Source organism: Equus przewalskii, chromosome 12 (assembly GCF_037783145.1).
Source record: "Equus przewalskii isolate Varuska chromosome 12, EquPr2, whole genome shotgun sequence".
In the NCBI taxonomy this organism is placed as follows: Eukaryota; Metazoa; Chordata; class Mammalia; order Perissodactyla; family Equidae; genus Equus; species Equus przewalskii.
Window position 1 is genome coordinate 19,256,254 of NC_091842.1, and position 61,767 is coordinate 19,318,020.

The 61,767-nt window shown below is 47.7% G+C and overlaps 3 protein-coding genes and 1 long non-coding RNA gene across 8 annotated transcripts; 2 read left to right on the forward strand and 2 right to left on the reverse strand.

Annotated features, from left to right (window-relative positions):
* Positions 1 to 8,090: 8,090 nt before the first annotated feature.
* Positions 8,091 to 16,819, reverse strand: TRIM72 (tripartite motif containing 72). The gene is made up of 7 exons (XM_008514345.2): positions 16,533 to 16,819; positions 15,720 to 16,116; positions 12,837 to 12,932; positions 12,518 to 12,748; positions 12,042 to 12,064; positions 11,144 to 11,262; positions 8,091 to 10,180 (listed from the first exon to the last, which is right to left on the reverse strand). The coding sequence occupies exons 2-7, from the start codon at positions 16,107 to 16,109 to the stop codon at positions 9,606 to 9,608; spliced, it is 1,434 nt and encodes a 477-aa protein (XP_008512567.2). The 5' UTR covers positions 16,110 to 16,116; positions 16,533 to 16,819; the 3' UTR covers positions 8,091 to 9,605.
* Positions 16,820 to 24,771: 7,952 nt separating this feature from the next.
* Positions 24,772 to 28,670, forward strand: LOC103547248 (apoptosis-associated speck-like protein containing a CARD). Of its 2 annotated transcripts, XM_008514343.2 has the most exons (3): positions 24,772 to 25,507; positions 25,796 to 25,852; positions 26,197 to 28,670. In XM_008514343.2, exons 1-3 carry the CDS (start codon positions 25,234 to 25,236, stop codon positions 26,451 to 26,453), a joined length of 588 nt encoding a protein of 195 aa, XP_008512565.2. In that variant the 5' UTR covers positions 24,772 to 25,233; the 3' UTR covers positions 26,454 to 28,670. The 2 variants fall into 2 exon arrangements, with proteins under 2 accessions (XP_008512565.2, XP_070424041.1); XM_070567940.1 differs by lacking the exon at positions 25,796 to 25,852 and having other exon boundaries at positions 25,109 to 25,507.
* Positions 28,671 to 32,244: 3,574 nt separating this feature from the next.
* On the reverse strand, positions 32,245 to 42,576 carry FUS (FUS RNA binding protein). 4 transcript variants are annotated; one of them, XM_070567939.1, is made up of 15 exons: positions 42,257 to 42,576; positions 40,663 to 40,687; positions 40,419 to 40,573; positions 39,525 to 39,666; positions 39,158 to 39,345; positions 38,715 to 38,934; positions 37,062 to 37,096; positions 35,551 to 35,583; positions 34,638 to 34,741; positions 34,094 to 34,223; positions 33,733 to 33,834; positions 33,478 to 33,601; positions 33,041 to 33,141; positions 32,771 to 32,918; positions 32,245 to 32,447 (listed from the first exon to the last, which is right to left on the reverse strand). In XM_070567939.1, the coding sequence occupies exons 1-15, from the start codon at positions 42,267 to 42,269 to the stop codon at positions 32,408 to 32,410; spliced, it is 1,560 nt and encodes a 519-aa protein (XP_070424040.1). In that variant the 5' UTR covers positions 42,270 to 42,576; the 3' UTR covers positions 32,245 to 32,407. The 4 variants fall into 4 exon arrangements, with proteins under 4 accessions (XP_070424040.1, XP_070424038.1, XP_070424039.1 ...); XM_070567937.1 differs by having other exon boundaries at positions 39,525 to 39,669; positions 42,257 to 42,471; XM_070567938.1 differs by having other exon boundaries at positions 34,638 to 34,744; positions 42,257 to 42,376.
* LOC139074868 (uncharacterized) lies at positions 41,864 to 42,571 on the forward strand. Its single transcript, XR_011524742.1, has 2 exons — positions 41,864 to 42,022; positions 42,138 to 42,571. It is a non-coding gene; the product is annotated as an uncharacterized lncRNA (long non-coding RNA).
* Positions 42,577 to 61,767: the final 19,191 nt, after the last annotated feature.

The following is a 61,767-nucleotide window of genomic DNA, read 5'->3' on the forward strand; positions in this document are numbered from 1 at the left end:
AGAAAAAGAAATCATAATATATTACATGGCTTGGCCATAAATAGCATTTATATAGTCATAAAAATGTAAAGCCAGAACGTCAATTTAATTAAAAATAAAGATTTAACTATATTAAGAGGATAGAGGAAAGGGAGAGAGAGTGGTAAAACAGTCTCTTGTCCCTGCCTCCCATGTTTACTCCCCACCCAGAAACCCAGACATCCTGGCCCAGCTATCATTCTTGAGAAATCTATTCTGCCTTCAGTACCTGAAGATCCAGTGCAAGGCCTGGTGGTTCATGAAGCCACCTACACACTTGCTTTTCCAGGCCTGGAATGTTGCTCCCAGACTCCCAGGCACAGCCAGGGCCAGAGAGTATAACTCGGTCCTTACAGCAGGGGTGACTCAGCCACAAAAAGGAATACCCAGGGAGCCTGCTTTGCTGTTCCGTCCCTCCCAGGCCAGTTCCACTTGTCCCCTTGCCTCTCCACTTCTGGCTTGCCCACATCCAGGCACCAAGAGTCCTCTGGAAGCCCTCCCTCTGCCTCCATCTTTATCTCAGGAAGCCCTCTGAGGCTAAGAGACCAGTCAGAGTTGGAAGGTGTGACTGACACTGGCTGGTCCCTTGGGACTCACACTCCTGTGTGCTCCGGACTTTCCAGCACCACAGCGACTTCTCCCTGCCTGAGGGCTTTCTCTGAAGTCTCAGAAGGGGATCTTGCCCTTGTGAGGAGCAGGCTAGAAGTTCAGGGGAATTAACCCCCTTGGAGCCGCCACCCTCCACCAGTCACTGTCTAAGCACCCAGATCCATCATCCTCAGGTGAGATGAGGAGAGAGTTTTCTCACCATTTCTCAGGGGGAGAAAGCTCCGCTCTCCACAGTGCTAACCCGCTTCACAATGCACTTTCCCCGGCTCACTTCTCCACGCCCGGTGGGTGTTTCCTGCACCTCACAAATAAGCCTCCTGTCACTAGGATCTTTGTCTTAAGGTCCGTTTCTGGGGGAACCCAAACTAAGACAGTGGGATCTCAGAGAACTCTCTAGGCCAGGCCCTTCGCACTACAACTGAGGAAACTGAGACCCAGAGACAAGAGATGACCTGTCCCCTGACATCTGGTCATCACCACAGACTGCTCCACCCACATGCCTCCTCTACCTAAAAGAGAACTTACCGAAATACCTCAAATCCTTCAAGCAGTGCTTCTCAGACCTCACTCATTCACGTGCCATCTTCACAACTTTTGCCAACAGCCACATGCCCTTTTCTTATTTGTCAACCCACATTACCACCTGTGGTAGTTACCTAATATATTTTAATAGAGTCTCTTTTTCACTAAAAATTTCCCTTTTTCCATGTTAATTTCTGTTTTAAAAATAAAAATTATACTTTTGATAGATAATACATTCATATGGTTCAAAATTCAAAAGGTACAATAATGTCCACAGTGAAGAGGTGCCCTCGCAGTCCTGCCCCAGACTCCCAGAACCACAGCACTAGTTTCTTGTGTATCTTTCCCAAGATAACCTCTGACTATACAAGTGTGCATGGGTGTGCTTTCTCTAATATATGTATTTTTAAAGTTAATGTTATCTCAAAACCATAAATAACTACTATCACTTGCGTATGAATGGAAGGCAATAGTAAAAATAAATATAATGAATACAAAACAAAATTAAATTCCTAGAGGACTTTGCTTGTTAAAAGGGGTGAGACTGAAAGGTGCTCTTTCTCCATTACAAAGAGGAGTAAGTGTCAGAGAGGTGCTAAGGATCTGAGTCCTAAATGGAGACCTTCTCCTGACTGACTCAGCACAATTACGAGACTACCGCAAAGAGAATGACATTCTCATGTGTGAGTCACTGCTGAACGCCAAGCCTGTCCGCAGTAAAACCAGCCTATCATTGGGAGAACACTCCCTCCAGAGATAGAATTTACCTCATGGCCTTGAGCTGTAAACTAGCTCTGAGCTGGACAGAATCAGCTTTGCCACTTCCTACTTGTGTTACCTTCTCTGAGCATCAGTATCCCCACTGGTTTGAAAAAGAACACAGCATGATAGTCCCCACCTGACAGTGCTCTTAGTGCCTGCCGCCCATGAGATGTCTCTCTCTGAGGTCTCATTCTTCTACCTCATGGACATTCAAATGGTACCTGTCACTGCCAAAAAATGAGGAGACTGTAGAGAAATATAAAGAAGAAAAGCGAAATCACCGTGAATCCCATTGGTGACATGTTTTGGCATTTCTTTTGACTTAGTTTTTCAGAGAAATTTTTCCTCGTCATTGTGACCACAGTGGATATATAGTTTGTTATGATGCTTTGTTCGTTGTCTCTCACTTATATCACAAGTATATTCCATTTCATTAAAAACTCTTTGACAGAGGCCAGCCCCGTGGCCGAATGGTTGAGTTTGCGCACTCCACTTCTGCGGCCCCGGGTTCGTGGGTTTGGATCCTGGGTGCAGACCTAGCACCACTCATCAAGGAACTAGAACAACCAACAACTAGGATACACAGCAATGTACTGGGGCTTTGGAGAAGAAAGAAACCGAAATGAAAAGGAAAAAAAATAAAGGGGGGAAGACTAGCAATAGATGTTAGCTCAGGGCTGATCTCCCTCACCAAAGAAACCCCCAAAATCAAAAAACAAAAAGGAACTCTTTGACATTCTATCTCGTACTATTCGGTTAACAGAGTTTCATGATGGTTTACAGAAAAAGAAATATGTTTACACAATGGGAGCTGTTTCTGTCCATTCAGTCAGGCCTTGGGCAACTAAACCAGGGGTATTTCCTGGCTCTCAAGTTCTTTCCTGAAACTCCCCACTGCACTCAGCCTTGCTAATTCTCTAGTTAGCTCAACTGTCAGGCAGAAGCCAGAAAAAAGGAAGGAACAATTTAAATTGTTTATGATCACCTTCAACTTTATTAACACACCATTCCTTCTGAGGATCTCAGAGTACCTGTCACATCTCCCCGGCAAATTCTTCAGAATTCTTTTAAGATAGGGATGATGTCATGACTGTGTGAGAGATCAAGGCAAGAGAGGCCAAGATTTGAAGAGGAACAGACTTGAGCTCCGGGCATGGCACCACCACAGTTGCCATCGGGAACTGCTGAGAGACTCAGTTTTCTCCAATAAAATGGAGACATAATCCTGACCCTCCTCCACTCCTCAAGAGGATCAGAAGAGATTACAGATTTGAAAGCACTCTGTAAAGTCCACTACCCACATGAGATGCGATTGCACTAGAATTGGGATGTTCTGAACAAGTTAGGGCTCAAGTTTTAAACTCCAGTTAGAAATATTTTAGGGACAAGGACTTTTCCTACAAGTAGAGCGATGGTGATTTTGATACAAAGAGCACGTGCTCAGGAGTCAGAAGTCCTGTCCTGCCAGGAGGAGCTCACAGTACAGACAGAAGTGTGCGTCATCATTCAGGCATTTTGAGAGCACAAACAACCCCATGCAGATGACACTTAGGTCAGAGGTTTTCAAACTTTTCCTCTAAAAACCACAAGGAGAAGAACTCCATAAACAAAGTTAAAGGACAAGCTGTCAGATTAGATGAAAATATATGCAACATATATGTACAATAGACAAAGGATAAGTATGCAGCATATATAAAGAACCACTATAACTCATTAAGAAAAATGAGCAAGTGATATGAACAGGCAATTTTTAGAAGAGGAAATATAACTGGTCAATAAATACATGCAATGAGAAATATATAAATTAAAATACAGGAACAATGGGGTGCTGTTTATTTATTTATATTCTCATCGCATTAGCAAAAAAAAAAAGGAATTTGTGTTTGATAATATTGAGTGCTGGAGATGACTTAGGGAGACCATATTCTCATATGGTGCTGTCTGGAGTGTAAATTGATAGAATTTTTGTTTAAAGCCCCAAAGCCAAGGAGAGTACATGATTGATATGTTCTAAAGAGAACTGCAGACACACCCTTCGGGACTTCCTAGTGAGAGAGCAGATCTAGCCCTGCGAATTCCACCCTCATCACCTACCTCAATGGTATTTCCCCTCCTGACCCCAAAAAGGGCTCCCCACACCTAGAAGCAAGTGAGAGTGTTGCTCCAAAAGAACCCCTCACAGAGGTTGGAAGTACTTCTGCCCTGAGCTGCAGGAACTGGAAGGCCCAGATGAAAGCTGGTGAGACCTTCCTAGGAGAACCCAACACATGTTCCCAAGGGTTTGCAGACCTACACGAACATGGAGACTAGTGCTAACTTCCCACCTGGAGGATTCCGGAAGAGGGACAGAGTATATCAGAGCAGCCCAAGATGGCTAGGCAAAGAGAGAGACAGGAGCTCGCCCTTATCTTATATGAGACACCCGAGGCCAAGAGAATGCTGCCAAAAGTAGCTGGGCTCAAGGTGTTGTGACAGGCCACTGCCCAAGGCCACTGCCTGCCTTGGCAAAGGGACCTGGCAGGAGTGTAATTCCTGGGTAGGGGGAGGGTGACCAGAGTAGGAGCTGAGCGTTTGCCACAAGAGGTCAGTCCAAGAGTGTCTCCCTGAAGAAGGACAAATACTGTATGATTTCACTCACATGTCGAAGATAAACAAACAAACACATAGATACAGACAACAGATTGCTGGTTGCCAGAGGGGAAGGGGGATGGAGGGGAGGGAGTAAAAGGGGTAAACGGGCACATGTGTACAGTGACAGATAGCAACTAGACTTTTGGTGGGGAACACGATGTAGTCCAGACAAAAGTTGAAATATAATGATATGCACCTGAAATTTTTATGTTATAAACCAATGCTGCTTCAATTTAAAAAAAAAAAAAAGAGAGAGAATCCGCCTATATCATCTCTGAAGAACCCAACACCATCTCCCATCAAAGCAGCAATATTTGAATGCTGTCGTGACAGGCGTCCCAGAGGATAGCCACACCAGTCACGTGTCACTCTGCCCCTTTTCCTCCAATTAACCCTAACCTTGAAGGAGCCAGCAGAGCCGGGGTGGAGTGTTCTGGGGAAGGAGAAGGACTGAGAGGAGAGCGAAAGACAGGTCCTCCCCCCTTTTCCACTTCAGGGCACTTTATTTTTTTTCCTTTTAAAAGTAAATTCATTTACTAAATCATAAAAAATATATAACCAAATATTAAAAATCATAAGTCATAGGATCATTCAGAGATAAAGATTGATAACATTTTGGTATATCTCCATCCAGAATCATTTTTGTACAAATAATAGGTATTTTATTTTATCTTTTTATTGAGGTGCAATTGATATATAACATTATGTTAGTTTCAGGTGTACAACATAATGATTTGATATTCGTACATATCAGCTCACTTTAAACTGGATCTCGTGTTGAAATTTTGAACTATGCTGAATTGGACTTTTTCATACCTGAAAATGAGACTGTTCTTACAGCTAGAAATGACGAAAAAGCTATGCAATCATCCAGAGCATGGCTGAAACCAATGATAAAAGATATTTGCCTCACGTACTCCTTCAACTCCCATCACTTTGAAGTTTTAACCACTTCATATCCATGTAATCCTTCAAGCCACCACTTTTTCTTCAAGTCCACAATTTAATGGTGACATCATTAAAATTTTAAAGGCACACACACTAGGACACAGAAACTCCACCCTAGAGAAACCCTTGCACATGGGCACACGGAGGCGTGTATAAGGATGTTCATTGCAGCATTGTTTGTGATAACAAAAATTAGAAACAAATACCAATTAACTGGGGAATGAGTAAGCAGCAACAGCACATTCATACAGTGGAATACACACAGCAGCTAAAAGGAGAAGGTACGCTCTGTACAGTAACATGGACAGATCTCCTGACTATACGACTAAATGAAAAAAGCACGTTGCAGAGTATGTAGAATAACATGTCATATGAATGTAAAGTATGACATCACTTACAGCAAAGGAAAAACACATTATATATTTTCTGTGGGACATATATATGTGGAGAAAGTCCTGGAAAACTACTCACACGAAACTGATAACAGGAATTACTTCTGATGAGGGAGGAGGAGAAGAAATCAGGATTGGGGGCATGGTCAAAGAGAACTTTCCCCTTATTTGTAAGATATTATTAAGTATATTCATGCATTATTTATATTTTTAAAAATAATTTTAAGAACTCATATCCCTGAGGGTCTGGAAGTCTAGATCCAAACAGCCAGCACCAATGCAAAACTCCGTAGACATTTCTTGTTTAATATTGAAAATTTATGTTAATTATGTACTCTATGTTTCTTTTCATATGAACATGATGTTTTCAATGTTTGCTTATTAGTTAAATTTCACAACTGTCCCTCCACCACTATCACTACCAAGAAAAAGAAGAATAATCTTGGAGTAAAATTGATACTCCAAGATGCACCAGGCACCTGTGGACTCGGGTCCTTCATGGTGGTACCATGATGTTCCAGGAAGTACTTGAACCCCAGTGGAACAGGCAATGGAGCCTAGGGGGCACTAGTTGCTGTGAGGCCTAGCATTGTGAGGATAAACGAAATGTTGAATATAAAGTCATTGACACATAACAAGCTCTCGAGAAATGTTGGTGGGTTTTTTTGGGGTTTTTTTGGTTTATTTTTTGAGGAAGCTCAGCCCTGAGCTAACGTCTGCCAATCCTCGTCTTTTTACTGAGGAAGACTGGCCCTGAGCTAACATCTGTGCCCATCTTCCTCTACTTTATATGTGGGACGCCTACCACAGCATGGCTTGATGAGCGGTGCCACGTCCACACCCAGGATCCGAACTGGTGGACCCTGGGCCTCCAAAGGAGAACATGCGCACTTAACCACTGCGTCACCGGGCCAGCCCCATGATAAATGTTTTTGCTTGCAGTTTAGCGCGGCTGTGGCAGGTGACAGTTTGTTCTTGTTCACAAGGAAGTCAGGAGGCACAGGAATCACTCAGCAGCCAGTTGCACTGGGTGCCCAGAGCCTCCACAAGGGGAACGCGCTAAAGGAGAGACTCTGGTCCTCTAGGATGCAAGCACCAGAGGGACCCACTTCTCTGTTCACACCGCACCTTCCTTTGTCCCTAGGGAGATTCTGACTGGGCCAGGCAGCCACCAACCAACAAGAAACACCCTGATTAGGCAGAGTTTCCCACAAACTCGCCCCATCATGACAGCCTTTGGCTTGGGACCTCATCTCTCACCCAGTCAGCCATGGGGAAGGTTGCAGGGTCATTTTCGTCAATGCACACAGCTCTAGCCAGGGTAACTTCATACAGAAAGAACTTGTGGTGGCTATGAAAAGAAAGTTTCCTGATATAACTCCAACAATGGGGAGTAAATGACTGAAAGCTGCAGGTGAAGAGCTGTGAAAGCCATCCCTTGGCAGCTGTGCGCTACGTCAAAGCCCAGCTCTCAGAGGCTGCTCCGAGCCGGCAATGTGCATGCAGGGACACACAGGGCTCCTCTCCGGGGCAGCTCTGTGGAAGAGTCCTCACAACAGGAGAGGACTTCCACCCCACCTCCCTCCCTCTCTCACTCACTCAGGGTCAGACTGCCATCACAATCCGCCAGCCCTATTTTCTCTCACGAGGGCATCTTCCCTCATAAAGTCCTTGTACATTTACTCCTGTCTTGACATCTGCTTCTCACAATACCCATTTCCTCAGAAATAAGCTTTGGGCCCTTGGACACCATAAGTCCTCCCCAGACACACATGACAAGGCTTCAGTGCAGTGGGTGCACATAGTAAGGAGGTGCTGGGGTCAAGATTGGATAGGAAATGGCACTGCTTCAGGAGAGTCCTATAGGACAAGAGGAGGGACAAGGCATTCCTAGCCGAGAGTTGTGTGTGTGATGTGGGCGGGTGCAAGGACCCCACAAGCTCAGTCAGGCCAGAGTGGAGATGTATGTGGGGGTGTGGCACGAGATGAGGGTGGAGACTCGCATGGAGCTTTGAAGCCAAGTCCAAGACCTGGGGCTGCCTCCTGTAGGCAACAAGGAGTTGTGGAAAGTTTTGACCGAGTGAATCATGTGACCACATCTGCATGTTTAGAAAGATGCATCAAGACTGAAGGCTGGGAGGGCCATAAGGAGGTTACTGCCTAGCCACAGGTCATTTGCCTCTTTATACAGATTTAATGAGGAAGGAGTCAGAATACAATTGTTTTTATTATTGGTGCTGGATTTTACAACCAAAAAATCCTTTTAGTTTACTGTTTTATTTTCTAGCATGAAAGAGCTTCTCAAATTAATCCTCTCTTCTGTCTCCCAGAGCCAGGGCCCTACAGACCTTCCTCTGGGAGACACAGTCAGGAGTGCCCCTGAGCCACATCTTGAGGCCTTTCTTACCCCACCCACAACCCTCCTTTCCCCCTTATCTCTTAGTCCCACCCCCAAGAAAATCCCCAAGTTGGCACTAGTTGCCAGGGGTCCCGATGCCCTTTCACACAGCAGTAGCAGCATCCCAGCAACATCATGTGAGATGGAACGGCCCCAGGCCATCATCCTCCCTTAGGATAGGAGGGGCAGCAGGCTCAGTCCCACCTGCCCGAATGCCCAAAGTCCTCTCCCTCCAGGGAAAGGGCACTCTCACTCTCAGCTCAACAGTTACTCCAGAGCCCAAGAAATAGACCTTTGAGCCAAAAGCAAAGAAGGTGTGAACCAGCAAGTTAGTGGTGAGGGGCCAACTTGTAGGGCTGGGTGGGGAGCTCTCTATTTTCCACAAGCAGCAGGGCCCGGCATGGGGTTAGCATCAGGCTCTTTCTCTTGGTCGGCAATTTGGGAGATTTCCTCAACACCCAAAACACTCAGCAAATATATTCTAGAAGCAAAGGGAAACAAGTTGGAGATCGGTTTATTCACCCAACATAGGCTCTGGCAGTTTTTAAATGGCCGTTGAATTGAGGACTGTATTTTGGGTTTTCTATGCCTGGTAGCTGACAGCTATCTGATAACCGCCTCTACAAGACAAGTAGCTGACTGAACAGGTGGGTGCCTGAGTCAGCTGTCCTTCAGGTGGGACCCCACTTGTGACCTGCAGCATCTGCATCAGGTGGGAACTTGATAGAAAGGCACATTTTTTGCCAGCCCACCAGCCCCAGACCTACGGCATCAGAAACTCAGCAATCTGGGCTTAACAAGTCCCTGTTATGCACTTTGCCAAGGTGATGTGGATGCAGGCCCAAGCTGAAGAACCACTAAGTGGAAGGCCTTTTGGTACGGTGAGTCTGGACCCCTGCGGAGGCCCCAAGGAGGAGGGGAGAATGAGGCTACAGGGGCTCCTTCTCGCAGAGTTCTCCAGCTCCTCCTCTCAATCAGCCCCCCTCCCACCCCCGCTCCCAGACCAATGACCCTTTTCCCTCCTTCTCTCAGCCTCAGTTTCTTCCTGGAACCCCTGGGCCTTTCTTTCCCAAACTGGGATTTCCTCACTGACCCGACTTTAGATCTCCCCTCCCCACTGCCACCCTAACCCTCACTGCAGTCCCCTGTTCGTGCCAACCCCCAACTTCTCACGAATCTTTGAGGCCCCAGTCCCCACTCGCCTTGGCCCTGCCTTCGGGCCTGGCAACCCATCGCCCCCTCCCCCATCCCCTCCTCCCACCCGTCTCCCTCCGGGCCCCAGGCCAGCCGCCAGGACCCCGAACCCCTCCCCAACCCGGCGGGCCTCAGGCCTCCTCGCCATCAGGCCCCACGAGCAGCAGCGGCTGAGTATTCTTGCCCTTGTCGTGCCAGCACACGTCGAAGAAGGGATACACGGGCCCGGGCAGGCGTTCGTGGAAGGCAAAGAGCAGCTCCAGCGCGTCGGCGTCGCTGGCGTCGTAGAAGGAGAGGACGCCGTCGCCGAAGCTTAGGTAGATGCCGATGCGCGACGGCCGCCTCTCCGGGGTGCGCAGCGGACGCGGCTCCTTGGCTTCCACGTGCGCCTCCAGGATCTTGCCGTCGCGCAGCCCAAGCAGCCAGAGGCCCTGCGAGGGCACCGCGTGCAGCCGGCCGCGGCGGTTGGCCTGGGCCGCGATCACGCCGAGCGCCCAGCGCGGCTTGTCGCCCACCTCGACCTCCCAGTAGTGCTCCCCGTCCGAGAGCAGCTGGTGCGCCACCACCGCCACGGCCTTGTCGAACTGGCACGGGTCCTCCCCGGCCGGCGGCGCCTTCTGCTCGGAGCACTCCACGCGGCGGCCCGAGGGAGACAGCACCAGGCTCGGGTGGGCGGAGCACGGGTCAAAGGTCAGCTCCTTCAGGGCTACCAGAGGGAGACCAGTCAGGCCCCTGCGTGTTTGCCTTCCGCAAGCCTGCTCCCAACCAATTTGTGGGCCAACCTTGTCTCTTCTAAACCTCCCAACATCTCTGAGGAGTGAGCCCCTCTCTGCTTACTGGCTTGGGCCAAAGACTAGCTCTCTCGGCTTCATTCTGCCCAGCTGTAAAATGAGGACATACCTGCCTCTTTCCAGGGTCGTGGAAAGGATTAAGTTGATACAAGTCATGTAATTCACCATCCCAGGCCCAGAAAAGGCCCCAGGTCACAGAGAAGGAGAGAGTCAGGAAGCCTGGTTCTAGGCCAGCCCCCACCTCACCTGGCTGTGTGACCTCTGTCAGTCTTGACCCAGTCTCTGGGCCTTAGTCTTCTCTTGACTAAAACAGAGGTCCCTCCATTCCCACCTTCCCATGGCAGTGAGGGCTACACCAGCCATGTGTACACATCCTAGAGTTCTGTAAACCTGTAGCACCCAATGCACTCTATCTTTGAAGAAGGGAGACTGAGCCCTTGGGCCTCCCCAGCCACAGGCCACCAGAGTCAGTGTCTGACCCAGGCCAGTCCCCAGGGTTCCAGCTCTGCAGATCCTCAGCCCCCACTGAGCCGGGTTTATCATCTCCACTGCCTGAAGGGGCAGGGACTGGCCAGGGATCACACAGGGAGTCAGGGGCTGAAACCCAGGTCTCAGCCTCCCCTGCCAGCAGCAGCAGCACCCTGTCAGTAAGCAGCATCCTCTCTGTGTCAGTCACCCACCTGTAAACCCCCTGCCCTCAAAGGTCCTTCTCCTCTGAGTGCAGGCTACGAGGGCACAGGGGGAACCCCAGAGGTAAAGGGGCAATGGGCACCTTCTCCAATAACCTCCCCAGTTGGGAGGCCTCTCTGTATGTGACTGGGGCCTGCCATCAACCACACAGTTCCAAACACAAACCTGGAGTTGGCCCTTCCCAGTACCTGGCATTAGAGCCCGGAACATCTTCCTCCACACCTGGAATTTGAAGTCATCTGAGATGACAGGAAGCTGGATGTCCAGACGGGCGGGTGGTGGTGACTCTCCCAGGATCTTCTGCAGCCTGGGAGTAGGGAGGTGGGGAAGATGTCTGTGAAGGGACTTCTTGGAGGAGGTGCGGGGTTGGGGGAGGGCAAGAGGAAGTACCCGGAGGAGAGGAGGACAGTTCCAGGATCTCCCCCACATCACAGCCTAACTAACACTCCTCCACTTGAATTTCAGTTTGGAAAGATGAAAAAGTTCTGGCGAGGGATGGTGATGATGGTTGCACAACAACGTGATGTACTTAATGCCACTGAACTTAAAATGTACACTAAAAAATGGTTCAAATGGTAAACTTTGTTATGTATATTTTTCCACAATTTAAAAAAAAAAACAGAAAACCTTCTTTGGGATAAGGTCCAAGTCCTCAGCCCTTCACAATTTGCCACCCTAGTTTCATCTTCTCTCCCCTTACCAGTCTTTGCACTTGCTGTTCCCTCTACCTACAATGCTCTTCCCCCAACTCTTTATCTAGCCAACTCCTGTTCATTCTTCCAGCATCCAATTCAAATGTGCACTCCTCTGGGAAGCCTGCCCTGGCCACTCCCTTTCCTCCACAGCAGCACTAAGCACACAGTGATGACATCGTGTCCCTGCCCACGTCTGTCCCCAGTGCCAGTTTGGGAGGTCCCTGAGGAGAAAGACCAGGTCAGGTTCATTTCTGTTTAACACCAAGTGCAGGGAAATCGAAGTGGACTGAACAGGAGTAGACAGACATATCACGAGTAGAGGGCGAGCCAGCCAGTGTCCCTGGAAGACTAGGGCAAGTTGGGGAAAGGGGCAGGGCCAAGTTGATCTCACCTGCTGGTCACCAGGCAGTATTTCTAGAGAGAGAGACAGAAAGATAATGGAGGTGAGGCGGGCAGGAGAGGCACTCAGGAAAGTTGAGTGTGGGGTCAGGAAGAATTGGAAAAGCCGAAGGAAATCTGGAACTCAAGGCCACCCATAGCCCTTTACCTCTGTGTGAGTTAGAAAAAGCTAACCCCTTCCCCAAGAAACGAATTCTGTCTGTTAGAAGATTGACCTAATAAATATACAAACCTACAACGTCTATGATATGAGCGGTGCCCACTCAGCTATGGTGTCTGTGTGCAGTGTGCAGTGCCTGACCTAAACAAGCATAACAGTAGTCCCAGGGCCCACCCCTCCTTGATGTGTGACCCTGGCTTGTCCTCGCCCCTCTCTAGACCTCAGGGTCCCTGTCTGACAATGAGAGGAGATCTCTGGGGCTTCAACCCTGGCTGAGGGGCAGAAAGGAAAGGTCACCCAGTGCTCACCATGAGGAACTCAGTCTGCGGCTTGTCTGCCACCTCCTCCAGCACCTTCTCCATCTGCCTCAGCTGCTCCAGATAAGAATTCAGACTCCCCAGCTCCCGCCGCAAGGCGACCCCTGCCTCACCCCGCACACGCTCTGCCTCACGGTCCAAGGAGCCCTCCAGGGCAGCCAGGAACACCCGCATCTTGCCCAGCTGCTCCCCCACAGCTCCTCGGAACTGACGCACCGTCTCCTGCGGGGGCAGACAGGCAAAACCACTTGGCTGGGGAACCCCAGCCTGGACACCCAGTCCCCAGGCTCTGCCATGCTGAGTCCTTCACCTCCATCTCCACCAGCTGATGCTCCAGCACAGCCACACTCTTCTCCTTGCGCATACACGCCTCCTGCAGCTGCATCTTCTGCTGTGGAAGCTGCGTCTGGGAGTGGAGCATAAAGAAGTGATGATGCTGCACCCCCAACCCACCCCTCCCACCCCTAAACCTACCCTTTCTGGCTCAGCCTCAATGCCAGCTCCTCCTCCAGCTAGCTAGCATCTCATCATTCCTCAAACCCACTCACAGGTCTCCAGACCCTTGCCAGTACTGGGCCTGCTGTCCTCAGTGGCTTGCCCTCCCATCGCCTATTTTGGTAACTCCTCCCTAGCCTTGCCTTCCCTAACGCCATCCCCTCAGCAGTCAGCCCCCAGCACAGGTCTTTGTGAGGATGACAAACACAAATGTAGTTTGGTCTCCACCAGAAAGGTACAGGGCTTGGGACATAGCAGCCTTCAGGGGGTAGTTGTAGGATACGTGAAGAAATGCAAACTCCTCCTATTCCTGGGCTTCACCCTATACTTAAAAGCAGAACACTAGCAAAACACCCCAATCAGCCTCCCTGCACACCCATGGGCTCTAGGGGCAGGCAATTTAATAAAAGTGTCCAGTGCATTGACCAACCAAACACATCTGTGGGCAGGATCCTACCCTAGGTCTGTCAGTTTGTGACTCCTGAAATGCAGGTATGGGCGAGCTACTAACACCTCCTGCCAAGCCACTCTTGGCTGGGAGGTGCATGGCCCTGCAATCAGATGGTTCCAGTCCTGCCTCCTTCCAACCTCAGTTTTCTCTCCTGAGGAATGGGAACATTCATCCCCACCTCACCTGTGGTTGTGACAAATTGGCGCCCGCCCATCCCACTCCTCCTTCGGAAAACTCAGAGACCCTCTAGGCACAGTTTGCTAGAGAATCCCTGCCCGGTAGGAGCCGCAGGATTGGACCTCGGGCTCCCCTGGCCAGTCGCCAGGTCAGTCTCCTCCCCGGGACTTCCTCCGGGGCAACCGCCCTGCCTGCTGCAAACCGACGGGACCATCCAAGATTCAGAGGCAGCAGGGCTGAGCCACGGGGAAGATTCGAGATGCCCTCCTGGAGGCACTGTAGAACCTGACAGTGGATGAGCTCAAGAAGTTCAAGCTGAAGCTGGGGCAGCACAGCTGCGCGAAGGCTTCCGCAACATCCCGCAGGGGGCCGCTCGGCACAGTGGACCTCACTGGCAAGCTGGTCTCCTTCTACCGGGAGGAGTATGGCGCTGAGCTCACAGCAGTGATGCTTGACATGGGCATGCAGGAAGAGGCAATACAACTTCAGGGGGTCCACAGTGAGTCCCTAGAGCCGGGGCATCCCATTCGTCTACCCTTGAGTCTGGCGCATGGTCTCTGGACTCAGCCCCTCTACCTTGCCAAGGACCCAGTCTCTCCCCAACCTTCCTGTCCCCTCCTCCTTCAGGCTCCTCCTGGAGATCCCCCTTCAGACCTCTGGCCAGTCCCTCCCTGCAGCTTAGGGCTGGGCTGATGAGGACCCTGGCAGACTGTATCCCACCCCACCTGCCCCCTCGAGGCTCCTGGGCCACTGAGGTCCTGTCCCATTTCACAGACTCTGTTCTCCCTTTGCAGATGCCGTCGGGCGAGGTTAGGAGTTCTGGGTTAGCAGCAGAGGTGAGCCTGGGTTGGGAGGGCTCCTGGGAGGAGGAAGCTCCTGCACTGGGCTAGGAGACCACCAGCCAGCACTGGGCTGGACTGGGCAAGACAGGGGTGGGAGGGACAGTGAGGCTGGGCCCCTGGGGGAGCCTGGGGGCCTCGAATACCAGCCTGAGAACCAGGGTCTACCCCGCCTAGGAGTCCGGGGGCCAAGGAGGAGGCAGTGCAACAATGATGTTTGCGGGCAAAGATAATCCGCAGAAGCTCACCCCAAGAACTAGTCGCGAGAAGACGATGGCAGCTTTTCCACCTCGAGAACCAATGACCTCTCCATGCCTCCAGACCCCACCTCCCCCACTTCCTGCGCACCTGTCGTTTATTCTTCCACAGCCCACTAAATGCTTCATGACAGACTTTCCTGGGCCTGTGTGGACATATACCCTCCCGTAGCTACATGCATGTGATTTGCCACACCTATGATATGTACGAGCCAGTGTGTGCCTACATTTCCATTTACCAATGTCTGGGCGCCTTTGCTGGGCACCTGTGAGATCGCCAACCTTGGGGCGCTCACAGCTGGTGTGTGGGCTCTGGAAGTGCTCAGGACGTCCAGCTCCAGCCAGAAAAACAGCCTGGACTTGGGTCTTGGCGCCAACATGGGCCTGCGTACGAGGTGCGTGCCCAGGCGTGCCTTGTCCTCCCCGCCTCCCCTTCGGTTAGGCTCCATCTCATGACTGACAGGTCCGCACAAGTTCTACAGCTCCGGGGGCGCCTGGGCCACCGCTCAGCAGCTGTGTGGCCGGCCAGCCACGCCCCAAGCCCGGCGCCTCTACTCTTCCGGGAACCCTCGCCCATCAGCCGTGCCGGCACGCTGGGGCCGCAGGCACCGCCTCGGCCCTCCACTCCGCCCCTAGCTTATCAGACTCCGCTCTGTGGCCGCGCCCCTCGCCGCATCTCCGGGCGCGCTCCAGCGGCTGACACTGGGAAATCTAGCTTTCCGCCGCGTCCGTCCCGCCAGAACCTCTCCTTGGCGCACCCTTTCAAGGGTTCCATCTCTGCCCGGCTGGCCCTTCAGCTCGTCAGCCCCACATTCCCTAGCCGCCTCTCTCCACCCACGTCCCCCTAAAACTCCAAGCGCCTTGGCCTGAAGCTCGGAGTCCCAGTTAACGCGGCGAAGGGATCGGCCAGGCCCCGCCCCTTCCAACAGTCCCATCCTTCTCCGCCCCTGGCCAGTGCCGCCGGGGTCCCGCACCTTGAGGCGCGCATGGGCTTCGGCGGCTGGCAGCAGGCGGTGGCCGCGGTGCGAACCGAGCGAGGCGCACACGCCGCACACGAGCGCGCGGTCCTGCTCGCAGTAGATGCTGAGTGGGTCTAGGTGCTCCTCGCAGTGGCCCTGCGGCACCTGAGCCAGCCCCTCCACCAGGCGCGCCAGCTGCTGGTTGGTGCTGAGCGCCTGCGGCCGCGTGGGTGCCTGGCAGCACGGGCAAAGCACCGTACCGTCCGCCGCTGGCTCCCCTGCCACGCGGCTCAGGCAGGCGCGGCAGAAGCTGTGGCCGCACTCGGCGGTCACGGGCGCGTCGAACAGCTGCAGGCACAACGGGCAGGACAGCTCCTGGTGCAAGAGTCCGGGCGCAGCAGACATGGCGGGCCTGGGTAGAAGAGGGGTCAGTCAGGGAGGCTCTGGCGGCCCCAAGCCCGGCCTACCTCAGCCCCCAATGGGGTCTGCGGCCATGGAGGGGGAGCCTCAGCCTATAAAGATCTCACATGCTGTACAGGAAAGGACTCTTGTTCTGGCCAAGAGGGAAAGGGGACTCAGTCTCAGTCCCAAAGGCAGCGTCAGCTGCAGTTCTCAGCCCCAGCCCCGAAAATAGCCCCTGTCAGGGACCTGGTCTCAATCCCGGTTCCTAAACACCACCCCGGGTTGCAAACACAGTCTTACCTACTGTCCTTCCCCAGGTCTCAGCCCCATCCCCGAATTCTCCTACCCTCTTCTCACTCACCTCTCCAGGATCCCCAGCCCTCGCCTCCCACATATCTCCAGGCCCACAGGACCCACAGGACTCACAGGTTTTGTTGGAGATCTTGAGCAAAAAGAAACTCCCAGGAGGCCCAGTCAAGGTCAGGCCTAACCGTAGAGGGGTCGGAGCTCTCTCAGAAGATGGGTAAGGAGCCAGCAGCAAGCACAGAGCAAAGACAGTGGACTCACAGGGGCAGCTAGCAGTGGACCCCACGGGTGATGGGCATGCAGTAAAAAGCAGACAGACCCTCCCAGACTGACCACTGGCCCCAGGACTATATTTAGTTGCCCTGCTCACCTCCTCCCATCACTTCTGGAAACCGTTCTAAAAGTAAGGACTAAGTGGTCAGCAGACAAGCATCACATGTCAAGGCCACCTGTCCTGGCACATCCCACTGTCCCCTCCCCTGCCCAGCCTGGAGTCAGAGCTCAGCACCAACAGGGAGACAGGGCTCGTCATACCACAGAAAAGACAGAAACATGGTTGGGGGGAGGCTCCCCTTTCTCCTTGACCTCCACCTCCACACTCTCCAGCCTCCCTCTTCCCCGCCTGTGGCCCCTCCCCAGCTTGTCACCCACGCAGTCCCCAAGCTTACGGCTCTCCAAGTTCACACTGACAGTATCATCTCCACCTCCGCCAAAGGACAGGACCTCACCCCACCCTGAAAAGCTTTCTTCCTCCAGATCTGAGGGCAGAGTCTTTTCCCTGTGCCCAGCACAACCCCCGGGGCAAAATGGGCCCCCCTAAATGCTTGGAAAGTGAAGGATACAGGGACAGCTGAACAAATGAATCAACTGAATCCAGAGCGTGCAGCCCAGAAGTGGATTCTGCCCTGGGAGCCTCAGGCCTTCCTGTAAGCTTACCCTTCAAGTCTCAGTTTAAATTTCATTCAGAATAAAAGCCCATGTCCTGGCTGTTGGTCTACAAGGCCCCACCAATCTGACCCAATTCATCTCCCACCCCTCTCCCTCTGCTCCCTCCAGCCTCAGCCTTTGCGCTTGCCGCCCCCTCTGCCTAGAAGACTCATACCCAGGAGGGCATGGCTTCCTCCCTCTTCTCCCTCAGGCCTTCCCCAGTGTCCCCTTTTCTGTGAGGCTCTTCCTAATGTCCTGATTCTAAATCTCATATCTCCCTTCCCTGCTTTATTTTTCTCCGTAACATTTATCACCATCCGATTTGCAATATATTTTTCTCGTTGGTTTTTGGTATGTCTCCTCCTACCAGAGTACAGATTTTGTTCACTGCTTGTCTCCAACTTAGAATAAAATATGTGGCACACAGCAGGTGCTCAATAAATACTCCACGAATGAATAAACACTCAAACTCAATCCTTCTCTTTCGGCCTCTCAGTCAGACTTTCTCTCATCTTTACCTGGATTTACTCATTTTTCCCTCTCTGTCTTTCTTAGTCTGAGCTTCTGTATTTCAGTCTCTTAATCTCCCCCTTTGGACTCCCTCTTTGTCTCTCTCTTGGGTTTTTAATGTTCATTTTTATTAATTTTATCCCAGATGTGCCCATGAGGTGTTCCGGATCAAAGACAGACTTCACTTTTTTTTTTTTTAAAGATTGGTACCTGAGCTAAGAACTGTTGCCAATCTTCTGCTTTTGTTTTTGTTTTGTTTTCTTCTCCCCAAAGCCCCCCAGTACATAGTTGTATATTCTAGTTATAAGTCCCTCGGGTTGTGCTATGTGGGACACTGCCTCAGCGTGGCCTGACGAGCAGTGCCATGTCTGAGCCCAGGATGCAAACTGTCAAAACCCCGGGCCGCCAAAGCAGAGTGTGCAAACCCAACTACTCGGCCACGGGGCCAGCCCAAAAGAGAGATTTCTTAGTAAATATCTCACAGTAAATGTTTTGGCCCCTTTGTGCCCCGCGATGATGCCATGAGAGCCAGGTCAATTGTCCTGAGAGTAGCCAGACACCCCATAGGTGAGCAACAGGGAAGAATTATTATTTTTCCTGCCTATAAGGGGGAAGGAGGCAGCTGTCCCCCTCCCCTCCTTAAGTCTTCTTACTCCAACTCTTTGGCAGGTAAACAAATCTCCCCAGGAGCCAGATAGCTCTTTGCACATCTTGGCTTTTATGACAAGTCTTTGGACTTGTCTGCAAGTTCTTGGGCTCGTTCCTTCCTGAATGCCTGAAGCGCCTGTATGTTGCATGCTGGCCTCTAGGAAGCCACTCCAGGCTCCTGGCACCTTGTGGGTTTAACCTAGGAACCTTGTTCAGGCTATAATCATTTGGGTCTCTCAGGAAGAGATAAGAGAAATTTTATTATTCTTTTGGATCAGAGCAATTAATTATACAAAAGACTACAGATTTAATTCTCATGGTGTGTGAGGAGTCTCAGGGAGCTCAAACTTTTTACTGACCCTGAAAAATCCAGGGAAGTTTCATTTCCCCACTCTCTTTATCTCTAAGTCTCTGATTTCCTCTCTGCCATTTGATGGCTCAGATTTGGCCTTCGGTTATCAAACAGGAAGGGTGTGGGGATGAGAGCATATCTGGAGCTGGTCTCTGAAACCGCAAGCCACTTCACTCAGCTCAGAAAGTCAGTATCCTGAATGTAGCTCTCACCTGGAGTTTCCATCACTGCCAGGCTGGGGCTGAAGGTGTTGGTCACTAGGAATGGGTGCCCAGGACAGGGAGGTGACAATCAACTAAATCCATCTCAGTAAATGGGTCAGGTCTGACCTCTGACCCATGGAAGGGACACTGATTATCTACAGCAGGTTGAAGGACAAGAACGGGCTATGTCCAAGGGAGGAGGAGATAAAGACTAGTGTTGCTGACCCTAAGATGGAATTCTGTGAGGTCCCTAGGACCCACAGAGCTCATAAGGGACAAATTCAGCTTCTCCTAAGGGAGAGCTTCCTAACAGCTGGAGTGATAAGTGCTATGGGAGATGAGAGCTCCTTGTATTGGATAAATGTAGAAAGAAGCAGTTCCTGAAGGCTGACATCACAAGCTCATGCTGGGTGTCCCCAGTAAGCTCACCTACCTCTCTGGGCTCCAGCATCTTTAGCTAGGCTATAAGGAAAACTAGTATAGTAATACCATCCCTGTAGGGTTGTTATGAGGATTAAACAAGATAATATACTAAATGAACACAGGGATGGTGTGCTGGCACCCAAGGGCTTAGGACCTCCCAGGTTCAAATCTTGACTCACTCTTTCCTCACTGTTTGGGCAAGTCACTTAACCTGATTTTCTCATCTGTAAAATGAGATCATTTAAGGATTATCATCAAGACTATTGGATTTGTTATGAAGATTCAACGAGCTAATTCAGGTAAAGCTCTTAGAACAATGCCAGGCCCATAGAAAATTTTCAATAAATGCTGGCTATCGGGGCTGGCCGGCTGGCGCAGCGGTTAACTTCTCACGTTCCACTCCAGCGGCCTGGGGTTGGCCGGTTCAGATCCCAGTGTGGACCTATGCACTACTTGTCAAGCCATGCTGTGGTAGGCATCCCACATATAAAGCAGAGGAAGATAGGCACAGATGTTAGCTCAGGGCCAGTCTTCCTGAGCAAAAAGAGGAGGATTGGCGGTGGATGTTAGCTCAGGGCTAATCTTCCTCAAAAAAAAAAAGTGGGGGTAGGGTCCCAGCCCCATGGCCTAGTGGTTAGATTTGACGTGCTCCACATCGGTGACCTGGGTTCGGTTCCCTGGGCATGGACCTATGCCACTTGTAGGCAGCCATGTTGTGGCAGCAATCCCCATACAAAATAGAGGAAGATTGGCACAGATGTTAGCTCAGGATGAATCTTCCTAAGCAAAGAAAAAAAAAAAAAAGAAATTAAAAAAATGTTGACTATTGATATTATTACAATTATTATTACTAATTGTTCTAATGCATCTTCCCCACAACCCTGTAAGGTTAATAACATCATCCCCTCTTCACAGATTGGGAAAGCGAGGCTCAGAGACTTTAACAATGACAAAAGCATCTACTATGTGCCAGGCCTGTTCCAAGCACTTCACAATTCTTAATCCATTTACAGCCTCATAACCTCATTTATAACCTCACAACAACCCCATCATTGTTCCTATCTTACAGGGAGGCCATGAGGCACAAAGACATTAAGTGACTTGACCCATGTCCCAGGAGTCTATGGTCCTTTTGGCCCCAGGTGGAGCAATCTGGGTCCAGCAATCAAAGGGTTAATTGTGTTGGGTGGGAGGGGGTCACATCCAGGACGCATCTTACCACCACCAACTGCTCTGGCTCTAGTCCAGGGGGCAAGGGTAGGCCTGAGGGGACACCTGGAGGTTCTTTCCTGCCAGGGGTCAAAGCTCAGATCTCTGAGCACTTCTCCCAGAAAAGGGGGGTGAAGGGAGAAGGGATTACCAGGGCTCCCCAGAAAGCTGCCCAAGGCTCCCATTCCCCACCTCCCCAGGTGGAAAGCACCCTGGCAGCCTCCAGGAATGAGGAGGCTCTGCCTCTACCTCCCTGGGAAACCCTGGGCAAGTCACTGCCCTTGTCATAGCACTGCTTCCCTATGGGTTGGTGAGGTGAGCACGTTAATGAGAGAGGATACAGACCCCAGAGGGAAGGTGTGACCTCCCTACGTCACATGGCTAAGAGGTAGAGGGTCTGGGAATCAAATCTGAGTGGGTCTGACACCCCTCATCTCCTGCTTTTCCCACTATTCCAAAATCTTCTGAATGTGCTTTGTAAGTTCTAGAGCATTCTGCAAAGAGGAAGGAGTTAATATTATCATTACTATTATTTCAACATCTTCCTTCCCACGGGTGTTTGCAAACAGTCTAGAGGAGGCGTAAGTTTCCATATACATAGTCTCTCTGAGCAATGTGTCAATTTTTGAGGACAGAGTGGGACTTTTAGGATGCTGTTTGGAATTTGGGCCTAGGAGTCAGACGGACATGGGTTCCATCTGTATCTCCTCATTTACTACCAGTGTAGGCTTCCAGCGTAACTTCTGAGAGCCTCGGTTTTCTCTTCTGTAAAGTGGGATAAATACACATACCTCATGGGGTTGTTGGGAGAATTGAATGAGAAGGTGCCTGTTACATATTCAGCACATGCCTGGAACACGGTAAATTCAAAAACCAGAAGCTGTTGTTGCTATTATGACTGTCTTGCACCAGCATTTATCATGGGGTTGGGCATCTAGTAGATACTTACTACACCTTTTTAGAATAAAATAGATTCTCCAAAAACTTTGTTCCCTTCTGAATTCAGAATCTACGATTTGCCACAAGGTGTCACTTGTTCTCACTGAGCACCAGCCTAAAACCACTGCAGGAGTGAGGCTTCCAGTTCGATGGGAGATGGCTGTGTTTCCCCAGCCCCTTGTCCCTTGCCTCCCTATGATATCACACCACAGGCATGATCTCAGGTGATGTCAGGTGAAAATCACAGCCAGGATCTTCCGTGCCTCAGTCTGAACGTGTGTGAGCAGGAATGTGACTGGGGTTGGATACCAGCAGCAAGCTGGGCCCAAAAGGAAGCGTCCTGGGTGGTGATATGCAGGAACAAGGGAAGGAGAACCATGTCACACACCATGACACATGTCCTCAGCTCCCTCATTCCAGGAAGCTGGTTTTGAGGAGAAGCCCACTTTCTCCTCCTGGTCATGACACACACTCCCCAGGTGCAATTTCCTGCAGCCCAGAAGCTTCAGTTGAAATGCCTTACATTGGTTTTACTTAAAGCCAATGCCACCCAATCCAAACAAGAGTTCAAGAGATGCACTCAAATGACCATGTGGCCGAGGGGACCTCTGCTCTGCGTGGGGGTTAAATCAGGCAATTTTTTTTAAATTCCATGGCTTAAACACCCAAAGCTTCTAAGATTCTACCAATTGTGAAAAGTGCAGGTTTCTATGATTCTAGATTCTAGGATACTTTTGTTATTCCATAAAGGCTTATCAAGGCTGGATCTGCACCAAGCCCTGTGCTGGGCACAGTGGAGCAGAGAGGGTCCTCAAGGAGCTCTCAGTCTGGTGGGGATAGTAGAGTGAACAGACACACTGTATGACAAACATGTGATAGAGGCACCTTAGGGGCAGCCTGTCATTTTGCACAGAGAGGAGAGAAAAGTCTACAGGGAAGAGTAGACAGGGGATATACTCAGAGGCTAGATAGACAAGTTATATGATCTCCTCAGCTATCTTTTTTTTTTTTGAGGAAGATTAGCCCTGAGTTAACATCCACCACCAAACCTCCTCTTTTGTTGCTGAGGAACATTAGCCCTGAGCTAACATCCGTGCCCATCTTCCTCTACTTTATATGTGGGACGCCTGACAAAGCATGGCTTGACAAGCGGTACATAGGTCCACACCCTGGATCCAAACCGCTGGAGCAGAACATGCAAACTTAACCACTGAACCACCAGGACGGCCCCTCCTCAGCTATCTGACCTTGGGCAAGCCTTCAACCTCTCTGAGGCTCAGTCTTCTCATTTGTAAACTACCATTCCCTATCCCAAAGGGATTATTATAAGGCTTAGAAATAATGCATGTGAAGGATCATAGCCCAAAGAGGGGCTCAAATTTTCATTATTTCTTAGAAAAAAATGACACCTGATGAATGCTGGAGGACAGGCAGGAACTCACTAAACACACCAGAAGGGGAAAAGACGCCAAGCAGAGAGTAGGTGCCACATGTGCAGAAGTCCGGAGGCCAACAGGGTAGAAGGTATTGCTGAGGAGGTTGGCAAGGGCTTTGAAGGCCAAGCCAAGGAGTTTGGACTTGATTCTGAGGGTCCTAGGGAGTCCAGGGAGGTTTCTGAGCAGGGGAGGGACAGGATCAATGTATAGGCTAGGAAGACGTAGCCTTCTGGCCACAGTGCACAAAATGAGTTGGAGATTCCGAAAGGATGAAGACCAGTGATAATAAACAGCCATGAGCCAGGGAACACCGGCTGTTGGACCAAAAATGTCGTCCATGGTGAGGATGCTGGCACATAGTACTACCCAGCTCACCTGGGGCAAAAAGCACGAGGATGGGGAGCAGGGCCCTGCTACCCTGCTGGAAGCTCTTCAATACAATATGCTGCAGGTAATACAGCCTCATTCATTCCTTCATTCAGCAAATCTTCACTGAGCACCTACTACGTCCCAGGCACTTTCTTGATGCTGGGGATTCAGCAATGAATAAGACAGACAAGGTCCCTGCCCTCATAGAGCTCACATTCTGGTGAGGAGATGGATGCCCAATAAATGTATAATATGTCAGGATCACATCACCAGAAGGAATGGTGATTGTTACCACCCAGCTGGAAGGGAAAAATGAAGGATTCCCAGTACCCACTTAGGAAGGAGAGCCAGCATTCAAACTAGGAGCTGTATGGCTTCAAGTCCATGGTCTTCAGCTCCTGGAAGCTGCCTCCCTTTGAAGAGCTTATATGTAAGGCACACCTTTCACTACTGATATCTTCCCGATCGAGCCACCAGGCCCGTTCATTCATTATTGATTCCACAAAGATTTATTGAGCACCTGCTATAGGTCAAACACTGCTCCTGATGCTGTAGATAGAGCAGTGATCTGGACAGGCCTGATTTACAGACTACTGGGAAGACTGACGCTAAACAAATACACCGAGTTAGTTATAATTTTGTCACAATTGCTATGAAAGCTACAAATAAGCAGCAGGTATTATGACTAGTCTGGGACGGATTCTAAACCTGGTCTCTGGGAGGAAGTGACATTTAACTTGAGACCTAAACTTTCAAGATTTTGTCAGGCAGACTGAGGAAAGCGCATGTGCAAAGGCTTGGAGAAGTGAAGGAGCCTGGCACATTTGAGGAACTGAGAGGTCACTGTGGTTGGAACTTCGAGATGGAGAGCAGGGTGTGGTACAAGACAAAGTTGGTGAGGTCCTGAGGGACCAGACCAGCGGGGCCTTCCCACACATGTTAAGGGTGAGTTAAGGATTCTGGGCACAGCTTGGGCTCCAACACCAACCTGTGCCACCTCTTACCTGCTCTTTTGGGTCAAGCTACCTGGGCCCAGAGTGGCTCTCCACCCATGACTTCCTTCCAGTCAAGAATTTTCTCAATCATTACAAATATTTCTTGTGATCACTTCCCAAGAAATTCAGCTCCTAGGACCAAATTCTGGCTCTCCCAGGAAACATTTGGCAAAGTTTCAGGAGCCATCAGGTAGCCCATGTTACCTTGGAATATTTGCTAAGTGAATTTGAGTGTTATTCTCCCCATCTCACAGATAAGGAAAGTGAGGCTCAGAGAGAGAAAGCACACACAGCTGTTCTCTACACTTTTTTTTTTACACCTCATTTTTCCCCAGTATCTGGAATTTGGGAAGCTACACGGTTTTGGTTGTTAGGATTCTGTGATTCTATGGTTCTAAGACATGTGAGAGAGGATGGTAAGGTTCAGGGAAAGCTAGAGATTTCAGGGTTCTAGAATTCCAAGATTCTAAGCCTGGAAGCTCCAACAAACCAGGTTCCTGGTCTGTGCTAGCAGTTAACGCAAGCCTGGAGACGCAGGCGCCACCCATAAGCCCCTCTCCGCTGGATCTGCCAGAAGGCGGACAAGCCAGAGGATGCGATCCTGGCGCCCTCCGATGGTCAGGGGATCGAGTCTGCAGACGTTAGTGGGTGGGTACCGACAGGGTAGGCGGGGGCACCCTATGCTGGAGGGCAATATGGGCTGGAGCAGAGGCGGGGAGTTCCAGGTCCCGCCTCAGAGCAGACTTCCTGGTCGAGGGACTCTCCGAGTGAGCTGCAGCGGCGGAAACGGCAGCAGGGGACCCCAGAGCCATGGGGCGCACGCGCGACGCCATCCTAGAGGCACTGGAAAACCTGACCGCCGATGAGCTCAAGAAGTTCAAGATGAAGCTGCTCTCAGTGCCGCTGCGCGAAGGCTACGGGCGCATCCCTCGTGGGACGCTGCTGACCATGGATGCCATGGACCTCACCGACAAGCTCGTCAGCTTCTATCTGGAGGCGTACGGAGCTGAGCTCACGGAGCTGGTGCTGCGTGACATGGGCATGCAAGAGACGGCAGAGCGGCTGCAGGAGATCACGCGCAAGGGTGAGCACACCCCCTCTACGCCTGGCAGGGGTCCCGACGCCCCCCCACCCCCCACCCCGGCCCTCCTCCAGTATCCTCTCCCCTACACACCCCCAATCTGAACGTTTGCCCCTTGGGCTCTTTCGCTTCCTGTTCCTCCTCCCCTCTAAGAAAAGCTCCTCCTGCCAGGCGGGGAAGCTTCCCGCTCTTGGTCCTGACCTTTGCTTCCGGACCAAGGGGCCTCTGACCCTAGAGAGACTGGAGATACCGGAGGAAGGGAAGGGAAGCACTTAACTGATTTCCTTACAGAACCTGGTGCCACACCAGCCCTGATGAAGGCTCCTCCCCAGATGGCAGCCAAGATAGGTGAGGCCTTCACACCCAACCTCGCCTGCCTGGGCACCTCTCCAGCCCCACCCCACAGCACCCCAGCATAGTCCATCTGCAGTCCCAGGCCAACAGCACTGGGAGAGGGCAGGCTGGGCCAACCAATCCCACCTTGGCCCAACCTGGTTGGGGGAAGAAAGGGAGACAAAGTTATACTCATCTCACTATATCCAGAGTCCTGGTGGACTGCCGCCACCTTAAGCTTCACCCCTTAGGGCTGCATTCAGAGCAATTTCTGAAGAAAGCAAAGTGTTCAGCAGGGACGGGCCCCAACACCCTCTCTGGGCACCAGGCTCACCTGCTCTCCTCCCTCCTGCCCCTAGCACTGCACTTCATGGACCAGCACCGGGCAGCCCTCATCGCACGGGTCACAGACGTGGATGGGGTGCTGGATGCCCTGTATGGGAGGGTCCTGACAGAGGAGCAGTACCAGGCAGTGCGGGCAGAAATCACCAATCCAGCAAAGATGAGGAAGCTCTTCAGCTTTGCTCCAGCCTGGAACCTGACCTGCAAGGATCTGCTCCTTCACGCCCTGAAGGAAACCCAGCCATACCTGGTGGCTGACCTGGAGCAGAGCTGAGGCATCTTGCCCAGCAGCCGCCCCCCACGTGACTGTTGGCATTCCAGGCATTCCAGCCAAATCGTCCTGAATCTGATCTGTTTATACACAATATATGAAAAACCAGCTTGCACTTCTGTTTTTCCTACTCGCAGCCTGACAGCACTTGCAGGATACATACCCAAATGCCACAGCAGCTCAGGTGAAGCTCTACTTCACTGCCTGTTCCCAGGGCAGCAGGCTCCCCAGACACTTCATCCTTTCTGCCTCACAGTCACTGCGGAACATTCCCTCATTCACCATTTGGTGACTCCTCCAGTGCTACCCCAGAGGGTCTGCCCTTCAGGCTACAGCTAGCCCTGTGACCAAGGTCTAAAAGTTAAAATACGGTTATGTACAAAGGGTGTGGAACTGTGGGGGGTCAGATCTGTCAGAGGCATTTAGAAACAGACTATATGGCTTCTCATTTTTCTTCCCTAGGAAAAAAAGTAATTGTAAAATTAGAGTAATTTTCAGAGACACGAAGTATCATCTAAACGTAAGACAGAAGAACACAAGCCACCAAGTGTAATTCTAGGGTTCCTTCTGGCACTGGCACCATCACCAGCAGGCTTAGTTGCTCCCACTGCTCCCTCCCACCCCCTGAAGGAAGGGGTTATAGGTTATACTTCGCTCAGAAAACATGCCAACCACAAAAACATCTAGGAAATGAGTTCTACTGTTTCTTCTCTTGCCTATAACAGGAAATACGAGTATTTCTCTCTAGCAAACAGCTCTTTTAAAGAGCCTTTCCAGAGGCTATTAGGGAACCAGGATCCCAAGCCTACTTCCTGAGTACACTTTGTACCCAAATTCTGGCCTGGGGGGTAGGGGGGGCTATGCAAAGCAACAGGCAGGGCCCAAGAAGGGCCAGTATCCCATACTTAGGAGTTAAATCATCAGACACCGGGGGATCCAGGTATGAGGGTACAAGGTGATTGGTTCTGTGCCATTCACAATAATACATCAGCCCACAATGACAAAGCTGTGTGAAGACTTCACTTTGAATAACCCCACCTAGGTAACACAAGAATTAGCAAATGCAGTGTGTTTATTCCCCCCGCACACACTCCCTCAAGGGTCTATGTACAATCTCATTCTGACAGTCTGTGTCTAACACTTCCCTATTCTGATCTACTGGATCAACAGAGCGACAAGAGAAAACAAGTGGTTTGCTATAGGAGGAAGCTACCAAGAAGCCAAGATGTGACTACTGTCAAGGCTACATGGTCACATGAGACTGCTCCTAAGCCTACTCACGACTCCAGGAAAGCTGAGCTTCCCCAAAATAGGGAATCAGCCCTAACACTAAGCATCCTGTGGGCTCATCTTTGTTTAGCCAACCATTCCCACAAAATACATGCTGATGCTCCCTATTCCATCCTCAACCCTCTTCTACCAAGTCTTCTTGAGTCTTATAATTCAAGCCTTATTCAATCCAAGATGTGTTCACTTATATGTCCTGCAAGGACCTTACCATTTCCAAAACTGAAGTTGTCTTCGTTTTACCATCCCTTGACATATGGCAACAGCAGCAGCCTAATCAGAAAACAAGAAATCCTAGTGTGTTCCATAAAACCCAGATTTAGTCAGTCTTACTGATGCTAGCTCTTCCAACATCCAAGACCAACATCCAACTAATATTCAAGACTAAAAGTCTTGCCTGATGCTAGCTCTCCCAACTTACATCCAATCACCTTCCTTTTCAACTTCACTGCCCCCACCTGGCTTGCCCGTGTCCTACCTGCAAGAGGCCTCCTCCCTGCCTCTAGTCTACCACCTTCAAGGGCCTGAGTGACCAAAACTGATCATGGAAATAGACTGTCTCACTTCTAACATTATACCTAAACTCTCCTTCCAGCCGGGCCCTTAAGGACCCCATCATCCAGCCTCTCCTAATTTCCTCTTCATATACCCCATGATCCCAACAACACTATTTGCTCACACACCCCATGCCCTAGCACATGCTGGTCTCTCAACTCTGGACACCTTGAAATCTACCTGTCCTAGCCTGCCTTCCTCTGGGCTCCAGTGGCACTTCCAGTGCAGTGTCTCGTGGTAAAGTAAACCATATTGTATGGTCTATTTTCACATTGGACTCTCCTCTTAGACTAAGCCTAATAAAAAAACATCTTTCCAACTTCAGTACAAGTGCCTTGCATGTAAAAAGTAATCAAATAAATGGCAGTTACTGTGAAACTTTAGTGTCTAACAGAGGATTTTTTAAAAACTTCACAGGAACCTAATGATTCTCATGAGATGGGGCCATAGCTAACACTTCCTTAAACAAGAGACACCCTTAAAAAGAGCAGCTAAAAAAACCAGTGCAGGCCTGAGGCAAAAGAACTGGCTCTAAGAAACAGCTCCTAGAGAGCCAGCCTTGTGGCTAAGTGGTTAAGTTCGCCGCGCTCTGCTGTGGCTGCCCAGGGTTTTGCCGTTTCGAATCCTGGGTGCAGACATGGCACCACTCGTCAGGCCACGTGGCACGGCGTCCCACATGCCACAACTAGAAGGAACTGCAACTAAGATATACAACTATGTACCAGGGAGATTTGGGGAGATAAAGCAGAAAAGAAAAGAAAAAAGGACTGGCAACAGTTGTTAGCTCAGGTGCCAATCTTTAAAAAGAAAAAAAAGAAACAGCTCCTCTAAGTTAAAAACTTTCTTGGGGACTTCCTTTTTCCCTTTTATTGGAGTTGGGGGACAACTCAGAGTTCTACCAGAAGTCTTGAAACACAGTGCAGCATAATGGTGAAGGACAGAAGTTCTACAGACAAAGGATACAGATTCAAATCCCTGCTCCACCTCTCTCACCAGCTATGAGATTGGGGCCAGTTTCTACTTCAGCTTCTCCATCTATAAAGTGGAGACAACAGGACATAGCGCACCCCTAACAGCAACCGGCCCAAAGAAGTTAGCAATCATCTCCACCAGGATGTTTTTGTTCCTAGCTCCCCAATAGTTTAGAATAGCATCTGCAGCAATCAACATTTTTTGATCAATTCTTCCAGCATCACAAGACTGAAAAGGAACAAGCAGAACAAAAGCCAGTGTTGGCTTAAGCCTGTGCTAATTACAACAAAAACCCCTATGCAGGACCCAGCTTTCCATAACCTTTTTCTTAGCTCCTAGGTAGTACTGCATATGTAGAAGGTTTTGTACAAAGTTCCCCTTCACAGGGAAGGTGGAGGGAATTAGCAGAAAAGGAGTCTCTGCAAAACTTTAGAGCACAGCTCCAAATGTATGCTGTTGAACCAGCAGGGTCAACATTGCTAGAGTTCGTGCCCTACACACCAAATTAGAATCCACATGCTAACAAAATTGCCAAGGGATCCATTTATGTGTTCAACTTAGACACACTGCTGTATAGAAACTTTGGCCCCGCCACCTGTCAGACTCAAACAGGATTGCTGATGCCTTCCCACAGTAAGAACTGCCTTTTTACACAGGTAGGCAGTTTTCTCTCAAACTGGAAAACACAACAAAAAGCCATCAGCCTAGATCTCTAACAGCGAGGTCCCCACCCCAAAGGGACTGCAGTGAAGCCTAAGGACATTGCAATGAACACCTACAGGGAATCCATGCAACTGTGCATCACTGCCACAGAGGTGTGTGCAGGACCTAGCTGCAGAGCTTAGCTCCTGCTCCTTTCAAGTGTATCCTTCCCATTACCATCCCACTCACCCACTCCCCGCCCCCCCTTGGAGTTCTCCATTACAGCACAGAGAATCCCAAATCTTCAACTCAACAGGCCAAGTTCCTTTCCTGTCTCCAATCACAATGGTAGCTCTCAATTGTTCTTGTTAAAGGGGCCCTTCTCTCCCAAGGAGCTGAGAGAGCACTATCCATCAGCAGAGAGCACTACTTCCAGACCCAAACTCCTGTTCATGAGGTAAACTTTTCACATCAAGGATAGAGAATTTTAGATTTAATGGCTCCTCTAACTGCTAATACTCTAAGATTGAGGACCCAATAATTTCTACAAACCCTAAAGTCAAATCTGCTAGCCAGATCCACTTGACACTTCCTCAGTTCTTCGATGCCAGCACCATGAAGATTGCATGCGCATGGGCAGGTGAATGAGATAATTTTTGAGGAAACTTTCTTCTGAATCTAAAGTTACTTCACAATAATAAAGTTAAAGATGAAAGGAAAGATGCTCTCTAAGTACTTAGGGCCCAAAGGTAGGAAAGGGAGTCTGAATTCTGGAAAGACTGAAGAGGAATGTTTACAGATGGGACTCCACATCTCAAAGTTCAGCCTCTCTTGCAAACTGGTATAGGAAGTGAGATCTGGTTACAAAATCCATGGTGGATGATTAAGAGACGAGAAGCTGGAAGTGAAAAGAACTGTGCCTACATAACAAGTAATGTGTTCAGTCCCATAGGGGCTGGACTCCTGGTCAATCTAGCCATGAGTGACTAAACCTCAACCCTATATCCAAGTTACTGAAACAGGCAGGCCCAGCAAGTGAAGAAAAAAAGCTGAAGACAGACAACTCAGTCAAAGGAGGCAGAAAGACCTGCAGCACACCTCTCCCAACCCACAATCTATCCTGCTCACTTACTCCTAGTTAGCCTGTCCCAATGCCAATTCCAATCTTAGAAAGCCAAGCAAGCAGCTAGTGGTTCAAGATTGCAGACCATCTTCAATATTCATTAAGAGGAACATATTCTTTAGAATACAAGACTAGTCTGAAATTCTCACCAAACAGAGAAACATGGCTAATAGTTGTCCATTTACAAGGAAGTGTAGCAAAGAGCAGAGGGCCCAGAGTCCAAACCCCATAGGCCTCACTATTTTTTCACCAAGGATGAGCTGGAACCAGAACAAGATTCTCAGAACCAACATGCCCTCTGCTATTGCCATCTCCACCCATTCTCCTGGAAAAGCCCCCCAAACTGCATCTACCCGCTAATCAGAGACCTGGGACGGTGGCTGTGTCAGGGGTCAGGTCACTTACCTTGAAGTACAAGGAACTGCCTCTACAATCCTTTCCCAGCCAACCTTCTCCCCTACCATCTCTTTCATTCCCAAGCTTCCCCGCTCAAATTTACCATCCTCTTAACTAAGTCTACACAAAATGTTTGGGATAGGAGTTTGTCCCCTTCAGAAAAATAGTTTCAGAATAAAACTGCTAAGGAATTAGGTCAGAAGACTAGGACTCAGTCCTAGCACTACCACTTTCTGACTCTGAGAGCCACATAACCCACACACTTCATTTTATGCCTGTGGAGTGAGCAAGCCAAGAGAACCTCCGCCATGAAGGAGGTGCTTCAGTTACTCTTCTCTCAAAAGACCCAATTTGGCTAGCTATGCACTCCCCATCTTGGTCAAGTTTGAATAAAGCCCCAAAAGCAAACCTGGTTTGTTTTGAGTCCCTCCACTCAGAAAAGTGCCAAGAGTCCTTAAAAAGGAAAAAACAGCTATAAATAGTAAACTCACTAAGACCAGCATGTGAATAAATGCGGGAAAACTCCCACAAAGTTGGATACATTTTGGGCAACACTCCTAGCATGTGTTCTTCATTTACCCCATTCACATACATCCAATTTTTGTCATGACAGAAAAGTTTAATCTCTACTTTCAAAGATACCATTTGACCTTTTCTCCCCTGGACCAAATATCAAACATTTTATTCCAGTTCCTGCTAAGCAGGAACAAATTACACCAGTTCCTGCTAGGCAGGATGATATGAAAAAGGAAGACTGCCCACATTCCTGACCCGGACATCAATCCTCCAGGAGAGTGAAGAGGAAGAAGAGGAAGAAAATTTAACTAAAACGATGGTTTTTAATGGGAACCAGAAGTATGGTTACAATTACATAGTCCGACACAAAAAACCCGTGGGTAGATCAGGAGTTGGAAGGTTACAAAATAATGAGGGTAACACTGGGTACAGGAAGAAAAGCTGTTCCAGAACCTCAGGAGCCAGGTTAATACGGCCTCTCCCTGCGATCCTGTCTGTGCTCACCCCTGCAAGAAAGAGTATCCATTAGGTCTGAGTTACCAACCTCTCCACCCACCCTACCCCCAAAATCCAATCTGCCCATCTGCCCCTGCTACCCACCCCAAGAAATGTCTCCTCCCTCTACATACAGAGTATAGAGTCTTTAAGTGTGGGTCTACAGATTAGTTGCCTGAGATAATTTCCCCTCCTTCCCTACCCTCTATGTTGTAACTCAGCTTTCCAATCTAGCCCTCAAAATGAAACCACCCTCAACAGAACCTTGCTATCCACTATCCCACGACCTCTGTTCAGTTGCTCTACTTTTATCTCAATTTAGAATCTTACTAACCTGGAGTCCATCTTGCCAGGGCCAAAGCCACCTCTGTCCCCACCACCCCGGCCCCCTCGGAAGCCCCCACGGTCCCCGCCTCGGCCTCGGTAGCCGCCCCGATCATAGCCTCCTCTGCCACCACGACGATCATCTCCATAGTTACCACCTAGGAACAAAAGAAATGATGTATCACATCCCCCAAATCCCCCCTACCTTCCCGCTAGACTCCCTACTTAAAATTAAGGGCTTTTTGATCCTAATGCATTATCAGCTCCGTCTATTCCTTACCCATATGAGAGCCTCCTGGTCCCCCTCCTGGGCCATCTGGTTTAGGGGCCTTACACTGGTTGCATTCATTCCTCCAAGAGAAGTTCATGTTTTCACATGTACTGAGAAAAAGGAAGGGAATCAGTGTTGAGCAGTGAGAGGTAGGCAAAACCAGAATTAGGAAGACTCCAGAGACCATATAGATAGTGAGGAAACTGAGGCCTCAGAAAGGCAAAAAAAGCTTGCTTCTCAGGAGCAGAGCCAGGAACAAAAACTGCAGATTACTGAACCCAATCCAATACCTTTCCCATTATCATGACCTTACCTAGGTAAGCTCTCGGCCAAATCTGTCCCCATCAGTGGGGCCTTGACATTAGTTTAGAAAAGACACAACTCTACCCTAGCATCAAAGGCACATGTAAGAGGACTGAGGAAATAATTAAAGAAGTTTCACTCACGGATTAGGACACTTCCAGTCCCCAGCTCGCTGCTGTCCTCCACCACCACCACCTCCACTGGGGAATCCTCCCCGGCCAGCACCACCACTGCCACCACCTCCATAGCCTCCACGGCCCATGGGTCCTAGTGTAGATACAATTATCGGTCTGTTTCCCTTCCAAGTTTGGTTAACCTAACCTCTTCTACACAAGCCCTTACCATCGTCCCCTCTCCTCATCACCTCTTTATACCAACAGCATAAAATGGCTCCTTACCTCCTCGCCCTCGGCCTCCACGACCATTGCCACCACCCCGATTGAAGTCTGCTCGCCGAGTAGCAAATGAGACCTTGATAGGATTCCCAGAGAATTCTTTACCTGAAGAAATAAAGGACATATAAAAAAACATTTTATTAAGATCCGTGGATTCAAAAGTACACATGGCACAATCAAGGTAAGAAAACACAATGCCTCCCTGAAAAGGTTTATAATCTAAAGAGACATAGGCAAAATGAGACTACACTGAAACAGCACATAAAGTAAAATGTTGGAAAACTCAAAGGAACCCTCAAAACGTAGCCTGTTTCCCAAGGATAGTTGTCCTATCCCCCATCCCCAACAGCCTCTTCATACATACCATCAAACCAGTCAATAGCTGCTTTAGCAGAAGGTGGGTCATCAAATGATACTGTTGCCTCTCCCTTCAGCTTGCCTGTTTCCCTGTCTGTGTATAGATTTATCATGGGCTGTCCAGTTTTCTTATTTGTCTAAAGAAAGCAACACAAGTGTCTTACAATATATATAGCACTACCACCTTCCAACTTCCTCCTTCAGAACACCTGAGGTTTACTGTAACACTTTAGCTCCTCTCTTCCCATTTACTATTTCCTATCTCACACGTAACTTGAACTGAAGCCATGGACTACAGTTGTTTCTCACTTCAATATTAAAAGATAAAACTAAGGATTATAGCCTACAAATCCAAGAGTTTAGGACACTCTCTTTTTTATCAATTAATGGTGCCTTGTTAAGATGTGATTCCTTCTAGAAAATGGCAACAGCTAACCACCACTCCTCAATCAATTAAGCTGGCAACCATTAAGACTTTTTTTTTCCCCACTAATGTGCAAAATCCCAAAGCCCGCAACCAGTAGAAAGCATTCACTCTGCTCCAGAAGTACCTTAATAATACCAATCTGCTTGAAGTAATCAGCCACAGACTCAATTGTAACATTCTCGCCCAGGCCTTGCACAAAGATGGTGTTGTTGTCTGAATTATCCTGTTCTGCTTGAACCCAAGAGGAAACGCGAATTTGCAGGGAGAAAACAAGCAAAAGTAAAACAAGTGAGTGACCTTCAATAATCTAACTTAAGAAATACTTGATATTAAGCTTTCAAAGAAAAAAACTTCTAAAGCAACCAATATAATTTGGTTTAGGTCAGACAAATGAAAGAAATCCACATCCATCCCTGAGATTTCATTATTTGAGCACCTGTATACCAGCCATTTCAAAAACTTAAATTTAGTCTTACAACTACCTTTTGAAACATGTTAACACCCATTAAAGAAACCACCAAGGCTCAGGAGTTAATTGCCCAAGATCACACAGTAAGTAAACCAGTGTTTTTCAACTTTCAGTTGAAGACCCCAAGGTAAGAAATCTATTTTACACTAAAGCCCAGCACACAAACATAACCAAAAGATACACTAAAAGCTTCCTTTAACGTGTTTTTTCATTCACTAATTTGGTCATGATGCACATTTTACAAAAAAATGCTTTAAGACCAGCATTCCTGTAGTATATGGTCCGCAGGCAGATGAATCACCAACTCGAGACTTGTTAGAAATGCAGATTCCAGGGCTCCTGCTAGACCTACTAATTTGCTGGAGAAGGAAACCATTGATCAGGTATTTCTGATATATTCTCCTTCACAAATCACTGCTAACTACAGTCACATCTAAATTCCCTTTCCTTCATTTTCCTCCTTCTCTACCCCTGCTCTTCTTTTTCAGATTCCTTTAAGTTTCAGAGAACATCCAGGGAAAGTCCTGAAACCACTTTAGCCATTCTTTCATGCCAACTGTGGACTCACCAGAGTCATGACGTGATCCTTGGTCCCGAGGGCCTTAAGTGACATGAAAAAAAAAAAAAAAAACAAGGAAAGAGGAGCCATTAGTCAACAGGGAGACAGACAAAGAAAAAAATTAACACCAAATCCAAGCTCTTGCAAAATATCAGGTAAGTGCTCACAGTCTCACTCCAAACCCTGTCCTCAGCTGCCTGCCCAGAGAAAATCCTAGGCAGGGCTGGGGAAGACACAAGCCCCTTTAAGATCTGTATGTAACTTGAGTCCGCACAGGGACAACTCCACACTTCAGAAAGTGCTGCCTCCCCCAGCTCAGGCTGGGAAATGTCCTCAGCACAGACTGGGAGGCCAGGAAGGAGACCCAGTGAAGTTAACAAATCAACTCACAGCTTGGCCCTGTTCTCTCATCCCAGAGAGGAATGGGCTCACCAGCAGCAAAGTGATATGCATCCATCCAGTTTCTCCAAACTTTAACACCAAAAACATTTATCCCTTGTGGAACAATTTTTAATTTCATCTTTAGATACCATTCTTAATACCATGTTAAGTTTCCCCAAAACCACATGAAAATGAGAAACATACATTAAAACTATTGTATTTTTAAAGCACGTCCCAGGGAACAGACCAGAAATCTTATTTCCATAATGCAGCCTCCAATTTTTTTTCCAGAGACCATCTTTGACCAAAGTTCATCTGAATTCACCATATATATATACATATATTGTACCCACACTCAATGACACCTATTATCATGAACCCGAGCCTTTGGCTTTAAATGTTTGAGACAAATCAAGAAACCTTTCGTTAGGTAACCAAACCAGAAAAGTTCCAGCTTACTGGGAGACTTCTCAAATTTGCCATTTTTCCATGAATTCAGTTTGTGCTGTTTAAGACCTGGTTATTTCCCATGAGCCACACATGCTCCCAATCTTTCTTGAAGTAGTCCACACCTTCCTTCCCAGAGCTAGTTTCTATTTGCCCATCTGAGTTGCATTTAAGTACATACATGTAGAATTGCATTGACACCATTCAGTACTTAGTATATAAATATATACCAACTTCACCATCCTCAGGGCAAGGCAATATTTCACGTCCCTCTTCCAGAATTAAAACATTTGGAGGTTGTTATACACACACACTAGCCTTGGACACACTGATCAAAAGGATCCTAAAGCCAAGTTGGCAACACGTGTTCCAGCACACACTCTCCAGTTTCTCGTAACGGTGGTCACTAAGTGCCAGGTGTGGCAACACTCCTGTCAAGAGGCCTACTAAACACCTCTTATTAACCTGGGTCAAACCAATTTGGTACCAGACGACTGCTGAGTCTTACCCCTGCCCGCCTCCAGGTTAGCACCCATCTGGCAGCAGGTGGTATTCCATCCCACCCCTTTCTGGAGGTGGTTCTGGACACTTCAAAACCTTTGACACTTAAAAACACGCTAAGACATCTGCAAATGAACAATCAGACAAAGCATTGCTGGGAGTTGGGAATTTTGGAAACTCTGTTCACTTACCACCAAATTTATTGAAGCCACCACGGTCACTTCCGCTGGAGAAGACAAGTTAGAAGAAAGGACATGAAGCTTCCAACGGCTACAAAAGGGCGTGTTTTGATTTTGTTTAACATTCCCCAAACATGGGTAGGTGTTTTGGGAAAAGGATACAAGTGGATACTAAAATACATTCCCCTTCCTGACCACCCCTTGTCTGACCTTTGAGCATGTCACACACACGTGTGCAATTTCTCAGACACAATTTTTAAGGATTTTGCTTTAAAATGTTATGTATCTAGTTCCTCTGGAAAAAAAAAAAAAATGACCCATTTTCCTTGGTCGTTCTTCCGATGTAGCAGATGTTTTTTCCTCTTGTCGCAAGTGGTTGACAACCCAGTAGTTGGTTTAAAAACCCTACCCCCAATTTACCCAGAAGACATTTCACACCAGGCTGGGGTAGCCCTGAACACATTTTTGTGGTTTTTGCTATGAAAGCAGCAAGCAGACCCAACCCCGTTCCATAAAAAGTCAAAACCAAAGGCAATTTCCCCTTAAAGCGAGACAAACTTAGCTAAGCCCTATCCTAACTACTGAGCTGGTTTTGATCTCCCCCCACCCCCGGGGTCACCCCTTCTACACTGTGAGAAGAGCGGAGTATTTTGCAATGTCACCTTTCATACCTGTGGCACATAAAATGCAGAGCAAGTTAACAGTCACATAACAGTTGTTTTGCTTTTCAAAGTTTTGCATTAAACACACGCACACAACAGAGTTTTCCTTATTTTTGTATGATTTTTGAGATTGCCCCCACCCACCTCTTGAATACTTACCACATAAAAATTCACACTTAAAAAACCTACTTTTTTCAAAAGGAGTACCACACTGACATTCCTCCCCTTTTCAAGGGAGACAGAGCAGGGTCCTTCAAATCGTATTTGACGAATTTGACAGATTTGACGAATGCTTTAACATCAAATCTAAAGTTTTACTTCAAATCAACTACAGCGAGAAAGGGAGGAAAGAAGGTCCAGATGGACAAGTAACCAGGGGAAGAGGGACAGTGGAGCAGATAGGTGTGATACCACTGTCAAGTGTGTCTTGCCCAAAAGGTCTGCACATTTCAGATAGCCCCATACACCAAGTCAAACACAAAATCATTACTGTCAGTCAAATTAGTGCAAATCAAGCTCATGGATTCAAATGACTACAGAATACAGGAAGAGTAGCCAATTCCTGGAAGCTGAAGTCAGGTTAACCAGTAACAACTCCCTTTAAGGACACATGGGAAAACAAGTAATAAGTTTCCTTATTACCAAGGAGTGGGATCATCGGTTTCCCTTGCAGAGAAAGAAGACAGTACTTCCATGTTTCTTGCCTAGGATATCAATGACTCCAATCCATACACACTCACATATTTTCTCTTTTTCTTTGGAAATAGAAGTGTCAGTACTCAAATCTCTATTCAGAGGTGTGGATAGGAGGAGTTCAGGCTCCCAAGTTCTCACAAAAATAAAATAGGGCTGTACGAAGAAACAATCAATGCCCCCAAGTCAAAGTCCTCACAAATCCCTAGAATAAGACTAACCATGCACTAAGGGACTAGGCTTCAAAGGAGATTCATGCAGCCCTCCACACTCCCCACTCATGTTACTCCCTGGCTCACAAGACACCTACCCCATGCCGCCTCTGCCTCCACGGCCACCTCCACGACCTCTGGGTTCATAGCCACCACTGCTGCGGTTGTAACCACCACCACCGCCCCGGCCACGGCCCCCACGGTCCTGCTGGCCTCCCCCGTAGCCACTGCTGCCACCACCACTCTGGTCCTGATTGCCATAACCGCCGCCGCCGCCGCCGCCACCACTCATGGAGGACTGATCTTGGCCATAGCTACCTGTCAGGGAAGAAAAGATGCTTTAAAAAAAGAGAAAAAAAGACTTGTGAAGTGACATAAAACAGTTGAACAGTGCCAAAGGATAAATGGCAATAGAAATAAAAAGACATCTAGGGAAGAAGCAAACCACATTTTTAAGAATCCTTTTATAGTAAAGGCCAAGCACAGAATATAAGTCCTTACAGAAAAGAGGTATGAGACAAAACTGAAGACACGTTCTCACCTCCACCACCCCCTCCGCCACCTCCACTGCTGCTGTTGTACTGGTTCTGCTGTCCATAGCCCTGAGGAGGATTATAGGAGCTTGGCTGCTGTCCATAGCTTGGCTGCTGTCCACCATAGCCAGACTGCTGGCCATAGCCTCCACCTTGGGGCTGTCCATAGCCACTGCTCTGAGAACTGCTACCATAACTAAAGAAAAGAAAAAAGAATCATAACACCAGCACGTCCAACACTTCCTTTCGCTTTTGGTATACCCCATTTTCTGAACCCAAAAAAGACCCCCCCCATTACTCCTATTGCTGGTCATGTTATCATTCCCTATCAATTCACCCCAAATCTTTCCTGCCGCCCCCCGGACAACTCCTTACCTTCCCGAGGTGCTGCTAGGAGTTGGCTGCTGACCATACCCAGGGTAGGAGGACTGCTGCCCGTAAGACGACTGAGAACTCTGGCCACTGCCATATCCACCAGTTGAGCCATATCCCTGGGGAGCTGACTGAGTGCCATAGCCTGCTACAAAGAAAAGAGAAAGGAAACCACAAAAGCTATGTAGAAAGAGAAAAGGCAGGGAATGGATTGAAGAAAATACTATATACTACCTAATGCTACCCATACCTGAAGAGTCCACCTCCTAGAAACTGCTTAGAAATCTTGCAATTCACAAAGTTACCCTTCTCTTCTACCTAAAGCTAATGTTCCAACTTTTACCAACTTCAGAGTTCCAATCTCATCCCACCCATCCCAAAGCCAGTCTCCAGGACAAGTAATCACAGCCCAAGAAATCCCTACTCATTAATAGCATTTTAACCTGCTCATTATGTGTGCAGTACAAATAGAACCCACATTATTGACACTGCAGAACCTCAGGGCAAATTCCAGGTCCTTGTGTATCACATGATATGTAGTAGTCTAACTTCAAACATCTTCAAGCAAATCATTTTCTCCCCGTAAGTATCAAAAATCTAAAACTTTCTCTTTTTAGGGAATACTCTCCTCCATGTTTCACTTTCATGCTAAGAGGAAAAGTGCAGCATTAAAAAAAAAAAAGTAAAAAGTCAAGAAAATAAAAGGGAAGAGAACTATAAACCAGTAAGCATTTTTGTTTGAAAGGACTCAGACTCCAAAAAGTTTTAAGGGTTATGGACTAGCTAACAGGAAAGAAACATGGGACAGTTTCAAAACTTGAGCACTGCTCAGGTTTAAGAACAGCAACATTCAGAAAGAGCAGGAAAAGGCAGGGTGACCCGCTAAAAGAGACTCACTGTTCTGGGTCTGTCCATAAGAAGAACCATAGCTGCTCTGGCCATAGCCTGAAGTGTCTGCTGACTGACCGTAACCGCTGTAACTCTGCTGTCCATAGGGTTGATTGCTCTGCTGGGAATAGCCCTGCCCAGGCTGGGTGGGGTAGGCCCCATAGCTGGACAAAAAGAAACACAGTGCAATTAGGAAAAGATACCTTAGCCACCCTTGCCCCCTACAAACTGAAAGGCCAGAACTAACACTCACCTTTGGGTTGCTTGTTGGGTATAATCTGCAAAAGAAAAACACAATTATGAAAAAAACGAGCAATACAATTACATTACCTTCAGGCATCCCTGACAGAATAGGGCTAAATTCCTTAAGTCAAGCCCTGGGGCCGCCAGGTAAGAAAACCAACAAGACTATGTTGCAAGGAAGGGCAGAAATTCCCACCTGAAATAGTTGAGAGAAGGGGCAGGCTGGCAGATTAGAGTCTAGCTTTCGTACCATAAAAAAGAGCAAATTTCTGCAGTCACTGAGAAGCCTTAACTCCTACTGTAAAAACCAAGAATCTTGGCGGACAGCTACCATGTTCTGCAAATTCAGTTGACGTCAAGAACTGCACAAACTCACACACATTTCCTTTTCACACCCACTCTACGAAAAAAGTTATTACCAGGAATCAAGCCAAAGTCCCACAGCTACTTAACCGGGTTTTAATTCAAGCTAGAGGCAGCAGCGTTCGGAATGTGGCCTCTACTCTCGAAACCGAATGTCTCAAAAGAGACCATTCTTCACCCTTTGCCCAACCTTGGAAATTGGAAAAGTGGGCTTTCAAAGCAGAGCCAAGAGAAAAGAGCCCTCTGACCCCAAAGGACAGATCATCAAAGTGCTCGCCCCAGGAGGCAACAGTCAACTGGTCCTCGAGCGCCCAGGCCTGCGGGTCCAAATGATTCCGTTTCCTCATCTACCCTGCCTTCCCCGGAGCTGCGAAGAGACGGCGAACCAAAAGTAGCAAAAGCGCTTTTAACGCGCCACACTGAAGACGCACTAGCCAGATCAACTCCCCTCCTCAGCACAGGAAACGCGGCGCTTCCCTCGCAGGAAAGGGCAAAAGGACCGGGAGAGGGTGTGGCCTCGGGCAGCCGTTCTTTCGGTTCCCACTGCAGAAAGAGTAAATTTAGGCGGGAAAACCCTCGGGCTCGGTCCCCAAGTCCGCGGGACGATCCCCCCCACACACAACCGTTAAGCGGGGGCGCAGCCCCGATCCCAAGCCTCCGCCCCCGGCCGCGTGGCAACCGAGGCGGGAACCGAGCGGTCCCGCCCCTTCCCGAGGGACCCAGGCGGCGAGGCCCACACTCGACGCGGCGCGGAGTCTCCAGCGGAGGGTCTCGCGACAAAAAGCAGGGCCAAAACGAGATGGGAGGGGGGTTCGCACCCCGAGAAAGGGGGGAGGGGCCAGCAGAGCGCGTGCGCGCACCGAGTGCCCGGATGCAGCACTGCGACAAAGCGGGCCCGAGCACGGGGCTGGGACCCAGGGGAAAGAACGACTACGGAGACCGAGCACTTCCATCCGTGTCTCACGTTTCAAACCACGGACAAGTGTCCCTCCCAACCGTCACCTCAGGTAAAGGGACTGGGAAGGGAAGACCTCCTGTCCCGCGCAAGACGCCAGACGAGCGAAAACAAAATGGCGACATCGGCCTCCCTTTCCCACCCCTCTCTGCTGCTTCCCGCCACAGTCGTGCGAGAAGATCCTACACGCAATCACCGCCCGAGTCCTACCGAAAAACAAAAGCCTAGCGGGGAGAGAACGAGGCCCCGGGCCGGCACACCACCGCCGCCTCGCGCCTTTACATACCGTTTGAGGCCATGTCCGCGCACGCGCGCACAGGCCGACAAGCAACAAGATTCCAACGCTACGGAGCACCGACGCCTCGAGGACTGAACAGCCCCGCCTCCAGCGTCGAGGTTTATGTACGCCTCCCCGCCTACGTACGGCGGAAGAACGCACCAAGTGCGGAAAGGAAAAAGGGAAAGCACGGCCGCACTCCTATGGCTCTTCAGGGTGTATACAGAATCTAAGCAGGCAGAAGGGAAGCATATTAACTAAGTATCCTGAAAATAGTGTATAGAATCATGTTTTCTCTGATAAAGAACTCGGAGTCGCTCTGCAGGACTAGCCCGTTATTCACCTCTACCCATATAAAGGCATAATGGTACGGTCTATTACCCTCTGGGGGCGGGGCGAGGGGCCCAGAGAGTCTGCGGACCCAACTGTAGTCAAAGCCGGGAGGCAGCGGGCGGGAACCGAAATTTCTCTGGCTGGTCCCTTTCGCTGGGCCCCACTTTCGCTGAGGATGACGAGATCTTGTGCTGCGTTGCCCTTCCGCTAAACCAAACGCCTTGTCCTTTCGGCCGCCAACCTCCTTCTCTGGCTCTAAAGCTCCTCCCCCGACAACAGACACCGACCCTCTCTGAGTTTCACTTCGTAGTTTTTCAGGATCTCGTTTCCTTAGTCCTTACCAGGCTTTGTGAATTGTGACGTTTGACCTGAAAGAAAGCATGGAGTTTAGCCCAGATTCCTGCATCCTCATCTGGTCCCTCACTGATCGCCCACCCAAACCCTCAGGGCTTTGCCCCTGACGCGCGGTGGAACAGGAAAGCCCAGGCCCTCTCAACTTCAGAGAGGGTTGAGCTTAGGTTAGGGGTCTCCCAGCCTTTTACGGATGAGGTGCTACTTTTTGTTTTCCTGAAGCCCTAGGAAGGAACCAATGTGCAGATCCAGTAATACCTATTTGTTTATGGCTTGAGTGGTTTCAAAATGCTGAATTAATTGCTTTCCCATCACAGTCTTTTTTTTTTTTTTTTAAGATTGGCACCTGAGCTAACATCTCTTGCCAATGTGTTTTTCTTTTCTTTCTTCTTCTGCCCAAAGCCCCCCAGTACACAACTGTATATTTCAGTTGTAGGTCCATCTGGTTATGATATGTGGGATGCCTCCTCAGCGTGGCCTGATGAGCGGCACCGTGTCCGCACCCAGGATCCAAACCAGTGAGGCCCTGGGCCGCTGAAGCGGAGTGTGGGAACTCAACTACTCCGCCATAGGGCCGGCCCCCTCCCATCACAATCTTGTGAGGAAAGTAAATGTATCTCTATTTTATAGGTAAGAAAAGTGAGACTCAGGATGCCAAGTGCAATCCATGATTATAGAGCAGCTGAGGGTCAGATCTGATTCGAATCCAGGTCTGTGTGACTCCAAAACACTCATTTTGCAGCTGGCCCCGTGGCAGAGTGGTTAAGTTCGCAGGCTCCACTTTGGCACCCCAGAGTTTTGCAGGTTCGGATCCTGGGCACAGACATGGCACTGCTCATCAGGCCATGCTGAGGTGGTGTCCCACATAGCACAACCAGAGGCACTTAGAACCAGAATATACAACTGTGTACTGAAGGGGGTTTGGGGGAGAAGGAGAAAAAAAAAAGAAGATTAGCAACTGATGTTAGCTCAGGTGCCAATCTTTAAAAAAAAAAGAGAAAGAAGCACACTTGTTGGGCTTCTGTGTATAAAAAAAAAAAGAAAAGAAAAACCACTCCTTTTGTTGGTTATGTGAACACTTTGCAGTGTTCTGAAGCCTGTTCACTCCCTGTGAGAGCAAGGACAAAAAGTGAAGTTCAGATTAACTTGCAACTTGCAGTCTATTCAGCCTTGCCTGGAGAGGGCAGTTTAAGAGTATGGAATAAAACAAGACAAAGGAGGTTATTCCTGGTACACATGCCATGCAGATTTTCCTTCCCAACTTACCTTTGGCCTGGGTTCCAGAAGTTGCTTTGTAGTTTAGTCATGTTTTCCTAGAGAAACAATTGAAGGCTAGGTCCTAGACCTGCCCACACATTTCTACTAAATCCCTGATTTAGGCCCTGTTGGCCCTTGAACACCCTGTCACCCTCTCTGGGAAGGCAGTGTGACTGTGGAGTGAGGGCAAAGGGAAGTCCATCACTTCTTCATTCATTCATTTTACAAATATTTATTAAGCACCTGCAGTGTTCCAGGCACTGTTCTGGACACTGAGGATGCATTAGTGTGCAAAACAGATGAAGCAACTTAATAACAAAGCAAACATTTAATAATGGTAATACTTATATATTATATATAACACATGTATAATAGCTTAACACTTTGATAAGGCCTACTAAGTATCAAATGCTGTTCTGAGTCTTTGAGTATAACTTATAATAGGCACAGAAAGGTCAAAAGCTATGCCCAGGGCTGCACAGACAGTGGCAAAGCCAGGTTCCCAACCCAGGCAGCCTGACTCTGAGTTCCTGCTCTTCGTCCCTGTGCTTCAGCAAGCATTGCTCGAGCACTGCACAGAATGTGCCAAGCATGGGACAGACCTAGAGAGAGGAGGATAAAAAAGATCCATTCCCTGAACCACAGCATCTTATAGCCAGTAAGTGAGATGTGGGTGAGACATACAGACCCCCAAGTGTATTTGAATCAAACATGGTAAGTGTTGTGACATGGAATCAAGGACTCTGGGAACTCTACCAGGAGAGCAAGTCATCCGTGAGGTAGACAACCACAGAAGAGGAAAGAGAGGTGGTGACGCTGAAGCCAGCCCTCACAGGATAAGAGTTCACCCAGCAGTGGGAGAGGAAAGGGTGTCACAGGTGGAAGGAATGGCAAAGACAAAGGCAGGGGCTGGGAAGGGCACTCACCGGCAGAATGCAGGGAGTGACAGGTTTACACTGTGGCCTCTGAAAGGCTGCATCAAGTGACCTTTCTCCAGGCTTCTCTCTCTCAGTGGACGTCTGCTGAGTCGCATCACTCGGGGACCTCTCCCTTCACCTTGGAAGTCTCCTTGCTTGCCATCCCTGTTCCGGGCCCCCCCACCTTTCCCATGTCCTTCGTCTCCTTCGCCTGCATTCTCTTCCTCTGCTCACCCTGCAGACAGCAGTGCTCCCCAGGGTTCAGTCTTCAGCCTGCTCTGCTTCTCCCTCGAGACCTAAGGCCCCAACTGCGAAGTGATATAAGATGCAGCCTGCAGACAGGTTTTGTGTAACCGACATGTTGTTTTTAATTTTTTTTAACTAGTTGCCAATACTAAATGTAGGGGGGAAATCCAAACTTCTGGCTTTTCTTGAAAATTGGTGGCTCTGGCCGTCCTGGGCCTGTTACCGAACCAGGTTCGTTTTTGCCGGCCACCCAGAAAGCCAAACACTGAGATGATGAGATTGCAGCAGAGAGAGAGTTTACTCACAAGGCAGCCACGTAAGGAAGCGAGAGCATGAGCCTCAAATTTGCTTCCCTGAAAATAGAGACTCAGGCATATTTATGGGGTAGGGGGCAAGGTGGTCTGAAATGTGGAGAGAGGTGATTGGTGGTGAGGAGAGTGAGGTGATTGATGATCTACACAGGCATAGTCAGACTCCACGCCTCCTCATAGGACCCACGTTCACAAAATGGCGGCATTAGCATGATCTGAGGGTGGAGTTTTTAGCCTCTTGACATCAAAAAGTTACCTATTGGACATCTGTGTGGGCCTGGTTGATGGGTTGGTGGTCTCAACCGTCCTGAAGTGGACAAGGAGCTCTAATTCCTGAAAAACAGCTCACACACCCATTACCATGGTGACCCAGGCTCCAGGGAGATGTTAGCTATAGGAGCCTAGTGGGAGTCAGACAGCATATCTATCGCCTAAGCAGCACAGTTAACCATGGGCGGGTTAAACAGCTAAAAGCTATAATCGGTAATTGCAGAAAGGACAAAACTTTAGTACCTAGATACTTAATCATCAATGGCTGTTTGCTGGTTTCAGGCCTGCTTTCCCAGAGGGCAAGTGTTAGCTGGAGCAAGAAGCCGCTGGGGCACGTGCTTGTGGTTCACCACAGTCTCCCGTGCTCTCTAATATTTCTGTCATGGAAGACAGTGTCAGTTGCCATTTATATCAGTTGTTGAATGCAGTTTTTCTTAGAGTTAAAAGCAAGAGAAAATATTTCTTGTCTTCAAACGTAGGAAAACAAAGCAGGCTCTGGTTTGCAGGCCTCCAGCTGGCCCTTGAAGGCATTCAGGTTTATGATCAGTTCCCAGATCAGGGCTTCTTAACCTCTTTTTGTACCAGAGTCTAACAAAGTCTGTGGACCCCTTCTTAGAATAATATTTTTTAAATGCATAAAACAAACTTTGTGGGGATACAAAAGAAACCAATGAAAATACAGTTATCAAATATTCCTTAAAAACATCTTTGCGATCAAATATACAGATCTGATAGTGTAATAACTACCTTAATTTTGAAGTAGAGTGGAATATAAGAATGTTTTAAGGTACCTACAACAAGTGCAGTGTGGTATGACAATTTCTAAGATTTCTGTCAGTGACAAAGACCCAGAAACTGTTGTGATTTATTGCCTACAGTCATCATATTGAGAAAAATGCTAAATGTCAATTGGAGGTTAGTGAAAATTAACATGTAATGTTTTTCTGTCCAAATATGTGACCCCCTGACTGCTATCGTCAGACCCCTAGTGGGGACTCCAGGTTAAAAACTCTAGCTCTAAAGTATCTCATCCACATCATGCCTTCAGGTCCTGGATGTGTATGTCCAGCCATGACCCTTCTGAGTTCCAGGCTTATCTCTTGATCATCTCCAGCCCAATTTTGTCAAGCAGATTCGTTACAAGAGATTGGAGGCAGCAACCATTCATGGAAAATTCAGATATTCTGGCCAGCATAGCAGCCCAAGCCTTTGGCTCTTCAGGGGTAGCTTTGGTGAAGGTTATAACGTCCTTAGTATCATTAATGTCAATGGCATGAGGCAAGAGCACTGGAATTTCCGTTAGAAAAGTACCAAGGTGTTATTGGACCCTTGGCCTCGTATGTATTACTGGCTGGGAAGCATCCAAGCTTGACTCTGGACCCTGTCAGAAATTTGGTAACCACCTATCATAATCTCTTTCTACTTAAACTAACCAAAGTGGATTATGTCGTATGCAACTAAGAACTCCAATTTATACCATTGTCATTGCAGCATTGCCTGTATATCAAAATATTAGAAACTACCCAAGTGCCTATCAATAGAGGATCTGGTGAACTTAATTATGATACAGCAAGGTTTCTCAGTCTCAGCACTTTTGGCATTTTGGGCCAGTTAATTCTTTGTTTTGGGGGACTGTCCTGTGTATTCTAGGATATTTACCAGCATTCCTGGCCTCTACCCATTAGATGTTAGTAATAACCCGCAATTGTGATAACCAAAATTGTCTCCAGGCATTGCCAAATGTCTTTGGGGGGAGTAGGGGGTACCAAAATCATCCCAGATTGAGAACCACTGTGATACAGCTATACTAAGAGATTTGAAAACTGAAGTGGCTCTAAATGCACAGATATAAAGACTATTCAAGTTCTGTTGTTAATGGGAGGGGGAGCAAGGTGCTGGACCATGTGTGTAATATGCTACTATTTGGGTTCAAAATCTGGGGAGGTGTGTTACTGACGTATATGTTTGTTTATACATAAAATATCTCTGGAAGAAGAGAAAATTAGTAATGGTGCTTATTTCTGGGGAAGGAATCTGGGAAATTTGGAGTCAAGTATGTGAAGGAAACTCACTTTTCCCTGGATCCTCTTTTATATTTTAATTTTTTACCATGAATATATATTGACCAATTCAAAAAAGACATTGACTCTTACGGCACAGCTGGAGGTGTTTAGGGTGAGACCACAGAGGAGGGGTGATTAGTTTTGCAGCGGGTAGGGTGGGATAGGTCAACCTTCCCTGAGGTGATGACATTTCAACAGGGAATTTACCAGGTAGATAAGGCGTTTGTCAGCCTGAGAATGGCATGAACAGGGGCAGGAGGGAGAAGCCAGCTTGACTGAGGGCCTGTCCTGGTCAGGCACTTTGGCTGGGTCCCTGTCTGTGGGACTCAGGAGAAGAGCAGCCAGCGGCCAATTTCTCAGGAGCCTTCACTGGGCCTGAGGAGCAGTGTGGAAGGATGGAGTGAGAGCTTTGGGCCAGACCTGGGCCCCCCCGCCAGCCTGCGGCGCGCCTTTGTGCAAATCAGAGAAAGGCATTCCTTCCTCCAGGCCGAGGCAGCCCATGCAGGGCCCAAGAGAAGGGAGCAGGAGCTAGATTTCCCTCAGCCCCAACTCGCCCCCTCGGCAGACAACTTTTCTGCAGGACAAAACCCAGACCATCCTAAGTAGAGGCCCTGAGGTATAAGACAACTCTGCTACTTCACGTCACTCAAAACAGGAATAAAAGAAAGCAGCTTAGTAGACCTATTGTGAATATCAAGTGATATTTTCATCTGGAAATCACCATAGTTGGGTCTGGAACATAGGTGGCATGAATAAATGTCCTTTTCTCTCTCACCCATCCTTCAAGATGTACAGCCTCAAGCAAGAAATAATTGCTCTATTATTTCCTTGGGCAGCAACCAGGACAGGAAGTGCCCCTGTGTGGGGCCCACTCAGGTTCTGTGTCTCTGTGAGAGGTTGTCATGGTAAATAGAACTGGGAAGGTAAACCCCAGCAGATAATTGGGCTGTGCTAACAGAAAACCTGCTTGGACCAGCGGGAAGAAGGTCACACAGGTTGCTGGGTCTGAGTGAAAAGGGCAGAAAGCCTCCCAGGAGGCAAGGCCAGGAGACAGAAAGGGCAGGGGCGAGGAGTTTGGTGGTCATGATGACAGAATAGGAAATTGTTCGTTGTGGTACGTCCACTTCCAGATGGGTTAGAGGTCCCAGGGGAACAAGTTGGGCATCCCAAAATAGTCGTACCTGAAATGTAACACAAAGGCTGTGGTGGTATTTCCACATCATTGCCTCTAGGATCTCTAGCTCTAAAGAAAAAAGAAGAAGGGAGAAGGGCTGAGAAAAAGTAGCAATACGGGGGCTTCCTGAGAAATACAAAACATCTGAGGAAACTTGTTTATGCTTGACTTGTTTATGCAAAGATCTGAACCCTAAAATGCCAAATACATATATTTTTTTCAGCTTCATTTGCATTTGTTGGGTTTTTTTGAGGAAGATTAGCCCTGAGCTAACATCTGCTGCCAATCCTCCTCTTTTTTTTGCTGAGGAGGACCAGCCCTGAGCTAACATCCATGCCCATCTTCCTCTACTTTATACGTGGGACGCCTACCACAGCATGGCTTGCCAAGCGGTGCTTAGGTCCGCACCTGGGATCCCAACCGGCGCAGCGGAGGCTGCCAAAGCTGAATGTGGGAACTTAACCACTGTGCCACTGGGTGGCCCTCATTTACATTTTTTTTTTAAAGATTGGCACCTGAGCTAACAACTGTTGCCAATCTTTTTTTCTGCTTTTTTTTCCTCCCCGAATCACCCTAGTAGATAGTTGTGTATATATATATGTGTGTGTGTGTATTTTTTTTTTAGTTGTGGGTCCTTCTAGTTGTGCTATGTGGGATGCCACCTCAGTATGGCCTGATGAGTGGTACCATGTCTGCGCCCAGGATCCGAACCGGTGAAACCCTGGGCTGCTGAAGCGGAGCTAATGAACTTAACTGCTTGGCCACGGGGCGGCCCCTGCATTTTTTTTTTTTTAGGAGGGTTAGCCCTGAGCTAACATCTGCTGCCAATCCTCCTCTTTTTGCTGAGGAAGACTGGCCCTGAGCTAACATCCATGCCCATCTTCCTCTACTTCATATGTGGGACACCTACCACAGCATGGCTTGCCAAGCAGTGCCTGTGTCTGCACCCAGGATCTGAACCAGCGAACCCTGGGCTACAGAAGCGGAACATTCGAGCTTAACAACTACAACCCCTGGCCAGCCCCCCTTATTTGCATTTTTTGACAGGAAGATACAGGTAAGAAAAGAGTTCTGACTTTCTCTGTGGGGCAGCTACAATGAAAATTACACATATAAGAAAAAATTTTTTAAACACATGCCTCAAGGGAACCATCTGAGCAGTAAGATCCACTTATGTACTTTTAAATTTTCTAGGAGCAACATTTTATAGAGTAAAACATATAAGTGAGATATTTTACACTTTTTTTCATACTAAGTCTTTGAAATCTGGTGGGTCACCAAGATGAGCTTGGCCAGGCTGCATTCAACAAGAATGCACAGACAGACAGACACGCGCGCACACCTAGAAAGGCTTCTCTTGTAATTTCCACAAGAGACTTGTCTGTTTCCAACTAAACAATTTTTTTTGGTTTTTTGGGGTTTTTTTTACTTTTAAGAATTTTGCCCTAAGGCTCCTGCCTCTTAGCGATTAGAAACCAGCAAATTTCGCCACTCCTTTCTTTAGTCAAAGCTTCATATGAAATAATTTAGGAAAGTTTTGCTTTAAAAAATAAAAAGCATGAAAAACAGGCATGATAAAATTGGGAGATCTGCTTCTCATTTCTTACCTGATCCTTAGTGAAATAAGAAGGCATTTTTTGTGGGTAATTTGACTTGAGTAATTTTTAGGTGAAGACGTGTTGCTTCACGCGCTGGCCCCCATACACAGAGGACCAAGAGACTGAAGAAAGAAGCAGACCACACGGGATTGGTAGGTGGCAGATTTATTTGGCAAGGAACTTACAGATGAGGCTTGAGACTTGTCTCGGGTGGCGACAAGACAGTGGCTGTCCGCACACGCCCACCAGGATCTGAAAAGCTTATATAGAGCGCTTAATGGAGTTCAGTCATGCACGCCGCCCGGATGGCCTCCACAACACTTTACGGTCTTTAATGCTTTGTCGCTGAAACGGCTCCAGCTGTGGGAACGGTGGGCAGAATGTACATTCCAAGGACAGGGGATGGGGTGAGGAGCCTCTGATCGCCCAGGTCCCACTCAAAGGACAACAGGTGGTCACGTCTTCTCAAGGACCTCCTCCAACAAGATGTGTTTCTTCTACCATGGAGAAACACATCACCCCATCTCCCAGAAACCTAACTACCACTGAGGACAAAACTGGAGATACAGGCCTGGTTTATTTTAGTCCACGGGAAAAATAACATAGCTTTGCTCAACATAATTATTTGCTACTTTTTCTATGACAGTAGGCAAAAACCTCTGGACCACTACCAAAAGTGTGAAAATTTGCTCATAATCATATCAAAATGTATCTAAATGTAGTGGAATTATGAGGCATAATTCACCAGGGTTTGCATATTTCAGTACTTTCCTTTACTGGTACAAGACTAGTAGTATTTACATTGAAACGGTTCAAATAAACACCCTGGGTGAGAGTTTTCCTGAATCTTGAATTCATTTCTAGAACTCCTTTTTTTTTTTTCTAGAACTCTTATTCAGTGGTGTTATCTAAGGAGTATAATAAGCATTTGAATACACCCAAGTACCGCAAAGTAATTGGAATTTATCAGGAAAACCTTAGGATGATCTATCATACTTTTGTTCCAACTTTGGTCTTAGCTATTTAATTATTACCAAAAGCAAATAGATGTGCAGGACCTGCTTTACCTAATAATGCAGACTTTTACTTTAGCCTCTAAAATTCCTGAGGAATAAGACCTTTAATTTTTAATCTCTATACCCTGGAAACACTATTATCTCTCAAAAAGCGGCCAGAGGGCAAATGGGCGCAGGCCTAAAGACAAAACATGTTCTGATGTTGAAAAGTGGGTAAAGCCTGGAGAATTTTTACATAGAGATGATAAAATAAAATACAATGATGTAAGTTTTTTCCCCCAACATAGGGAAAGGAACAAGAAGGAAACTTCCTGTAACAGAGAGAGCCTATGAGTCTATAAATGGGATAATACAAAAATAGGTTCCAACACCAGGGATTCCAGTTGTCATGCTGGGGGACCTTCTGTAGTGTATGATGTGCTGGCTGGGAACCCACTGGGTCGTGCGCTCTGCAGAGGCTGTTTCAAGGAGGCATGGACTGCGGGATGAGGTGAAGAGCAGAAGGAGCCAGAAGGGAAGAGCAGAGCAGAACTGCCGCACTGCTTCAACAGATGCGCTGGCCACCTACTCTGTAAATTATGTTAGTACTCCCACAGCCCAAAGTGGGATGGGCAAAGATGCTCCTCTACAGGGAAAATATAAAGCTCTGGTTAGCACTGTAATTTAAACATATACTTTTGTGTGATAATACATGTCATAAAACAAATATTTTGTGGAAATGTATATATGTGTGAAAAGAAAGAGAAGAAAGGAACCCCAAAAAGATTTTCTTTAGGTAGATTACATCTGTCTATAGTTACATATTAGAAATTAAAACTGATAATTTTTTTAAACACAAGAACACACAAGCACACATTTCATTAGTCATCAGAGCAATAACATCATCACATGTTATGTAGTCTCCAGAAAACTCCAGAGTGAAAAAGGCAAATAACCTCTTACTGTTGTTATGAAAATAGTTTTGACCTTGCAGACCCTCGGAAAGGGTTTAGGAACCCACAGAAGTCCCCAGACCTCACTTTGAGAACTGCTAAGCTAGATTATTATGCTGTGGTAATAAACAAGCCCAGAATCTCAGTAGCTTAACACACAGGTTTACTTCTTGCTTATGCTTCATGTCTGCTGAGGGCTGACTGAGGGCTCTGCTCTGCATCATCCTCATTCTGGGGCCAGGCTGGAACGTTGCTGGGTGTTGAGGAAGGGGAAAACATCAGTGGTAGAAGGTCTCACAATTAAAGCTTTGGCCTGGTAGTTGTACATGTGTTGGAGGAGATCGGCTGGACCCAGGCAAGCGGAGGCTCCTCACCTGCTCCCCTGTCCTTGGAATGTATATTCCACCCACTCTTCCCACAGTGGGAGCCATTTCAAAGACACAGCCTTGGGAGAGTAAGGTGTTGATGAGACCATCTGGACAGTACATGTGACTGAACTCAGTTAAGGCCTCTCTATAAACTTTTAAGACTCTGGCGAGCGGGTGTGGAGACCTGCTATTCTTGTGGCTGCCCAGGACAAGCCTTGTCTGTTAGTTCCCTTGCTTATTAAACCTGCCACCTACCAATCCGGAGTGGTCTGCCTCTTTCTTCAGTCTCCCCCTGCCCTCTTTTGTATGGGCGCCGGTTTGTGAACCAACATATCATTTCTACTCACAGCTCATTGGTCAGAACTAGTCACATGGCTCTTCCTGACCACAATGGGGCCAGGAAGTACAATCCTGCCTTGTGAAAATGACCCTTTCTCCTTGAAGAGATTTTTCTTTTTAATAGGGGAAGAAAGTCTTTTTCAGAAGCCCCAGCAGACTTCCCCTGGGTCAGAATTGGACCAATCACTGGTGGAGGGGAATAGTATTACACAAGGGGCTGAGACCCATCATCACGCACCCTCTGGGCAGTAGGTAGGGGAACTACATCCCCGAACATGCTGCTGCCTGCCCAATGGCTGAACAAAATTGGGGCCAGTTAGCAAGAAAGAAGGAGAGGAATGGCTGTCACAATCTTCTCCTCTCATTTTTGTTTTGGTCTGACCTCACACTAGCAATCACAAATAGTGTATTGAAATACGCAGGAAACATACTCAGGGTGTATCTCTTTTTAAAAAGGAACATTTCTGTTTACAGCAAGAGTTGGGGGCCGGCCCCGTGGCTGAGTGGTTAGGTTTGCACACTCTGCTTTGGTGTCCCAGGGCTTCACTGACTCGAATCCTGGGCACGGACATGGCACCACTCATCAGGCCATGCTGAGGTGGCATCCCACATGCCACAACTAGAAGGATCCACAACTAGAATATGCAACTATGTGCTAGGGGGCTTTGGGGAGAAAAAGCAGAAAAAAGAAAAAGAAGATTGGCAACAGATAATCGCTCAGGTGCCAATCTTTAAAAAAAAAAAAGATGTCAAAACTCAATATTGTATTTCATCACAACTAGTTCCAACCAGCTGCAGCTAAAAACAGGTATGGACTTTGAGTGACTCCTGGATGCCAGACCCTTATTGGACCTAAATGAAGACTCCTTCCTGCCCGATGAGCAATGGGACTTGTTTTAACCAAATGGGTCAGACCTATGGATTCATTCCATTGTGTCCAAAGTGTTAGTCTTTAATTCTTAATTAGCATATTACCATGAAAACCCCTTCTCAATACTTAAAACTCTCTTGACGTCTCCCTCTTGGCAACCCTCTCAGTGAATTTCTTTTTTACTGGTGAGTTCACTTGCCTATCAAGTACATTCGACATTTTTCTTTTTTAAACTTTGGTGATCTTTGTTTTATTCATTGATAATCTTTAGAAATGATGTAATTTTAGATTTTAAAAATAGTTTTAAATGGAAATTTAGTTCACAAGTTCACCATCTAGAACAAGGGTCATTAAACTTTTTCTGTAAAGGGAAGATAGTAAATATTTTAGGATTCATGAAGGTCTCTGTTGCAAGTATTCAACTCTGCCTTTGTAGAAAAAAAGCAACCATAGACAATATGGAAATGAATGGGAGTGACTGTGTTCCAATAAAACTTTATTTACAAAAACAGGCTGATGGCTGGACTTGGCCTGAGGGCCATAGTTTGCCAACTCCTGAAGGAGAATTAAAGCCACTAAACTATGGTCTATTATAAAAATCAATCTGGAAGCAGGGTAAAAGTCAAATTGGAGATCCCTAGCTGTACCCAAATCTCCTAAGATATAGCCCTCTGCAGAATGGTCCCTAGCAAAAAGGAATCAGGAAACCACATGGTTTCTTCCGTGAGGCGACTGGGGCTAAGTGTAAATTGGCTTGTCATACTGTAGGCGTTTCATGCACTAACCTAACCAAGGCAGTGGCCTTTGGTGATGAGAAATTTAAGACCATTTATAGGAAAGGTCAACTATCAAGGGAGCCAACCCAATTCCAAAACCAAGATAAAAGTGAGTACCCCTCTGTAGATAACTATGAGAAATATCAGTCCATCAGAGGGTGGGGCCAGTCAGGGTCACCAGCAGACCACCATCCCTCCTAATATCCTGATTGGCCTAGCTTGAGTCAATTGTCCTGGACCGAGAACTGACAAGGGAGGTGAGGTTGTATCTTTCAAAATGACTGATAACATGAGATCATATGAGATTGGGACCTGTTTCTTTAGGGCATTGTGGGCCATACCAAGGAGTTTGGTTTTATTGTAAGAGCCTTGAGCAACCACAGAAGATTTTTAAGCAGCGGCAAACAGTTTTTAAATTTAATTTAGCAGCAGCTAAGGCCCCAGTTCTGTGGATGAAGGGAGCAGATCGGAAGAATGGTTATTGCAAGCTGTACGGATACCCTAGAACAGTGGCTGCCCAACAAGACTTTCCGCGATGATAGAAATGTTCTGCATCTGTGCTGTCCAGTATAGCAGCCACTAGCCACGTGTGGTATTGAGTATTTGAAATGGGGTCCGTGTGACTAAGGAACTGAATTTTAAAATCTATTTAATTTTAATTAATTTTAATTTTAGTAGCCACATGTGGTTTGTGATCTCTGTAGTGGACAGTACAGGTCTAGAAGTCCAGCACATGTAGCTCTCACTTGGGAACCCTTGGGATTCAATGAGAAACCCTCAAAATCCTCATAATAACGTGCCTGTTTTTGATTAAGATAGTCTGAATGGGTTTCTGTTACCTACAGCTTCCCTCCTCATATATACTCTCATTTTAGATGTTTAGGATTCAGAAAACACAAACAACCTACGGGAGAAATATCTGCTATGGCGTGAGTACCCGAGGTCCCACGATGCCTCATCCCCCATGTTTACCACAGGGATCCAGAAAGCTTCCAGAACTCAGGCCTTCAAGTCAGGGCCTTGTTGTCTCCAACTGCTTCTCAAAAGTCTCGCCCTCACCTCCATCTTCTCCTGGCCTCCTCTCTCACCCCAGCGGCTACACCAGGCTCAGCCACATCCATCCAGTTTGTGCAGGAGAACCCTGCAGCTGCTCTCCTCAGAGGCAGAGGGTCTCTCTCCCAGACCCCAACACATATCATTTCCTCTTTCTCTCAGAAACCATCCTTCAAATGGCATATGGTGCATCTCACTAAAGTGAGGTACTCTTGAAGTAGGGCTGCTCATTTGAGACCAAAGTGCTTAGTCCTGGGGGAATTTCTGGCTCCAATAGGCCTCAGCTGTTCAGGGGCTGTATTGGGGAAAGCACAGGAGGTGCAGAGAGACCTGGTGCCATCACGGTCCCTGGAGACCAAGGGATGGAAGCAAGGGGTGGTGGTGGTTGACGGCGAGAAATGGAAGGAGGAGCAGTTACTCTTCCTGCCACAAGGGGGAGCTCCAGGAGGGCAGGTCTTGATCATACCCGTGATCTTGGCACCTGGTACAGCGTGGAGTCAATATGTTAACTTTTACCAATGGTCTCTCAAATATTCCCACATAGAGGCTCACTCCATTGAGTAATGTGGAGTGTGCATTTTAGGCCCCACCTCATGTTATTTTGGAGCACACTCCAGAAAGTCTCATTCTTCCAATCAGAGAGGCAGCAACACAGTAACTGAGCAAGACAATGTCGTGTCTAAGAGAATAGGGTTGCCAGATTTAGCAAATAAAAATACGGGACACTGAATTAAATCTGAATTTCAGATAAACACAGATAATGTGTGTGTGTGTGTGTGTGTGTGTAAGATCTGCCCTGAGCTAACATCTGTTGCCAATCTTCCTCTTTTTTTTTTCCCTCCCCAAAGCCCCTGTACGTAGTTGGATATCTTTGTTGTAAGTCCTTCTAGTTCTTGTACGTGGGATGCTGCCACAGCATGGTTTGACGAGCAGTGTATAGGTCTGCGCCCAGGATCCGAACTAGTGAACCCCGGGCTGGTGAAGCAGAGCGCACAAACTTAACCACTACGCCACTGGGTAGGCCCCCAAATAATTTCTTAGTATAAGTGTATCCCAAGTATTGCATGGGACATAGTTATACAAAACAATTATTCACTGATTATCTGAAACTCAAATTTAACTGAACATCCTGTTTTATCTGGCAACCTTACCATGAGTTACATTTGCTTTAATAGTTTTCCAAACTAAAATGTTTGCAGCCTTGCTCTGCAATGGCACCCATTCTGGTGTGCATTAGAGCAGACACCTCAGATTATTTTCTGAGGAGACATACAGCCCTGCCCACAAGATCTTCATGGAACAACCCTGACCAGAAGTAGAGTGACTTCCAATTTCTGCACATCCTCTTTTCACAAGAAGATGACGCACTGCCCAGTTTAGCTGATGTGGAGCATGTGTGGCTCTGCCCCGACCTGTGGAACAGTCTCCTGCTCCCTCAGTTCAGTACCTTCCAAAAGCTTGGCTGAGAGAAACAAAACTTTTTAAGCATTATCTGAAGAATGTCTTTTTTTCTAGATCAGTGATAATCTTTTTAGTGAGAAGGCCAATTCAGAAAAACATAAACTGTTACCAAATTTTCTAAAAAGAAATTACGTTTCTTATCAGAAATGTAATATCGACAACTTTGCTTAAGCATACTTTTATTATTTCTCCGATTGCTAAAGGGTTTCACTAGTTTCTCTTTCAGAAACTACATAACATGAACACCCTGGTGTATGTGATGTAATGTTCCACCTTTTACGAATGTTTGTGGCCTAGGAAAACATTTTTGGAGCTAGTTCAGTTCATTTTTTCCTTAACTGATCCTGGAATTTACTTAATTGCAAAATGTGTTTTGTCTCTTTTTATTCAGGTAGAATGACCGTAAAGTGCATAAAGTGTACTGATCTTAAGGGTACGATTCAATGAAATTTTGCATTTTGTATACACCTGTGTAGTCACCACCTAGATCAAGATAGAGAACTTTCCTGCACACCAGCAAGTTCCTTTGTGCTCCTTCCTGGTCAATACTTCCACCAGCAGTAGCCACTATTCTAACTTCTATCACCATTGGTTAGTTTTGTTTGTCTTTAAGTTGCATATAATTGGAATCATGAAGTAAGATATTTATATTTGTTTTTTTTTTTTTTGAGGAAAATTAGCCCTCAGCTAACTACTGCCAGTCCTCCTCTTTTTTGCTGAGGAAGCCTGGCCCTGAGCTAACATCCGTGCCCATCTTCCTCTACTTTATATGTGGGACACCTACCACAGCATGGCGCCCCAAGCGGTGCCATGTCCACACCCAGGATCCGAACCGGCGAACCCCGGGCCGCCAAGAAGCTGAACGTGCGAACTTAACTGCTGTGCCACGGGGTCAGCCCCAATATATTTGTTGAACACAATTTCAGTGAGATTCATCCATGTTGTTGCACATATCAGTGATTCATTCTTCTTCATTGCTGCATAGTCTTCCATTGTATGAATATATCACAATTTGTCAATTTTCCTGCTACTGGACATTTATGTTGTTTCTGGGTTTTGACTCTTGCGAATAAAACTGCTATGGATACCATGCTATGCTCATGGCTTTCGGTGCACTCATTTCTCTTGGGTCTAATCACAGCAGTTTGATTGCTGGATCTCGGTGTAGCCATATATTGCGCTTTAGTCAACACTCCCAAACGGTTTTCAACCCACCCTCTTCAGCCCGCTGCTCTGTAGGAGAATCTCAGTTGCTCTGCATCCTCAGCAACATTTGGTGTTGTCAGCCTTATTTTAGCCATTCTGGTGGGCTTGGGGCTTGGGGCTCTCTTGGTGGTTTAAAATTCCATTTCTTTCAAGTGCCATCGCACAACTTTTCATATGCATATTGGCAATTGGGTATCCTTTTTTGGGGGAGGTACCTGTTGAAGTCTGTGGTAGCTCATCTCCAAAGACGACCCCCAATGAATCATGCCTCTTAGCATATTTCTGTCCTTTGTAGTCCCCTCCTCCATGGAATCTGGGCTGGGCTGTGACTCACTTTAGCCAATAGAATGCTGCAGAAGTGGTGCTGTGCCAGTTCCAGGCCTAAGCCTTAAGAAGGCATGGCAGCTTCTGCTAGGAAGCCCAGCTACCCTGCTCGAGAGACCGCGTAGAGTGACCACAGGCAGAGAGGAGAGCTTGAGACTACAGGCGGGAGAGAGGCCCAGCCATCCCAGGTGAACCCCCAGACGTTTCCAGCCCCAGCTGCACCTGACTGCAGCCACATGAAAGACGCCAGGCAAGACCAGCAGAACCACCCAGTGGACCCCAGTCCCCAACAAAACCCAGAGAGATGATAAAATGGATTTCGTTTTAAGTCATTAGGTTTGGGGTTGGTTTATTACATGACAGTCGATAACTGAAACGTCAACAAAATCTTTTGCCTTTTTTTAATTGAGTAGTTTATCTTTTCCTTAGTGCTTCTTAATTAAGGATTCTTTAAAACAAAAGTTTTTCCATTGCAAGTAAGACACATAGTCATATCAATCCATTCATTTTCAAATACAGGATTTTTATCAGCTACTTTTCATTTTTTGGTGGCGGCCATAGCTAGTGTTAACTTTTATTCATAAAAATCAATACTCATTCCCGGGGGCTGGCCCCGCGGCCGAGTGGTTAAGTCCATGCACTCCGCTACAGGCGGCCCAGTGTTTCATTGGTTCGAATCCTGGGCGCAGACATGGCACTGCTCATCAGACCACGCTGAGGCGGCATCCCACATGCCACAACTGGAAGGACCCACAGCAAAGAATATACAACTATGTGCTGGGGGGCTTTGGGAAGAAAAAGGAAAAAAATAAAATCTTTAAAAAAAAAAATCAATATTCATTCCCACATATGTACATTGGCTGTTTCATAAACGACCCTCCTGACTCCCACGATGCCCAAATTGAGCCAGTGTGCATTCACAGCCAGCATGGCCAAGAAATACCAGTGCACAACTGGGTCAATGTTGGTGCCATTTGAGCCTCAACTTCGCCATCTGAATATGAGGGACTTCCTAAAATTTGATCTCAGGACACATTGGGAAGATAGGTGACATAATAGTCCCCACTCTCTGGCTGTGGTAGGCAGAATAATTGCCTCCAAAGATGTCTATGACCTAATCCCCGGGAACAGTGAATATTTTACCTTACATGGCAAAAGGGGCTTTGCAGATGTGACTAAGGGTAGGGGACCTTACCCTTAGGTAAGGGACCCTGAGACAGGGAGACCTGGATTATCAGGTGGGCCCAGTCTAATCCCATGAATCCTTAAACTCAGAGAATCTTTCCTGGTTTTGGTCAGAGAGAAAGATGTGAAGACAGAAAAAGTGTCAGAGACATGCAACACTGCTGCCTCTCGAGATGGAAGAAGGGAGCCATGAGCCAAGGAATGAGAGCAGCCTCTGGAAGCTGGAAAAGGCGAGGAAACAGATTGTCTCTTAAAGCCTCCAGGAAGGAACACAGCCCTGCTGACAATGTGATTTCAGCCCAGTGAGACTCATGTCAGACTTCTAACCCTAAGAACTGTAAGATAATAAATTTGTGTTGTTGTAAGCCACCAGTGTATGGTAATTTATGTCAGCATAAATTAACAAATCCTGGAGGTTCTAGAGCTCCTCAGGCACTCATGTGTAGGCAGTTGCCCCTCCAAAGGTAAAGAACCAGTCATTTATTCAACAAGCACTCAGAAAAATGAGGCAATGGCAAAACAAAGGTAGGAAATAAGAGAGAGCGTGTAGGGAGGTTACAGCAAAACATGGCTGCCGTGAAGACCCTCACCTACCAACTGCTCCCGCCAGCTCAGTAGTTCTCAGGACCTCCTTACAGTCTTAACAATTAGTGAGGAATCCAAAGAGTGTGAGCTTGTGTGGGTTATGGCTGTCAATATTTACTGCATTTGAAATTAAAGCTGAGAAATAGTGTATCAGAAAACTAATACACTAGCTAATCTATAATTTCCCCTTCCACTGATCAGACCAGCAGAGAACCGAGTGTCCATGTATTGCCTCTCTTACTTCGAGGCATCCCCTATATAATTATTTCATTGACTGTAGTTTGATTATGGTGTTATTGGCTGACATTAAAGCAGCTCTATAAAAATCAACCTTAGAAACTCTTTGCTGTTTCTGTCATAATGATGTTGTTGGGGAAGATTTCATTATATCCTCTTCATGAGAACCTGCAGGAGAAATTTATTTTCTGTCCTCGTACCTGGAGAAGACTCGTCCTTGGGTTTCCCTCTTCGTATTGGCTGTTAGGAAGCTTATAGCAGTGATTCTCAATGAAGGGCATCTTAGGATGGAGGAACTATCAGAATCACCCAGGAAGCTTTTGCAAGCTGCACTTGCACGCGCCGGAAATTCCAATCTGTCTTCCTAGAGGAAAGTGTTCCCCCTTCCTCCCACAAGATCCATTGCTTTGGCAAGTTACTGTGCTATTTAGAGGAGTAAGTCCTATTCCTCAGATCTGTTGGTTGGGAAAAGGGTTAAGAACTATTGTCTTTGGGGCTGGCCCTGTGGTCGAGTGGTCAAGTTCGTGCGCTCCGCTGCAGGCGGCCCAGTGTTTCATTGGTTCGAATCCTGGGCGCGGACATGGCACTGCTCATCAAACCACGCTGAGGCAGCGTCCCACATGCCACAACTAGAAGGACCCACAACG

Coding starts and splice junctions, on each gene's coding strand:
- FUS (XM_070567936.1), bottom strand. Junction 40,574..40,662: donor ACCCAACAAGCAACCCAAAG/GTGAGTGTTAGT, acceptor CTTTTTGTCCAG/CTATGGGGCCTACCCCACCC. Junction 33,142..33,477: donor GACTGGAAGTGTCCTAATCC/GTGAGTGAAACT, acceptor CCTTTTTCTCAG/TACATGTGAAAACATGAACT.
- TRIM72 (XM_008514345.2), bottom strand. CDS start 16,109: ATGTCTGCTGCGCCCGGACTCTTGCACCAGGAGCTGTCCTGCCCGTTG. Junction 12,065..12,517: donor CGCAGACTGAGTTCCTCATG/GTGAGCACTGGG, acceptor CTCTCTCTCTAG/AAATACTGCCTGGTGACCAG. Junction 11,263..12,041: donor TACTGCCTGGTGACCAGCAG/GTGAGATCAACT, acceptor CCCTACTCCCAG/GCTGCAGAAGATCCTGGGAG.
- LOC103547248 (XM_008514343.2), top strand. CDS start 25,234: ATGGGGCGCACGCGCGACGCCATCCTAGAGGCACTGGAAAACCTGACC. Junction 25,508..25,795: donor GCAGGAGATCACGCGCAAGG/GTGAGCACACCC, acceptor ATTTCCTTACAG/AACCTGGTGCCACACCAGCC. Junction 25,853..26,196: donor CCAGATGGCAGCCAAGATAG/GTGAGGCCTTCA, acceptor TCCTGCCCCTAG/CACTGCACTTCATGGACCAG.